Source organism: Pinus tabuliformis, chromosome 6, assembly GCF_031772625.1.
Source record: "Pinus tabuliformis cultivar Carrire ecotype Pingquan chromosome 6, CPIR1, whole genome shotgun sequence".
Lineage (NCBI taxonomy): Eukaryota > Viridiplantae > Streptophyta > Pinopsida > Pinales > Pinaceae > Pinus > Pinus tabuliformis.
In genome coordinates, this window is record NC_142292.1 from 806027773 (window position 1) to 806099861 (window position 72089).

Below are 72089 nucleotides of genomic sequence, written 5' to 3' on the forward strand. Positions count from 1 at the left end.
GTAGATTAGTATATCATCAAAAAATACTAACACAAATTTTCTAAGGAAGGGTTTGAAAATGGAATTCATCAAACCTTGAAATGTAGAAGGTGCATTGGTAAGGCCAAAAGGCATGACCAAAAATTCATAATGACCCTCATGAGTTCTAAATGTTGTTTTTGGAACGTCTTCGGTCTTCATTCTGATTTGATGATATCCTGAACGAAGGTCCAACTTGGTGAAGTAAATTGATCCATGCAATTCATCCAATAATTCATCAATGACAGGAATGGGAAACTTATCTTTAATAGTGAGCTTGTTGAGCTCCCTATAATTCGGACACATGCGCCATGATCCATCCTTCTTGTGAACCAATACTACCGGAGCAGAGGAAGAACTTTGACTAGGTTGAATTATACCAGCCTCTAGCATTTTTGCAACCATACGTTCAATTTCACTCTTTGGGCATAAGGATATCTGTACGGCCTGATGTTTGGAGGAACACTTCCTGGAATCAGATGAATAGCATGATCATGATCACGAATAGGTGGGAGACCTTTGGGAGTCTCAAATACCTTGGAATGATTGTCCAAGACTTTTTGGAGATCTAGAGAAGTAGATGATTCTGATGTGGAAACATCTAGCGAACATAATTGTGCAATTACACCTCTTTGTTCCCTTTTTAGAAGCTTTGTCATACCGTTAGAGATGATTATCTTTCCCGGTTTCCCTATAATACCCCTTAATTCAACTTCCTTTCCTTCCGCAGAAAATTTCATGAAGAGTTCTTGAAAATTAAAAGCTATTGTACCCAAGGATTGTAGCCATTGGACTCCTAGTACAACATCAGCACCCCCCATTGGAATGGAAAACATTGGGCTAGTCAATACATATTCTCCCATGGATAGCTTGATATTATGGCACTTTCCAGAGCAATTTATCGTTCCTCCATTTGAAATCATCACTTGACACTCTGGTGCTGGATATAGGAAGAAATTCAATTCTTTTGCTACCTTACAATGAATAAAATTGTGGGTAATTCGTGAATCAATCAACTTTACTACCTTTTTCTTCTTGATTTTTCCTTCTATCTTGATGGTTTGAGGAGTGGTAATTCCAGCCAATGCATTATAAGATATGGTCGGATTCATTTCTTCTTTATCTAGGCTTTTTTCTTGGAGTATATCCTCTTCCTTTGACCTTTTTTGCTCCTTTTCTTCTTCCTCTTCACAATCTATGTAGAATAATTTCTTCTCAGCACTCTTATGACCTTTAGTGTATTTGCTATCACAGCTGTAACAAAGCCCTTTTGCTCTTTTTTCTTCCAATTGTTGTGGTGTCAGCCTTATAGGTTGTGGAAGGCTAGGGGTAACAACACTTCCATCTTTATAGTTGTGACTGGTATGCTTCTTGGTTGCCATAATTTTACTTTCCATTTTTCTTGTTAACCTGAATGCCTTCTCTAATGAATCAGGTTCCCAAAGGCGAACATCATGTTGGATATTTTCCTTTAAAGTCCCTATGAACACATCAAACCTATGCTCCTCTGGAATATTTTTTACCCTTATGTTCAATTTTTGTAACTCCTCAATGTGCTCCATTATTGGACCCTTTTGTTTGAGACTTACCAATTGGCTAAAAAAAGTGTTTCTTTTTGTATCCTCATAATGTGTTGTCAATTCTTCCGTAAAAATTGACCAAGTGATAATTTTTTTACGAGAGCAAAGCCATTGATACCATACAAATTGATTTGGTTCCAAATATAAAGTTGCAATACGTACCTTTTGTGTGTTTTGCACATTATTGAGATCGAAAAATTGCTCCATCTCTAATATCCATGTTGCGGGATCCTTGCCATCAAACTTCCTCATATAGATTTTTGGAATATGGTGGGTCTTCGATCCAACATTAGAGTCTATGGAATCATGATTAACATTTATTTTGTTCACATCATGAGTTTCCTTTACAACCTTTTCACCATTAGTAAGTATTTCTTAGAAAATTTGTCAAATCTGTCTTCAAATCTGCCATGTCTGTCTTCAAATCTGCAATGTCTCTCTTCAAATCTATCTTCGAATCATCCATCTTAGCTTCCATGCCATTTATCTTAGATTCCACGCCATTTATCTTAGCTTCTGTTAGCTTTTGTGAGCGTGACATTTGTTGCACTTGCTCTTGTAATTTTGATATATCCTATAGCATTTCTTCCTCTTCTTCATAAGTCATGCTAGAGCTTTCAGGTTCCTTACTAGGTGTTTGCATTTTTTTTCCTCGGGGCATCAGTTACCGATAATAATGCTTTACTATGCCCTTTGAATTCCTTGAAACCAAGCTTATGCAAAAATTTAAAAAAAACTACACACCTTTTTTTACTTTGTAGAAGCCTGATATTGAATTTGATGTATCTCTGTAATTTCAGATCATCCATTTTTGAAATTGTGACCTGTAGTAGCCTTCTGTGTCCTATTTTCAATTCCACCAGTCTGATCCAAATTGGATTCTCCAAGGAAGAGTTATGCAAAATCTCCCACAGTGAACTGCTTATAGACTAGTTCAGTAGAGCAAACTTGTACGACGTGCCATGAGTCACTGCTTCCAACCTTTGGCTCTGAAAAAATATATAAAAGAAACTATAGTCCGTCCTCTTTCTGTACCTTCTTATGAAATTTCAATCCGATGCTCAAAAAGAAAGTTATGACGATTTTCCCCAGGTCACCTGTTTGGAATGTAATTCAGGAGTTTGCAAGAAGACCAACTTTCTCAGATCATATCTTTGCAAATATAACGCGAAAAGTTCTGAAATTTGGACCCAAGATTCAGCGCCATGTCTTCTCAAATTGGTTCTTTTTTAGTTTCTGAAACGTCGCAGAAAAAAAGTTATAGTGAAAATGCCATGATGACCTGTTTGGAGCAGCGAAACCCTAGAATCCAAAGCTCTGATACCAAATGTTATGAAACCAGCTCAAGAAAAGATAGAAAAGATAAATCCACACCTTAGAATTTAGCCTCTTCGAAGGGGAAACCTCCTTTACATTACATAAATGAACAATTCTTGGATGATACAAATGACAAAACCTCCTTTCTATATATAGGAGTCTAAGGAGTCACAATATAACCCAGCTGACCTAACAATAATAATATAAAGCCACAAAAATAACAATAGAGGGATTCTATGGGGCACAGTAATAAAAATATGGGGGTAATAGGGGCACAACAATGCTAATAAGGGGTACAACTACAATAGTAATGGGGTAATCACTAGTATTATAGGGACCTATCACAATTCCTTTTGTAGTGTCCATATTCTTTACATCCATAACATTGGATTTTGGACATGTCTTTTTTGTTTGTTCTTCATGGATAAAATTTGCCAAATTTTCACTTTCTCTTGACCATGGTAGCAAATGTTTGCTCCTTTGATCCCACATCTTCCTTTGCTTTAAGTCTGGTTTCCTCTTTCTTGCATAGAGACCACATTTTACTGAGTGTGGTTTCTTCCTTCTTAGCATATATGCTTGATGTGAAGTTGCCCCAATCCTCAGGTAGAGCATTGAGTACTACAGTTGTCATCTCTCTGTCAGACATGACTTCCCCAAGCTCTTGAAGTTGATATCTCATTTCAAAGATTTTCATGAAGTAAGGAGTTATTCCTTCCTTTGTTATATTCATCTTGTACAATTCATTCCTTAGAGATATTACTTCTCCAGTTGTGGATACCGAGAATATCTCTACAAGATTATCGTAAATTTCTTTTGATGTTTCAAATTTGGAGACATAAGGAATGAGAGAGTCTTTGATTGATTCTATTAGAATCCTTTGAGCTCTTGTCTCATCCTTATTGTACTTAGCTAAGGCTTGAGTTTTTTCCTTAGCAAGGATAGTGATATTCCCTTTGACATGTTCTAGGAGTTCATTCTCCTTGAGAAGTAAATCATTCCTCTTCTTGCATGCAATAAAGTTATTGGTACCTACCAATTTGTTGATTTCCTTGCAAAAAGACATTGATGTATATTCAGAAGGGAACGTACACTTGATAGATTTTGAGATGTAGTGGATTTTATTTCTCCTTGAAGACTTGATGGCTTGCCTTCCTAGGATCTTGATGTTCTTCAAGTTTCCTTCTCCAAGTGGACTTTCTTGATGATGATATTTTCTTGATGACTTGTCACTTGATGTAGGTCATGCTTCGATCTACTCTTATTTGTAGGTTCCTTTATGTAAAGCTCTTCTTCTTGCTATGTAGTCTTCCTTGATGATTGATAGGTGATATGACTTCTTTTCCTTGAGTAGATTTGGCTTGATGCTTCAACCTTATAGATGTATTTCATTGATAAGTGTTCTTGAGTTGCCATTTCCTTGATGTGTCACCTTAGCTCTGATACCATGTTGAAGAATCTAGGGCAATTAGGTGTAGTGTGATTCTTCGTTACTTGATAACAATTTGTGGAGTATTTTTACTTTTTCTTGTTAGCTTAACCTTCTTCTTATTATTATTAATGCATGTGTGTGTACTTCATCAAACTGCTACCAAAAACATAAGAACAAGAACACAAGATGTTGGCTCTCTGCCAGGGCCAAAACCTCTCTTCTCTTGAGAGGAAAACCATTTAGTAAGTTTCTCATATTGAAGCTTCTTATTGATAAATTCCAAATACTAGACCCTTGACTTGAATATACTCAAAGAAAAAGTCAAGTCCTTCTAGAAATTTGTTTATTTGACACTTCCTCCTTCCAACACTTCGACCTCCTTCTTTTGGCAGTTCGTTCTTCTCTCAATTGTTGATAGACCTTGTTGCACTTGCTTTAGAAGATACACCTTTTGATAAGTTCCCTTTTTTGTGATCATCCCTTTCTTCTAATTAATCAAATGAGCTCTTTATTCAAGTTGTAGGTGCAGACTTGATATGTCTATCCTGCAGCCCTAGATTTCTGCACGTGTGGTGATTTCCTTGATATGGTAAGCTCTTTTATTCCTTCACTTGAGTGCCCTTCTCCTTCGCCTGATTGGGAGACCTTATAGGTCTCGTTTCCTAGCCTAATTAGAGAGATATGCCAATTATGGGTTTATGTTGTTATGATCGTAGGCAGCCTTCCTTGTCCTCACACATGTGACTATAGATTTCCCTAGAAACAGTCCTTTAATATTTGATGTTCTTCCTTCCTTAGATGGTGCACTAGAGGCTCCCTTTAGCATCTCTTTCTCACCCTTTACTTGCTCACTTGTTGTGCTGATTTCAAAGGTAAGTGAGTGCATTTTGGTGGAGTGGACAACCTCTATATATAGAGGATTGTCCCTCCTTTTAGGCCAACTAGAAGGCTGACTTGAGGACAGTTTGCATGCTGACTTGTTGTGCTTGCTTCGAATGGCTTCTTTGGTGGTGTAACATGCTTGAAGGAACTTCTTTGATGGTGCCTTTGCATAGGATGGGACTTGACTTTGCTTGGAGGTATTCTCTTGACCCTAATACATGGTGTAACATGCCCTTAAGGCCTTCAACATTTCATTTTGACTATTTGACTCACCTATAGCACTTAACATGTGCTAGACCTATTTCAATGAGTAAGAAACTCATTGACATATATTATGAAAATAATATTTTTTTTCTTGAATAAGTACAAATATCAAAATCAAATTTATGAAGACCGAACCTAGTTACATTTCCTTCAACAAGTTATAGTTTATGTACAATGCCTTGGACTTCAATATTTGATACCTCTTTTTATTCTCTTTCTTTGGCCCATGTTTGGGAAAACTACCAAATCTAGCTTTGCATCTCTAGTGTTTAGCCTCTCTTCATGCCATTGGAAATGCTATAGGAAATTTTCATTGTAACAATATTGAATTAGAGGATTATAGTATTTGTAGATATGTAAAAACTTGTGTAAAAATATATGTTAGCAAAGGGTTTTTGGTAGAAATAAATTTATCGATAAAAACCACTCATGGAAAAAAAAATATTGGACTATGAAAAATATTATTTTCAATGAAGATATCGGTTTGAAACAGGTCGTCTTATAGCCTAGTTCCTAAAGAATCCAGGGAATGGCAGCAAACCCTGACATAATTCAACCTGGTGGGTTAGCTCCAAGCATTAACATCAAGTTATTGAAAAGAAATTTCTCCTGAAATGAACTCTCCAAAAGATAGGCCCTTAAAGGTATCGTCAAAATCCAATGAAACACCATCCAAAGAAGTATCATATGTTTTGGATCTTCTTTCAAATGAATTTAAGGATGAAGTAGAACATATCAGGGGGTGGATGATTCTCTAGATCAAACTTAAGAGGAAATGGGTGAGGCAGTAAAAACCTCATCAAAGACATAAGAGGCATGGGAAATAGTAGTAAAGAAGAGAAAACCACCTAAATATGCACAACAAATAATGGCAAGTCACACCCACAATCCAATCTAGAATTTTTAGCTTTGTAGTGAATACATGAACTATTAATTTGTTAGAAAATTATATATTACAGAAAAATGGAACACATAAAATTTATTGAAGAAATATAAACACAGAAAACACATAAAACAAGAGAGACACATATATACATGGTTCACCCAATTTGGGCTACGTCCATAGAGAAACAGTCGGTCCTTCCTTTTATATTATCCAACAAATTGAAGAGATACAACCTATAGCAGATCCGCCATAATTCCCTCTTCACTCTCACACAATCTCCTCTCTCTTTCTCACTCAGAATACAGATCTAGATAGATGCAATACAATTCCCTCATATATAGTGAGGGGTTTCATTCTAGGGAAAAAAAACCATAAATTAAACATAACTTCTACCATCAGATCTCCGCCTAATGAACGACCCAGATTAACTACAAAATTACAACATTTTACAAGGCAATTTTATGTCTATTTTTAGCTTCGGGGGCATTGTGCCTGATCCCTCGCCAGGGGGGGCTCCAAATAATTGTCGTCGCCCCCCCTTGGACCCCCTGGAAGCGTACATTTTATGAGCGGAATTTCCGCCACATTAAGAAATGGGGTCCAATGTGGCGATACCTCTGAATAAAGAAGATAATCGGGCTCCACAACCAACAATCTCCCACTTGGAGACTGATTATAGCAACTCCGTTGCTGCTTCATTTGCTGGACAATGACTTCACTTTGGACCTGGTTGTTTCTCATATTCCTCATCATACTTGAAGACCAATTGAAACCAAGAAGAATATTAGTTTCTCCCTGGTTACAAATTTCGTTAACATATCTGCAGGATTCTGTCTAGTGTGTATCTTTTCCAGCTTCAACTATCCATCTTCCAACACTTACTGTATGAAATGATAGTTGAGTTGTATATGTTTATTCTTGGAATGAAATTCAGAGTTCTTTGCAAGATGTATGGCACTCTAGTTGTCATTGTCTAACCTGCCCAACTCCTGCTTCTTACCCAATTCATCCAGAAACCTTTGTAACCAAATCATTTCTTTACTAGCCTCTGTAGTAGCAACAAACTTAGATTCTGTTGTTGAGAGTGAAAAAACACTTTGCAATTTTGAAACCAAACTGACAGTTGTTCCACCTACAATAAACACATACCCTATTGTGCTTCTCATGTTATCTCTATCACCTGCCACATATGCATCAACATATCCCTGTAGAGAAATGTTTGAGCCACCAAAGCATAACCCTTGATTTGTGGTACCTCTCAAATACTTGAGAATCCACTTCACTCCCATCCAATGTTCTTTTCCTGGATTGTTCATGTACCTACTTACAACTCCCACTGCATGTGCAATATTAGTCCTTATGCATACCTTGCATACATTAAGATTCAAATTGTTGATGCATATGGAACGTTAGACATATAAGCCATTTATCCCTGGGTCTTGGGACAAACCTCCTTAGTTTGAAATGGCTAGTCAAAGGTATACTAACTGGTTTTTCATTTTGCATATTAAATCTTTTCAACACCTTTTCTATGTACTCACTCTGAGACATTGTTAATTTTCAATTCTCCCTGTCTCTAGTTATTCTCATAACAGGGATTTGTTTTGCAACACCCAAATCATTCATTGCAAATGAGTTTGCCAATTTTCTTTTGAGCATATTTATTTCCTGCATGTTAGAACCTGCAACAATCATGTCACCTACATACAATAACAATATAATATAGCTGCCATCATTTTGCATTTTGAAATAAACACAATGATTAGAGTGACATCTCATATAATCTTGTTTAGACATAAACCTGTCAAATTTTAGATACCACTACCTTGGAGCCTGTTTTAAGCCAATCAAGCTCTTCTCCAACCTGCACACTAGTTTCTCCTTCCCTTTTACCTCATATCCTTGTGGCTGCTACATATATATCTCTTCCTCCAAATCCCCATGGAGAAAGGTTGTCTTTACATCTAACTACTCAAGATGCAAATCTTTAGTTGCTACTAGACTTAAGATAGTTCTGATTGAAGTCATTTTAACAACATGAGAAAATATCTCATCAAAGTCTATACCCTTTTTCTGTGCAAACCCCTTCACCACAAGTCTAGCTTTATACCTTTTTCTACCTCCATTTTCTTCCTTCAACCTGTAAACCTATTTACTCTGCAATGTTGTTTTACCTACAAGAAACCTGACTAAGTCCCAAGTTAGTTATGTGCCAAGGAGTCCATCTCTTCTTTCATGGCTTGCTCCCACTGCTTCCTGTTTTCTACCTGCACTGTTTCTTCATAACATTTTGGTTCACCAGAATCAACCAAAAATACATAATATAATGATGGAAAGTATTGTTCAGGGGGTCTACTTATGCTGGTAGATCTTCTAACACTACTTTCAGGCGTTTGAGGTGCTTGTTGTTGTTCTTCTGGTTGTTGATCATTATGATTTTCATGAACCTTCACTTTTTCTGTGATCTCATCAAGCATTGTGTATTCTTTGTTTCCTTTTTCCTATTTCTTTTCTTGCATCTGATACTTATACAAAACCTTTTCATTGAATATGACATCTCTGCTCCTAATGATTTTGTTTTTTTCATAATCATAAAAGCGATAACCAAAATCATTAACACCATATCCAATAAAGGTACATTTCTTTGATTTTGCCTCAATATTTGTTCTATTTTCTTTATTAATGTGGACAAAGGCTTCACAACCAAAGTCTTTAAAAATGAGTAGTTTATGTTTTCACTGTCCATACCTCCTCTAGAGTACCACCATCCAAGGAACTTGAAGGCCTTCTGTTTATTAGATAAACAATAGTATCTACAACATCTGCCCAAAATTGTAAAGGCAATCCTGCATGCAAGCTCATGCATCTTGCACGGTCCATGATTGTCATGTTCATCCTTTCTGACACAACATTTTCTTGTGGTGTTCCTTGAACTGTCTTCTCTCTACAAATTCCATTCTTTGAACAGTACCTATCAAACTCTTTGCTGCAATATTCACCTCCATTGTCTGATCCGAGACACTTCAACATTTTTCCTGTCTCATTTTCAACCAAAGCTTTCCATTTCTTCAAAGTATCAAATACAGAAAATTTATTTCAAATACAATAAATCCAGGTTTTTTAGGTTGCATCATCAATAAAAGTAACATAATAATGAAAGCCACTGAGAGATGATACTTGAGTAGGTATGTTATCGATATAACCTAAAAATATATGATAATAGAAATAAACCTAAGAAATAACAAGATCTGAATATAGATAGAAATGCTTCACTTTATTAATCAAACCCTTAAGGTAGGGCAACACCATACATTCAATCCTTAAGGAAGGAGAACACTCCACAAGCCATATGCATGTTCTTACAATAATCCTTGACATCTCTCAATGGGGAGTCTCTAGCCTCTATATAGGCCTCATACATACAATACCATGGGTCATTACCATGGTTTCCTCAATACCATCTATCTAATACCATGGGCTTATTACATTGTTGCTAACTACTTATGGTCCCTTACATGATACGGTTTAACCACCTTATTTATTAATATGGCCCATCCCATTATTACATTATTCCCTTGGGTACCTCCCTCTGTACCCCATATCATCCCCCCTAGGTATACTACATTCCAGACCCCTTAAACATGTTTCATCCCCGAAACATAAGAACACAAATAATAAGATCTACTCAAAAGAGTAGTCCGCTGGTACCATGCATGTGCATCTAGCCATCCAAGAGAAAGGTGAACCCTCGATCTTGTTGGTGCCTTGCTCGCTTGAGATGGAAGTTGACCTTGGTGGCTCTTCTGTGTTGATGTGTAGTAGGTGGATTGTCGCCCCTCTCTATCTGTCACGCATGGGTTGTTGTCCTTGTGGCTAATTCATTGCAATCTTGTTAGTTGTTTTCTTGCGGGGTGATGTGGGTGGTGATATGCTAAAATTTTAACCAAAGATGTCTTTTTCTTTAATTCACCACCTAATGGAGCCTCATTGGTATCTAGTACATGTTGTGGTGCCTGCTGTTGTTTCTTATCTTAGTAAGAGGACCCAAAAAATTAGATTTATGGTCAAAGTGGTCACAAATGGATTTTGTGAACATCTGCCAAGTAATTGTCTTTGGATACCATTTAGAATGCCCCGTAGGTTAGTTTCATCATCTACTATGTGATTCAAAGTGAAATATTGTTCCATTTTTTCTAGCCTATTGCTGGAATTCGATGAAGATGTACAAATTTGATGGCTCAAATTAGGAAATATGGCTAGAACAAATGGAACAATATTTCACTCTAAATCACCTAGTAGATGATGAAACTAAACTACTTGTGGTCCCTTACATGATACGGGTTAACCACCTTATTTATTACTATAGCCCATCCCATTATTACATTATTCCCTTGGGTACCTCCCTTTGTACCCCATATTATCCCCCCAAGTATACTACATAAGAGATTGTGCATTTGAGTTAAATGGTATGCCTACAACAATGCATTTGAATGTATTGCCATTGGAATTGTATAGTATGCTTTTGGGTATGGATTGGCTAAAACTTCACAAAACCAAAGTGGATTGCTTTGACAAGGCCATTGAGTGTGTGGATGATAGTGGGGAAAAGGGGACCTTGCAGGGAAAGAAGAAGCCTACATTAGTGAGGATGGTTACCACTATGCAGGCTGAGTGTAGTTGCAGAAAAGGTTGTGTGATGTTTGCAATACACATTTCCAGTGACGGTGGTAAGGAGGTTGAGGATGATGATGTGTTGAGAAGGTACCCAATATTGCAGCAGTTTCGGGATGTATTTTCTGAGGAAATTTCAAAGTTTCCACCTCATAGGGAGGTAGACTTTTCTATTGAGATAGTGCTAGGGGAAGCTCCAACATCGAAAGCACCTTACAGGATGAGCACACCTAAGTTGGTAGAGTCAAAGTTGCAGCTAAAGGAAATGTTGGACAAAGGATACATTAGACCCAGTGTATCATCTTGGGGCGCATCAGTGTTGTTCGTAAAGAAGAAATATGGTACTCTTAGATTGTGCATTGATTATAGGCAGCTGAATAAAGTAACGATCAAGAATAGGTATCTTTTGCCAAGGATTGATGATTTGTTTGATCAGCTAAAGGGAGCAACAATGTTATCTAAGATTTACTTGAGAACATGATACCATCAGGTATGCATCAAGGAAGAGGATATCTTCAAGACTGTGTTCAGGGCCAGGTATGGTCATTATGAGTTTGTTGTTGTTACATACGACTTAACTAATGCTCCAGCTAGATTCATGTTTTTTATGAATAGTATGTTGCATCCTTAATTGGACAAATTTGTTATTGTATTTATTGATGACATACTGGTATATTCTAAGAATGAAGATGAACATGCCAAACGTTTAGCAGCAGTGTTAAGATTGCTAAGATAACATCACTTGTATGCTAAGCTTAGCAAGTGAAACTTCTTTCAGACTGAGGTACATTACTTGGGACATGTTGTCTCCAAGGGACGCATAGCAGTAGATCTGGAAAAGATAAGGGCCATCATGGAATGGGCAGCTCCTAAGAATGTAGATGAGGCGAGATCATTCATAGGATTGGCAGGTTACTATAGGAGGTTCATCAGGAACTTCTCATGCATTTCATATCCTATCACATCATTGTAGCTGAAAGGTAAGAAGTTTGAATGGATGACAAAATGTGAAGATAGTTTTGAGCAACTTAAGAAGTTTTTGACACATGCACCAGTGCTAAAGATTCCAGATCCAGAAGAGGAGTTTGTTGTATGTATAGGTGATTTCAAAATGGGACTTGGTGGAGTTCTCATGCAAGAAGGATAGGTAGTGTGCTATGAGTCACAAAAATTGAATGAGCATGCGCAGAACTATCTGACACATGATCTTGAGCTAGCAGTGATTATACATGCATTGAAGATATGGAGATATTATCTTCTAGGTAGGAGGTTCACGTTGTTGAGAAATCACAATGGGTTGAGGTATTTATTTGACTCGCCAAATATAAATGCCAGGCAAGCTAGATGGTTGGATATCCTCAATGAGTTTTATTTTGAGATCAGCTACATCAAAGGGAAGGAGAACTAGGTTGCAGATGCTCTTAGTAGGAAGATAAAGGTAAATCATATAGTAGCTATAAGCTCTTATGGGACATAGTTACAAGATAGGATTTTGCAGGCAAGTCAGCTGGATGACAAATACATGGAGATCATGCATAGGTTACAACAGAGCACAGGTATAGGTATAGGTTTAGGTATAGGCACAACAGATCAGGATGCAAATTATTGTCTCACGGCAGATGGCTTGGTGAGGTTTCGAGACAAGATCTATGTGCCGAATTTCAGTGAGCACAAGAAGCTTATGTTGAGGGAGTTTCATGTGAAACCATATTTGGGTCATCCAAGATATCAAAAGACATTGACGACGGTAAACAAGTTCTATTATTGGTTGAATTTGAAGAAGGAAGTCGTTGAGTTTGTGGCTAGATGTATAGACTGTGTAAGCATCTAGGTGGTTTACTACAACCTATAGCGATTCTGGAATGGAAATGAGAGGATGTTTCCATGGATTTCATCACAAGTCTTCCGAGGACAGTGAAGCAACAAGATTCTATTATGGTTGTGGTCGACAAGTTGAGCAAGCTAGCTCACTTCATTCCAGTAAAGACTACCTATGTTGGGTTGTTTATATTCTTTCCATGATTAGCTCCCCTAGTTAACTGGGGGGCAGATCCCCCCCTTTGTTGTGCCGATTGCGTAGTGGGGGCATCATAGGGGGTTTGAGAGGGGTAGGTAGCCCCCCTCTATGGGGTCTGGGGCAGCGCCCCAGGGAATTTTTTTTGGACCCTATAGTAGGTGGGCGGACCTACCTATGGTTTTGTGCATGGTTTTCGCACATGGTTTTGGGCACGATGGTTTTTGGTCCATGGTATTGGATGCTTTGGCATGTATAAATAAGTATTGTAGCACTGAAAGGAACATAATGAAAAATCAAGCTAGTAGTCCTTGTTTTGGGATCCAGGGGAAAGCTCTGTGTATATGTGTTTTGTGTTATGCTCTCCCTATTGTTTATTTTTTTGTTTTATAATTCGTATGCAGGTAATTTCTGTATGGGGTTAAAACCTACATTTGGTATCAAAGTTGTTTTGGCTTCAAGGGGATGCCTTTGTTGCTGAGGGGTTTCATTTGGGCATGTGGTAGACCCTATTCAGTGGGAGATCTACGCGATTGATTCTGGTGATGAAAGAAGATGAAGAGCAGTGGAAAGATATAGATCGATAAATTTAATGGTCAGAGTTTTGAGTTATGGAAACTCAAGATGGAGGATCTATTGGTGGTTAAAGATCAGTGGATCATGGTAGATCTAGGTACTAAACCAATGGGAGTGTTCGATGAAGAATGTAAAAAGTTGGATCAAAATGAAAAGAACACAATACAATTGTGTGTCTCAGATTCATTATTGCTGAATGTAGCAGGGGAAGCTACTTCGAAGGCTTTGTGGGACAAGTTAGGGACTTTGTACCAACCTAAGTCTTTGGTGAATAAACTATTCCTATGAAAAACGTTGTATAACCTGAGCATGAAAGATGGAGACTCAGTGACAGAGCATCTGAAGGCATTTAATACTGTGGTAAGTCAATTATTATCTATTGATATTAAAATTTTAGATGAAGATAAGTGCATCAGTTTGTTGTGTTCTCTACCAGATTCATGGGATAGTCTAGTTATTGCAATAGGTAGCAACGCAACTGCCTTGCAGTTTTATGAAATAGTCTCATCCTCACTGACGGAGGATATGAGACGGAAAAATATGGAGAGCCAGAATGGTGATGCCTTGTATGTACGAGGATGGTCCTAGAACAGAAACAAAAAAAAGTCATCGAGTGGGAGATCTAAATCTAGAGGGAGATCTAAATTTCCAGGAAAACCTGTAAAGGTGGTTTGCTGGAAATGCGAAAAGGAAGGGCACTAGAAAAGGGACTATAAATCTAAAGCTCCTAACAAATGAAAGGGATTTGATGATGCTCCTTCTGCAGAGGCAAAAACCACCTCAGATGAAGGTGGGGATGTGTACTTGGCTTCTTCAATTACACAAGTAGATCATGAGGCATGGTTGATTGACTCAAGTGCATCCTTTCACTTCACTCCCCAAGAGAGTGGTTCTGGGAGTATGAGAAATATGATGGTGGTGATGTCTTCTTAGGGGATGACAGGAAGGATAGAATCATTGGTCGTGGAAAAGTCAAGTTGAAGTTGCAAGGTGGAAGGATTAGAACACTTCCACCTGTTCTATATATTCCTACATTAGCCATAAATTTGATTTCTGTAAGCAAGTTGGATGATGCAGGTGTAAAAACAGTGTTCAAGAGAGATACCTGCAAGATGGTTCGAGGAGCACTGGTATCGATGTGAGGAGTTCAGATTGGAACTTTGTACAAGCTGCAAGGTAGCACTGTTTTTGATGGGTGCAACAGTTCTGTGGTTCCTTAAAGTGGAGCAGAAAATTTAGTGGTCTCTGGAGAAAATACCATGCTATGGCATCAAAGGCTTGGACATATTGGAGAGAAGTGCCTTCAAATACTTCATGGTAAAGATATGGTATAAGGTATGACTAATAGCTCTTTGGATTTTGGTTTCTGTGAAAATTATGTATATGGGAAGCAGAATCGGGTGAGTTTCCCCTCTGGTGGTAAGAGGGCGAAACAGATATTAGAGCTTGTGCACAGTGATGTGTTTGGACCTGTGAAGGTTCCACCATTGGATAAGTATGTGTACTATGTATCATTTATATATGACTTCTCAAGGAATACATGGATATATTTCCTCAAGAAGAAATCTGAAGTCTTTGACAGGTTTAAAGAATTTAAGGCTTTGGTGGAAAACCAAACAGAAAAAAAGATAAAGGTGCTGAGGATAGATAATGGTGGAGAATTTTGCAACAAGGAATTTGAAGAATTCTGTAAGAAGTGTGGTGTAGCACGGTAGAAGACTACTCCATACACACCTGAGAAAAATGGAGTTGTAGAAAGAATGAATAAGACGTTGATGGAAAGGGCAAGAAGCATGCTCAGTGCTGCCGGGTTAGGACAAGAATTATGGGCAAAGGCGGTGGAGACAACATGTTACTTGGTCAACAGATCACCTTCATCAGCGTTGGAGGATAAGACTCCATAATAGGTATGGACTGGTAAGAAACCCTCTCTTTCACATCTGAGGGTATTTGGATGTGATGCATATGTACATGTTCCAAAGGAGAAAAGAACCAAGTTGGATAGTAAATATGAAAAGTGCATCTTTATTGGGTATAAGGATGGTTTAAAGGGTTATAAGCTTTGGAACCCAGTAACAAGGAAGGTTGTGTATAGCCGAGATGTGGTGTTTAGAAAGGTGAGCGATGTTATTAAACATGAAGTCCAACCAAAGGAACCTGAGAATATAGAGTTTGAGCTGAATGAGGAAGAATCAGACTCTACAACAGAAAAGGAATCAGAAGATGAAGAGCCACAAACTCCAGGTGTGAGAATATCAGTTCGAGAAAGAAGGCAGCCAGAAAGGTATAGTCCATCTTCTTTCTATTCAAGTTTTTCTTTATCTATTACTGATGATGATCCCAGAACTGTGAAGGAAGTAGCAGATTCAGAGGATGGAAAACTTTGGAAAGAGGCCATGGTTGATGAAATGGCATATCTGCACAAAATGAGGCTTGGGATCTGGTGGAGTTGCCGATTGGAAGTAAACCCATTGGCAGCAAATGGGTGTTCAAGAAGAAGAGAAATGCAGAAGGAAAGATGGAGAAATACAAAGCTCAGTTGGTAGCAAAAGGTTATTCCTAGGTGTCAGAATTGATTTTGGTTATTCCTGTTGCCAAGGTAGCTTCTATTAGATTACTTTTATTTGTTGCTACTGCTTTTGATTTTGAGGTAGAACATATGGATGTGAAGACAAAATTTCTTCATGGGGATCTGGAAGAGGAGATCTACATGAAGCAACATAAAGGCTTTGTGGTGAAGGGTAAGAAAGAACGGGTATGCAGGTTAAAAATGTCTCTGTATGGGTTAAATTAGTCACCAAGGATGTGGTATCAGAAATTTGATACATTTATACGGGGACTTGGCTTCACCAGAAGCAAATCAGATCATTGTGTATATTTTAAATTAATTGGTGATCATGTTATTTATCTGGTCTTGTATGTGGAGATATGTTGCTGGTTGGAAATGACAAAGAAATTATCCAGTATTTGAAGACCCAATTGTCCTCCAAATTCGACATGAAAGATCTTGGTGCTACAAACTATATTTTGGGCATGGAAATTAGAAGAGATTGGGCAAAGAGGAAGCTTTGGTTAAACTAGAGGAAGTATGTCAAGACAATATGTTATGAAACCAACTCAAGAAAAGATAGAAAAGATAGATCAACGCCTTAGAATTCAGCCTCTTCGAGGGGGAAACCTCCTTTACATTACATAAATGAACAATTCTTTGATGATTCAAATGACAAAACCTCCTTTCTATATATAGGAGTCTAAGGAGTCACAATATAATCCAGCTGACCTAACAATAATAATATAAAGCCACAAGAATAACAATAGAGGGATTCTATGGGGCACAAAAATAACAATATGGGGGTAATAGGGGCACAACAATATAAATAAGGGGTATAACTACAATAGTAATGGGGTAATCACTAGTATTATAGGGACCCAACATGCCCCTCTCCTTAAAAAAAGTGTTGTCCTCAACGCTTGAGTAGTTCTGGATACTTTTGCATAAAATTCTCATCCTCCCATGTGGAATCTTCAGCGGATAAATTCTTCCACTTGATAAGATACTCTGAAATTGATAGATTTCGTAGTTGTCGAGTTCTTGTTTCTGTGACTGCTTCCGGTTCCAATATAATTTTTCCTTCCTCGTCAAGTTCTGGCAATATTGTTTGAACTAGGAGCTTGTCGACTATAACCTTCTTTAAACATGAAACATGGAAAACTGGGTGCAATCGAGAAGCTGCAGGAAGCTCCAATTTGTATGCCATAGTACCAATCTTTTGCAACACCTTGTACGGACATTTGCTTATTGGTTGTAGCCGTAGGAATACCCAATCACCTACATCAAAACTTCTTTCACTACGATGTTGATCTGCTTGCTTTAGGGACATTTGCTTATATGGTTGTAGCCGTAGGAATACCCAATCACCTACATCAAAACTTCTTTCACTACGATGTTGATCTGCTTGTTGTTTCATTCTATTTTGTGCCAACACGAGGTTATCTTTTAAGAGTTGGAGGACTTGTTGTTGATGTTCGATGTGATGTTCCACTGCCTGAACCTTAGAATTTTCTCTTAAATATGATGTGATGGATGGTGGTTGATACCCATAAAGTGCCATAAATGGGGTCATTTTTGTTGTTGTATGGAAGGAAGTGTTATACCACCATTCAGCCAGAGGCAACCATTTGACCCATTGTGTCTGTTTATCAGATACAAAGCAACGAAGATATCCTTCCAAACATTTGTTTACTATCTCAGTTTGCTCATCAGATTGAGGATGATAAGATGAGCTATGAGCTAACTAAGTACCAAGACAAGAAAATAATTCTGTCCAAAAATTTCCAGTGAAAATGGGATCTCTGTCACTTACAATAATCTTTGGGTTTCCATGTAGCTTTTGAATTGTTTCCATAAATGCAGTAGAAACTGTACTGGCTTTAAATGGATGTGATAATGCACAAAAGTGTGCATACTTGGTAAGTCTATCAACTACCACCATGATGACACTTTTTTCCTCAGACTTGGGTATACCTGTGATAAAATCCATTGAAACCTCCTCCCAACGTTGGCTTGGAATGGATAAAGGTTGTAGTAGACCCGGTGTCTTAATTGTTTTAACTTTATTTTGTTGGCAAACCAAACATTTCGCCACAAACTTTTGAATATCTGATTTAAGGCCATCCCAAAAAAATTCCTTCTTAACCCTGTGGTAAGTTTTTAAAAATCCTGAGTGCCCTCCTAAGGGAGAAATGTGCAATTCCATAAGAATCTTTTGTTTTAGCTGGGAATTCTTACAGAGGTATAAGCGATCTTTGTACCATAACGAATCATTTTTCCAGCTAAATGTATCAGACGTAATGGAATCTTGTTGTAGCTTTCGAATAAGTGCCCACACTTCTTCGTCATTCTTCCATTCCTCCCTTGCTTCATTCATCCAATCTGGTTGGATAATAGAAATGGCGCACAACAATGCTTCCACATCCTCATCCTTTCTTGAGAGTGCATCTGCCACCACATTTTGCTTCCCTTTTTTGTAGATGATTTCAAAGTCATAACCCAACATCTTTGTGACCCACTTTTGTTTCTCTTCAGAGGATAATCTTTGTTCTAATAAGTATTTAAGGCTATCATGATCCGTTTTTACCTTGAAGTGTCTTCCCATTAGGTAGGGTCGCCATTTCTTAAGTGCATGGAGAATTGCCAACATTTCCTTCTCATAAATAGCTTTGCTTAAAAACTTTCCCTTGATTGGACGACTTTCAAAAGCAATGGGTCTTTCATCTTGCATTAGGACAGCACAAATTCCATTTCCTAAAGCATCACATTTCACAATAAAGGTTTTTGTGAAGTCCGGTGTAGCTAAGACCGGTGCTTGGCAGATTGCCTCTTTAAGATGTTCAAAGGCCTTTGTTGCTTCCAGAGTCCATGAAAATGCATATTTCTTCAATAATGTTGTTATAGGTGCTGCTATTCTCCCATAATTCTTAACAAACTTGCGATAATACCCTGTCAACCCAAGAAATCCTCGCAGATGCTTTATGGATGTGGGGATTTTCCATTCCTTAATGGCTTTAATTTTGCTAGGGTCTACCTTAACTCCTTCATGAGATACAATATGACCCAAACATTCCACCTCCTGGACTCCAAAGAAACATTTGGATATTTTTGCATATAATTGTTTCTCCTCCAATAGTTGTAGCACCCTGTCAACATGTTCAACATGATCCTTCCAAGACTTTCTGTAGATTAATATATCATCAAAAAATACTAACACAAATTTTCTAAGGAATGGTTTGAAAATTGAATTCATCAAACCTTGAAATGTTGAAGGTGCATTGGTAAGGCCAAAAGGCATGACCAAAAATTCATAATGACCCTCATGAGTTCTAAATGTCGTTTTTGGAATGTCTTCAATCTTCATTATGATTTGATGATATCCCAAATGAAGATCCAACTTGGTGAAGTAAATTGATCCATGCAATTCATCTAGTAATTCATCAATGATAGGAATGGGGAACTTATCTTTAATAGTGAGCTTGTTGAGCTCCCTATAATCCGGACACATGCGCCGTGATCCATCCTTCTTGTGCGCCAATACTACTGGAGCAGAGAAAGAACTTTGACTCAGTTGAATTATACCAGCCTCTAGCATTTCTGCAACCATATGTTCAATTTCACTTTTTTGGACATAGGGATATATGTACGACTTGATGTTTGGAGGAACACTTCCTGGAATCAGATGAATAACATGATCATGATCACGCATAGGTGGGAGACCTTTGGGAGTCTCAAATACCTTGGAATGATTGTCCAGGACTTTTTGGAGATTTGGAGAAATAGATGATTCCGATGTGGAAACATCTAGCGAACATAATTGTGCAATTACACCTCTTTGCTCCTTTTTTAGCAGCTTTATCATACCATTAGAGTTGATTATCTTTCCTGGTTTCCCTGCAATACCCCTTAATTCAACTTCCTTTCCTTCCGTAGAAAATTTGATGAAAAGTTCTTGAAAATTAAAAGCTATTGTACCCAAGGATTGTAGCCATTGGACTCCTAGTACAACATCAACACCTCCCATTGGAATGGAAAGCATTGGGCTAGTCAATACATATTCTCCCATGGATAGCTTGATATTATGGCACCTTCCAGAGCAATTTATCATTCCTCCATTTGAAATCATCACTTGACACTCTGGTGCTGGATATAGGAAGCAATTCAATTCTTTTGCTACCCTACAATGAATAAAATTGTGGGTGCTTCCTGAATCAACCAACACTATTACCTTTTTCTTCTTGATTTTTCCTTCTATCTTTATGGTTTGAGGAGTGGTAATTCCTGCCAATGCATTACAAGATATGGTCAGATTTAATTGTTCTTCATCTAGGCTTTGTTCCTGGAGTATACCCTCTTCTTTTGACCTTTCTGGCTCCTTTTCTTCTTCCTCTTCACAATCTATGTAGAATAATTTCTTCTCAGCACACTTATGACCTTTAGTGTATTTGCTATCGCAACTGTAACAAAGCCCTTTTGCTCTTTTTTCTTCCAATTGTTGAGGTGTCAACCTTATAGGTTGTGGAAGACTAGGGGCAACAACACTTCCGTCTTTATAGTTGTGAGTGATATGCTTCCTGGTTGCCATAATTTTGCTTTCCATTTTTCTTGCTAACCTGAATGCCTTCTCTAATGAATCATGTTCCCAAAGGTGAACATCATGTTGGATATTATCCTTTAAAGACCCTATGAACACATCAACCCTATGCTCCTCAATGTGCTCCATTATTGAACCCTTTTGTTTGAGACTTATCAATTGGCTAAAAAAAGTGTTGCTTTTTGTATCTTCATAATGTGCTATCAATTCTTCCGTAAAAATTACCCAAGTGATAAATTGTTTACGAGAGCAAAGCCACTGATGCCATACAAACTAATTTGGTTCCAAATATACAGTTGCCATACGTACCTTTTATGTGTTTTGCACATTATTGAGATCGAAGAATTGCCCCATCTGTAATATCCATGTGGCAGGATCCTTGCCATCAAACTTCCTCATATCGATTTTTGGAATATGGTGAGTCTTCAATCCAACATTAGCGTCTATGGAATCATGATTAACATTTCTTTTATTCTCATCATGAGTTTCCTTTAGTACCCTTTCATCCTTAGTGCCCATTCTTGTAGCAACTATTCATATTTATCTTCAATTCGTCCATGTCTGTCTTCAAATCTGCCATGTCTCTCTTCAAATCTGTGTTTGAATCATCCATCTTAGCTTCCATGCCCTTTATCTTAGATTCCATGCCATTTATCTTAGCTTCTGTTAGCTTTTGTGAGCGTGACATTTGTTGCACTTGTTCTTGTAATTTTGATATATCATGTAGCATTTTTTCCTCTTCTTCACGAGTCATGCTAGAGCTTTCAGGTTCCTTACTAGGTGTTTGCATTTTCTTTCCTCGGGGCATCAATTACCAATAATAATACTTTACTATGCCCTTTGAATTCCTTCAAACCAAGCTTACGCAAAAAAAAAAAAAAAAAAAACTACACACCTTTTTTCACTTTGTAGAAGCCTGATATTGAATCTGACGTATCTCTGTAATTTCAGATCATCCAGTTCTGAAATTGCAACCTGTAGTAGCCTTCTGTGTCCTCTTTCCAATGCCACAAGTCTGACCCAAATTGGATTCTCCAAGGAAGAGTTATGTGAAATCTCCCACATTGACTTGATTTTATACTAATTCAGTAGAGCAAACTTGTACGATGTGCCACAAGTCACTGTTTTGACCTATGGATCTGAAAAATGCATACAAGAAACTACAGTCTATCCTATTTCTGTACCTTCTTATGAAATTTCAATCCGATCTTCAGAGAGAAAGTTATGACAATTTTACCCAGGTCACCTGTTTAGAATGTAATTCAGGAGTCTGCAAAAAGACCAACTTCCTCAGATCATATCTCCAAAAATATAGCGCGAAAAGATCTGAAATTCGGACCCAAGGTTCAGCGCGATTTCTTCTCAAATGGTTTTTTTTTGCAACTTCTGAAACATCAAAGAAAAAAGTTATAGCGAAAATGCCACGATGACCTGTTTGGAGCAGCGAAACCCTAGAATCCAAAGCTCTTATACCAAATGTTATGAAACCAGCTCAAGAAAAGTTAGAAAAGATAGATCAACGCCTTAGAATTCAGCCTCTTCAAGGGGGGCAACCTCCTTTACACTACATAAATGAACAATTATTTGATGATTCAAATGACAAAACCTCCTTTCTATATATAGGAGTATAAGGAGTCACAATATAATCCAGCCGACCTAACAATAATAATATAAAGCCACAAGAATAACAATAGAGGGATTCTATGGGGCACAGAAATAACAATATGGGGGTAATAGGGGCACAACAATATAAATAAGGGGTATAACTACAATAGTAATGGGGTAATCACTAGTATTATAGGGACCCAACACAATACTGCAGAGGTTTAATATGCATGATATTAAACCGGTGAAGCTTCCTATTCATGTTGGTGTAAAGTTATCTGCTGAACAATGTCCCAAGACACAAGAAGAGGAAGAGGACATGTCCCGTGTTCCATATGCAAGTGCAGTCAGTAGCTTGATGTATGTGATGGTCTATACTAGACCAGACATTGCACATGCAGTGGGAGTATTGAGTAGGTTTATGTTAAAACCAGGAAAGAAGCATTGGACATCAGTGAAGCAGGTTTTCAAGTATTTGCATGGCACTAGTGATTATGATTTGTGATACCAAGGAACACCAGGATTGGACAGAGTTTTGGATATTTGTGGCTTTGTTGATGCAGACTGGGCTAGAGATTTGGATCAGAGAATATCTACAAGTGGGTATGTGTTTAACCTATTTGGAGGTGCAGTCAGTTGGATGAATAAGAAAAAATTTGTAGTGGCACTATCAACTACAGAGGCAGAATAGACGACAGCCACTCATGCAAGCAAGGAAGCAATCTGGTTACAAAGATTTTGCTTAAGTATGGGGTTAGTATAGTGAGCTATAAGGATAGACTGTGATAGCCAAAGTGAATTTTTCTTGGCAAAGAACACTGCTTATCATTCAAAGACAAAGCACATTGATGTTCAGTATCACTTTGTGAGGGATATGATAGAAGACAAAAAGGTTTTGCTAGTGAAGGTGGACACTTTGAAGAATACTATAGATGCATTGACAAAATGTATGACCTCTAAGAAGTTCTCATGGTGTAGAGAAAAAATGGGTGTTGCAGGGCTGGATAAATGACCAAGCTCTCCTATGGCCCCCTGTGGAAAGAAAACAACAAGTGGGAGAATGTTGGGTTGTGTTATATTCTTTCCACGACTAGCTCCCCTATTTCACTAAGGGGTTAGAGCGGGGGGGGGGGGTAACCCCCCTCTACAGGGTTCGAGGCAGCGCCCCAAGGAAATTTATTTTGGACCCTATATTAGGTGGGGAGACCTACCTATGGTTTTTTGCATGGTTTTCGCACATGATTTTGGGCGCGATGGTTTTCGGTCCATGGTATTGGATGCTTTGGCATGTACAAATATATATTGTAACATTGAAAGGAACATAATGAAAAATCAAGCTAGTAGTCCCGGTTTTTGGATCCAGGGGAAAATCTCTGTGTATATGTGTTTTATGTATTATGCTCTCGCTATTGTTTATTTTCTGTGTTTTAGAATTCGTATGCAGGTAATTTTTGTACAGGGTTAAAACCTCCAACATATTCAACTAGTCAGGTAGCACAGGTGTTCATCAGAGAGATAGTGAGACTACATTGTGTTCCAAAGAATATTGTGTTGGACAGGGATGAAAAATTCACTTCCAAGTTTTGGAAGCAACTATTTTCAAGCTTGGGTGCAAAGTTGGCCTTTAGTACAACTTATCATCCGCAGATAGGTGCTCAGACAGAGAGGGTCAACAGGATATTGGAAGATATGACGAGGATGTATGTGATGCACCAATAGAGGAAACGGGATGAGTATCTACCATTGGTTGAGTTTTCATACGACAATGGTTATCAGGAGTCATTTAGGATGAGTCCTTTCAAGGCATTGTATGGGCGGAATTGTAAAAATCTTATCAGCTTGACTGATATAGTGAATAGGGTACTTATTGGATTGGACATGTTGGTGGACATGGAGTAGGAAATGTAGGTTATAAAGAAGAATCTAAAGGCATCACAGGATAGACAAAAGAGTTATGTAGATTAACACAGGGTGTTCAAAGAGTTTCAGGTTGGGGAGCATGTGTATTTGCGCATCAAACCCAAGAAAATATCTTTGAGGATTTGTTCATGTGTCAAGCTGCACTATGGTATTGCAGGCCTTTCTAGATCCTTGAGAGGATTGGACTAGTGGCATATCGAATTACACTGCCTCTAATAGTGAAAGTCCATGATGTTTTCCATATTTCATTTCTTAAGAAGTATATAAAGGATGTTGATCATGTTATTTATTGGTCTGTATTGAGGGTGGAGCAAGAAGGAGAGTTCTAGTTGGAGACTTAGTGCATATTGCAGCGAAAACATCTCATGCTCAGGAACAAAGCCATAGAGAAAGTTAAAGTGTAGTAGAAGCACTTTGGACCTGAAGAAGCTACATGGGATATGTCGGATCATATGCGAGCCCTATATCCTTCAAAGTTTGCTGGTTGAGACAAGGCGGTTTTGGTTTGACGTTGGTTTATGTTTGGCATATATTTTATTGATTTTTTGACATTTGTATATGTATATGTATATGGATGTAAATACTGCCATGAGCTAAGTTATAAAGATCTAATAAGCGGTATGGTTATTATATTGTCATGTTGTCATGATGTTCTTCTTTTGAGCATGTTCTTCATTGTAAATACTGCAATGAGATAAGTTATAAAGCTCCATAGGCAGTATGTTTTCTTTACAATAGTTTTTATAAGGTCTTGGTGTGGTTTAACACCGAGGATAATGTTCCCCAAGGCAGAGGGTTCTGTAACAACCCTGGTGGAAAATTTCATGTAATAAAAGTTAATAAAGGCAAAATAACACCACTGTTAAGGGACACTTATTCCAAGCTGAATGTTGGGTAAATATATCCTAGTGGGAATCACCGGATGTGTGTTTTGGCTAAGCAAAATTTCCAAAGGAAATAAAAGGAAAAAAAGGCATTTTTGGCACATTTATTTATGAAAATAAAGGAAATTAGGAGAAAAGGAAGGTAAAAGGCCACAAATTGCATGTGAGGAGGAAATTGAAGGAAAATAATGGAAAATGAAGAAATTAGAGGCCTCATGCATAAAAAGGCTTCTGAGGATCAGTTCGTGGTGTTTGTCAAGTTCAAGTTTGGAGCTCTCTCATTATTCTCTCTCTCTCACTCTCTTGGTCACTTATAGTTTTCTTGGTGCACTTTGGTTTGGGGCAAGGAAAGGAAGGCAAGAAGGGAACAAAGAAAGGAAAGCAAGATCAAGAAGCTTCAACATGAATACTTTCATGTAACCTTTTTCATGTGTGATTTCCTAGCTGGTTTGGACATGCATGGCTTCGTATGCTGGTGTATGGTTCTTTTTCTGTTAGTGGCATGGTCTTTCCGAGTTATCACAGTGGTTTTCAACCTAGCCTAGCCTTTTTCCAGATACCATGGTATGTTGGGATGTTTATTTTAGTTTTGGAAATTTGGAATTACCAGATGGATTTCAGAATTTGGAGTGGAGGTGGTCTCAAGATTCATTCACAAAGGCCTAGGAATCCCTTGACCGATTTTGGCAGGATACATGGTAAAGCTTGAGGGAGCATTCTCAGTTTAGGGCCTAGTGATCCAAGTTTGGATTGCAGTAAAGCCTGAGAGACAAGGAGATATAAAATTCCTGAAGGATATTGATGGATTCTAGATGGCATTCCAAGTTCTGTTCGGTTGTGATCGGAGCACCGGTTTTGGTGTGATCATGGTTTGGTGAGGGTGGAGGTGGTTTAAACTCTGGATTCCCTTGGTTGTTCTTGGATTGGTTGTTTTATGAGATCCCACATTCATGCTTGGAATATGGCACGGGGGTGACTGGATGAAAGAGATATTTTGTTCAACCATGTCTATGGTTGGGTGGTATGTGGAAGTCTCTAACCTAGTCGGATTTGCCTATGATTAATAAAATCTAAATTCTCTTACTTTTGCAATAATTTATATATGGATTTAATGGTTGTCCTATCTATTCTATCTACATGGTTTAATGTTGGTTATAAGCATGGTTATGTGACTGGTTTATGTCATGGTTATTTCATGTATTTAATTGTAACTGTTAAATGGATGGATGCAAGAACTAATTGATGATCTAGTAGCTCAATGGAAAAGGAGGTGATCCTTCTGATGATGTTTCATAAGTTGTTTCAGTCATTTATACTCTATCTTGTATCCTAGACCTGTAGGTTGCATTGGTGCCAAGTGTTTGACATAATGTCAGTCCCGATTGGGGATGCTCGGGTCTATTCCTGAGGGTAATTTTGATTGATCAAAATTGTTATTTTGTTTTTAATGATATCTGATAGCCACAACAACTTTGGGCAGAGGCTAGGATTATGGGCTAGAAAACTAGCTGAAATTATGGGGCCACTGGCACAAAACTAGAAATTTTGGACCATAGTCATTTGTAGGTAGGCCTATGAGAGTGAATTTGGGTTCCTGGTCACTCCCTTTCCCATAGCATGAAAGCGACTGAGGGATAAGAGTTGTAGAATAGTAGTGGGACCCAGGGACATGTTTTCTGAGTGGCTGACTTATCTCCTAAAGGGTCTGTCGATAATGTTGGATGACTGTAAGTGATGTTTAGTCGATTCCACTTCCTTAAGGTGACATTGGAGGTTGAATATGATCATAGTAGCATCTCTCCTCATGTTTACCCTAGTTAGCATGGTTTCTTGGGTAGACCTAGGAAGGGGTGTTACATGCATGTTGTTCTAAATTCTTATTTTCATTCCACAGATTAATAGATAAAATTTGTGTCTCCTGATTTCAGATCGATTTCTTTAGCAGTTGCAATTTCTAACAAATTTATACATAGTATCAGAGCCTTGAAATCACATTATAACTAGTATTTTGAATTTATCCCTTAGGAATTTCGAATTTGTAGCTTCAGTGTAGCATATTTTCTTCAAATTCGAGAGAATGTATTTTATTTATTTATTTATTTATTCCATAGAAATATCCAGGTAGATCCACCCAAAGGGATCACATCTCGCCGGCTTATTAGCAGAGCCTAGCCACAAGGGCATCGAGGATAATTGACCCCATGACCTCCCATTAAAGAGGCACTTTAACAACGAGAAATCGACCAATTGAGGTAACCCTCAGGGCTATTCGGAAGAATGCATTTCAACAAATTGAGATTGGAGTATGATTTGGAGAGAAGTTCAATTTTTTGAGCCTAGAACAAATTTAGGATCACCACAAGTGCCCTAGGAGCATCTTTCTAGAGCAACCATAATCTTGACAAGTGGGCAGTCATCTAAGTCCTCATGGACAATGATTATTGAGTAACTAATGAGCTATTAGGAGGTAGATTTGATGGATCCCTAGTTAAGGGTAGATCCAGAAGACCCTACGTGTAGACTTCTTAATGGAGTTAGAAGGTTTCTAGTGGGAAAATCAATTAGCCAATGTTTTGTGACACAAAAAGGAATTGTGATCATTGATATTAGTATATTTACAAGTAGAGATATTTCCCACAGGGAGATCGAAACTCAGAGGGAGTCTAATTTTAGAGGGAGCAACCTTATGGAAGCTAGTACTTCGGGATCTGGGGAGATTAAACTCATTATTGCAGTAGTTGCAACAACAATGCAAAAGAAACAACAAAGTAGTAGTAGAAAAAATATGAGTAGATCATATTTTTCCATGCATACAACTATACCTCTAGGAGTGAGGTGGGGCGATGTCGAGCCTTAACCCAAAAGTTGTAGATAATTGGGTAGGATCCATAGGAAAGCAGTTGCAGTTGCAATATACTTTCATCATGGATCATTACCTTGCTATAGGGGCTCACACTATTTAGTAGAAGAAGGATCAATGTTAGTTGGTGCAGTCAGATGCCGAGGAGCACAAAGAAGTGTTTATAGTAGTGTAGGAGGCACAATGCAGAATCAACATTAGTGCAATTTTCCTAGTAGACAATTGTAGAGGCACAAATGATTCAATATTTTGGATGCTTCTAAGTTTCAGTTTGTGTAGAAGAAACAAAAATAATGATATGGAGTCTTGTTACTGTAAATTCCTACAGGAGATGGATTGGGGTTGTGCATAACCCTTTTCTTGCTAATAGGGAGTGTTGAAATTGTAGCAAGAAAAAGGCTCAATTTTGAATTGTGCATTAGTAAAATTGAGTAAATTGAATTTCCACGTCAACAAGAAAAATTGGATGCAGTTAACTTGTGTGACATGTCCTTGTCTACTAGTTTACTCAGTAAATTCAAGTTATAGGTGATGAGCCCCAATATTGCAACAAGAATGATGCAACTCCCAAGGCTACCAACTTAAATTATCAACCCGAGGTTCGTACAAACTTAAGAGGTGTCGACACTATATATGCAACATGAAATGTGTCATTATTTCATTGATTTGATGCAATAGAGTGAATGTTATTATATCAAAGCCTAAGCTAATTGCGAAATGGAAATGTTACTCTATTTGCAAGAAATGGAAATTCTACTTGCTCAAATGTAAATGCTAGTCCTAATTGCAAGAAGGTAAAGGTTATGCTATTTGCAGGAATAAAAATACTTGTTTATTTGTAGAATTTAAACCTTGTGATACTTGCAACAATGTGAATCATTAGTCTAATTTCAGAATGTGAAAAGTTTCCTTGAAAAGAAACTAATCCTATGCAAGAACAACAATTTGTAATTGAAATCCTAAGAGCATAAATTCAAAGAAATAGGCCTAATATATTTTGTAAAAAGGAAAGTCCTAAGTGGTGTTTATTCTTCTCCAATCATGGATTTAGATCCTAGGGGTTATTATTCAAGCCTAAGAGACAAAAAACAAGCATTTGGAGAAAATCTGGTCAAGTTTACACATGCTACAAGAGGGCTACAAGAGTGCTATAGGAGGCCTTGCTTTGCTATAGGAGGAGATAATTTGACGAATGCCCAAGTAAATCAAATGAAAATGGGATGGGACAATTTTTGTTATAATTAATATGTCTTAGGACTCTATTCCAAGTGGAATCACTCCAGAATTCCCCCTGTTAACATGTCCTAAAAAATAGCAGAAAATTACTACTCTAAAAACTGGAAATTCAAGAACTAGTGAGTTAGTTAATCTACTAAATTCATAACCTAATCAAGTGAAAATTATACGGGGTAAATTTTGTTATTACCTTTAATTATTTTATGAACCAATGTAAGTGGATTCAACTTAAATGAATCTTATTAACATGTTCTAAAAAATAACAGAAAATTACTACTATTTTGCTACAAGGGACTTCCAGAAATTCTAGATTTGTGAACTAGTAAAGCAATCCAAGTAGATCAATAATGAATATGACTTTTCAAAATTGTTCTAAGGATGCATCATGATTGTGACTCTGTAAATAACCTGGAAAAAAACTCACTTCAATAATTTAAAAAATATAACATACAACAAAAGAAACATGAATAGTAAATGCAAAAATGAGAGATGCAAGTGAAAAAGACATTCAAAAGACATAAAGAAATTATACAAGAGGGCTCTAAGGCTTCTGGGATGGACGAGCCCAAGGAAAATTAGAGTCTTATGTAGGAAACCAAGTTTTTGAAACTAAAAACACCAAACTTCATTATTTGAATCAACACAAGTACATCCCTGCTAGAAATGAAAGTGCAGCTGCTAAATAACACATTTTCTCCACATGAAAACTAAGAAATACATGCCCCTAGAGTAAAATTAGAATTTTTACTTATACAAATTGATGGGGAAGAATTCTTCTTGAAAGGAGGAAGCTTTCGCCTCCAAAATCCCTCAAATAGTGGATCTAGCTCCCAACACTAGGAATCTGCATTAAATGACAGGGAGCACATTCCTAGATTTTCTCAATCACTGGAGCTCTATAATTTGTCAATAAATTCATGATAATTTGTTCATTTATAATCCGCTATTGGTGCTCCTATAGCATGGAGAAATTCCCTAGATTATATCCTTCTCCAAATATTCATAATCTACCCAATATTATACAAAAATAAGTAATATTAGGCAAAAATATGCAATTATCTCTAAACCTTCCAAATGAACATATTAAAGTTAAAAATATGTCATCTAATGCAAAAAGAGAGGTTTAATGTGCTGAAGGATGGTTAGATAGGACTTAATTTATGTCTAGTTTAGAGGCCCATCATACCCCCCCACTGAAAGCGTTGCTCATCCTCTGAGAAACTTAGTGACCTAATTATGCCTCATTCATGGCCCTGGTGGCCTTTCTCTTGTACATTCCTCAATCCTTTCTCTTAAGAAGCTTGGTTTTAGGTTTTGCAAGGACAAGCAAAAAAATGTAGTTTTTCTTTTCATGATTGTTTAACAATTATTCAAGCACAAAAACATAACTTTCCTACTTGAAATTGAACTTTGCTGGCTTGTAGATCCATTGCATTCACACCCTCTCCCTTGACACCTTCATTTTTCCAAAATTATTTGTGCATAGAAAAATCACAGTGTTTTTATTTTGATGGTGAATGACTTCTTGACTTTTGTTGGCTTCTTCTTCTCTTTTTTTCCCTAGATGATTGGCTAATGGTCTCTGGAGTTCTCTGTTTTGATTAGGTCTCTCTTACGCACTACTATTTTGGTTTTTAGCATAGTTTGTTCCTCTCCTCCTTCTTCCCCTTTGAGTTTTTCTTTGGGATAATCTCCATCTTCTTCTGCTTCTTCATTAACTTCTTCTTTCCCTTTTTCTTGGATGTGGTCTTTCTATGGCTAGATCCACCCCCCATAGCCTTAAATACAACTTTCCAAACTTTGCAAGGCAATTCCCTATTTCTGCTACAAGTTTTAGATATTTTTGTGTAATAAGGGTTTTAAGACAGAGGCAAAAAGAACAATTTTCTTATATTTCCTGGAGGAAGGTTGATTTCATGCTCACCCAAAAATAATTGCAATTCCCCTTCTTATCAGGCTCAATTCAAAGGAAACATCCACATTTCATTTTTTATTTGTAAACTTTTATCAAAAGTTTCCCATAGGCTGTACTATTGAAAAAAATGAAAATTTTGTAGGCTTCTTGTTCACATATGGCAAGGAGAAATACCCTATATTTGGATGTTTTCCTTCGAATCCTAGAGCTTGGGGGTGAAATTCCTCAAACTCAGGGTCTTTTTCAACAACTTCTTCCTTCCTGTAGCATCTCTATTTTCTCATGTAGCAGCTCTGTTTCTGCTGGAGCACACAGTCTGCCTCTATAACCGTTTTTGGAATGAGCATTGATACAATTGAAGTCAAGCCTTGTTTTTTTTATTTTTATTTTTCTGTGATAGTGGGCTCAGTGCGCTTGGGTGACTTGGTATTTGCACGAATTTCCTATTTTAACTGTTCTCCCCACTCTTTGTAATCATCACCCTTATTAATTTGGCCTTTCCATGTTACATGAGTGAGGGAGTTTGTTTCGCTTAACTGGTTGAGGGTGGTTCAGATTGTTGACCCATCCTTAGCTTATAAAACCTCATCTCTCATGAATTGAAAACAAATTTCTAACCATAACACGCTCAAGAGAAGAGGTGAAGAATATTGCATACCTATACCTCCCTTATTGTTACTAGAGAGGCATGCATGTTGCTATTGAGTTGATGATCGATCCATGGTTCTCTAGAGGTGCTAATTTCCTTGTTTTGCTTGTGCACAAGTCTTCACATGATGTAGTTAACTGATGGAACCTTTCTTGCTTGCAGGTATCTCTCCAGTTTTCGATCTGCCATTGTTGGATTGGATGGGTTATCTACTAGTGTGCCCCTTCTCACTTCAGAAATGGCTTCATGATGCTTAAGGTGGCTGGATCTTTTACTCTGTGGGTGGAAAAAATTGATTCTGCGATTTCGATGTGATTGTATAGGTTGCTGTAGGAGTAATTTACCTCATGTAGCAGTCACTTAATTCTTCTTTGAGACCTTATATTGCATGTGGAGCTAATGTAAAGTCAAAAAAGGTACAAGGACAAAACTAAAATCATCAGGAGGTGGTGTAGGTGGTGGAAAAATTAAAAGCAAAGTTTTTTCTACGTTTTTTTATGTATGGAAGAGTGGAATTTGAAGATGAATTTTGGCTAGCATGTGTGGATGGGTGATAAAATTGTTTTTGGTGGACCTCCCTCAAAATTTCCTAAAGAATACATGACCTTTTGACCCATTCCTCCAATCAGATCTGCCTCCTATAACATTTTGGGCTCGTTCTGTAGCATTTTAGGACAGTCTCTTGTAGCAAAATTGTTTTATTCATATCTCTCAAATGGTAGAATGAATTGACCTAATATTTTTTTAGCATATTTCCATAATCCTTATGAACCTCCCCATAAAACATCTTGGCCAATGGATGCACAAATATCGAGAAAAATAAAAAATGGTTGTAGGTGATGGAGGCCAATTTATCAAAAAGTGTGCATTGGAATTTGCTGAAATTGCTTGAGCATGTTACCATCATCCATGTGCATCTCCACATGAAACAAATTAGCTAATGGATGCACGTTTTTAGATATATGGTAAAAACAATTTATGCCCTCTGTATTTTCGCCTCCTGTAGTAAAACAAAACCCTCCTATAGCATTTTGGGACAACGAGTAAAATGAATGGGAAAGGCTTGGAAATGATGGGTGGATGTTGGAAATGAATGACGGTGATGGATTGACATGGCCTTGGTCCTGTTGGAACATCTGAGAAAAGAAGTAGAAAGCCCAAGTTTGACTTCCTTTGACTATATTTTTGACCAACTTTTTCTTTTGGTGCTAACTTGTTTTTGTTGCTTGCAAAGGTTGGAGAGCACCGACATTCATCAGAGAGAGATACAAGGAGCAATTTTTTTTTTTTCATTTTTTTCTCTTTTCTTAGGCTTACTAGCTACCTCAATGGGGTTTTTAACTAGTAGGATTGCCTAGGCACCTCAAAGGAGGTTTTCACCTAAGATCTTTTTTTCTTTTATTTTTTCCAACCCATTGACCTCCTCATGGAGGTTTTCAATCAGTGAGCCAATGTCAAGGGCCTCAAAGGAGGTTTTCACCTGAGATTTTATTTTTCCTCCTATTTTTTGCATTTTTTATTTCTTTTTTCTATCCTACTCTACTTGAAAAAAGAAAAATTCTTTCAAGTATAGGAATACTTCCAATGGATCCATGTGCAAATCAAGATGACAGATAAAATCATGAGTAGGCTCATAAGATATGCTTTGACATGTACCTGAATATGAGAGGTGAACTGCTTTGATTGAGATGAGATCATGAATTGTTGAAGAAGAGTGTGTTGCTACAACATAATTATTGTCTGGAACCATATTTCAATATAGTTGTGATGCCTCTGGTTCATTTTCACATTTGGATCTCTTTCTGTATCCTCTTCTATCATGACATTCAAATATTCCTCTTTTTGTTGATTGTTCTCTTGAGCACATGGAGGATTTGATGGTAAACATGAGGGAACTTTCTCAATCTCTGACTCTAATTTATGCTCTTCATCAAGTGCAATCCATGATTCTTTAGCCTTCTCATTTGAATCTTCTTTTTCTTGAATGTTGTCCTTCAATTACATCAAGAGTATATTTTTTTTGCAATACTCTTCCTGAGGTAAGATGAATACCATTTAGATCATGAGGGGATGTTTGGAAGTGTTGTGCCTCAACATTGTAAGTGGGCTGAGCTACTTCCTTGTGTGGGTTTGTGCGGAATTGTGCAAATTGTTCTTGTGAGAACAAGCTTTGTATTATCACTCAGATTTCTGATTAATGCAATAGATAGTTGGGGTTTTGAGTAGTGGATTTCCCTAGAGAAACAATTGTGTTAGGTGTCTTTGGTTATATTCCTCTTGTTGATTATTGTTTTCATTGATTATTGGTTTGCTCTGTTTAAAGAGTAGAGTAGATTCTTATCTTGTGTTTTATTAAATTACATGAGTTGTGAATCTACAGGAAAATATACATGGTATCGGAGCTGAAGACAATATACTAGAGGAGATTTCGAAGTTTTGAGTTTTGGGTTATAGGTGAAATTCGAATTTTCAATACATACTTCAGGATCAATAAAGGACATAATTGAGGTTGTGTTGGAGGATAATGGCTTGAAGAAATTTTTTGATTAAGACATTCCTAATCCAACGACATCAGATGCACAAAATCTGGCCGAATGGAAGAAGTGTGTGGTGAAGGCAAGGAAGATAATCCTCGAGGGAGTTTTAAACCACATTATCTCGAGTTGCCATGGGAAGGAAACTCTGTATGCTATGTGGAAAGCATTGACATACCTATTCCATAATAGAAGTGACCATAGGAAGTTGGCAATGAAAAACAAACTTCGAAAAATCAAGATGGAGAAAGGTGAGACTATTCCAAAATACTTCACCAAGTTCACTCACTGTCGTGATGATCTTGGAAGTGTTGGAATAATTATTGCCGATGATGATATGGTGACCCTAGCTCTCCCAAGCCTTCCCAAGATTTGGAATAGCTATAAGGACTCTATCAATGGAAGAGAGAAGCTGCCAAATTGGGAACGGATGTGGTCAGATTTGATGTAGGAGGAGATCCGAAGGAATACGAGAGATGGTTCCTCATCAAAGACTGATTATGAGGAAAACTATGCCTTAGTGAGTAAGGAAAGGAAAGGGAAAGGGAAGGCGTCCCATTCCAAATTGGATTCTTTCCATGGAGGTATAAAGAAAGGCATGATGAAATTTAAGTGATTTCATTGTCATGAGCTAGGCCATTTTTCTACAAATTGTCCTCTCAAGAAGTTCAAGAAGAAATCCTCGGGAGCAGTGGGTGAGGCTTTGGCCTCTCAATTCGAATTGGACTTTACTCTCATTGCATGCATGGTGTCATCAATGATGGGTAGTGTATGGTACCTTTACAGTGGAGTTTCATTCCACATGAATGGTGACAAGGAGTTGTTTAGTGACGTGGAGGAGAAAGATCTCCAGATGCATATCAAGATGGGTGACAACGGGAGGTATAGTGCTACTGGATTTGGCACGGTTAATTTTCAGAGGGAGCAGGGTGCTCCTCTCACCTTGAGGGATGTTATGTATGTGCCCGGGTTGAAGAAGAACTTAGTATCGGTCACCATGCTTGAGGATAGAGTTTTTGACTTGATTTTCTCTTAAGGAAAGGCATTCCTTCGACACATAGTCACGGGTCAAGTAAACAAGATAGGGATTAAGTTAAGAATCTCTATAAGTTGGAGGTAGAGGATTATGCTGCTTTGAGCACGAAGGTAGAGAAGGTGCAGAGTCAAGATGTTGGCGAGTTTTGGCACGGGAGAATGGGCCACTCATATCATGGGGCTTTCAAAATCATGTTGCGGATCTATATTGGTCTTCCCAAAGGTGCGCTAGAGCAAGTTGATACATGCAAGTGGTGTACTTTGGGAAAATAAACCAAGGCTTCCTTTCACGAAAAAGATAGTTGAGTAGAGGTAATGCTAGACCAAGTCCATTCAATTGTGTGTGGATCATTCTCGACAACATCCATGACCAAACACAAGTATTATGTTATATTTGTTGATGACTTTTCTCATAAATGTTGGATATTTTTCATGTAGAAGAAGGATCAAACTTTCACAAACTTTTATGAATTTAAAGCATTGGTTGAGAAAGAGTCTAGTAAGAAGGTTAAAGCTCTGAGGAGTGATAACGATGGTGAGTATGTCTCAAATGAGTTTAAGAAGTTCTATGCAACAAAAGGGATTAAATTGGAGTTGACGACACCCCATAACTCGCAGCAGAATGGGGTGGTTGAGAGGAAGAACAAAATCATTGTAGGGGCAACACAGGCAATGTTGCATGATCATGGCCTACCACTACACTTGTGGTCTAAGGCATGCAACACAATGGTTTATTTGTAGAACCGTAGCCCGCATCGGATACTTTGGATGAAGACACCAGAGGAGGCTTATTCTGGTAAGAGACTAGATGTTGGTCACTTCAGGATTTTTGGGTCATCCGTATATTTACATGTGACCAAAGATGTGTAGAAGAAGCTTGAGATGATAATAGAGTTGGGGATATTTGTGGGGTACACTGATACACCTCACAACTATCAGGTGTACTTGCCGACCAGTAGGATGACAATGGTTCCAAGGATGTCAGATTTGATGAGGAGAATGCCATGTGAGTTTCCCTTGAGAGGGAGCTTGAGCTACATGTGGTTGAGGAGATTTTACCTTGAGGAGCCTCAGATTGATGTGGATTAGCCACATGTAGAGGATTCAAGAGTGGAGATATCCACTTAGGTAGAGTCTTCCAGAGATGGGAGAAATCACACAAGAGAGGTTGACAGGTTATTGCATGATGCATTGGAGAATGTGGGAGAATCCACATCTTAGTGCAGGAAGAGGAGGTCACCTGAGAGGTACATTGGATACATGGCTCTTATGAGCAAATGTGTTGACAGAGCTATCTTCCTTTAAGGAAGCAGTGCAACAGCCAGTTTGGGTTGATGCCATGGTGGAGGAGTATGACTCGATAGTTTGTAACAGTGTTTGGGATGTATTCCTAAGACCAGAGGAAAATTCAATGGTGAGATCCTGATGGCTTTACAAGGTGAAGAAAACTACACATGGTAGTGTTGAGAAGCACAAGGTCTTGTTTGTGGCCTGTGGCTTTTCACAGGTAGAGGGGATTGGCTATGATGAGACCTTTTCTCGTATTGCAAGGTACTCATCGATTAGATCTATATTTGTAATATTAGTGCAGATGGGTTGGAAGATACATCAGATGGATGTAAATACAACCTTCCTTAATGACACAATTGAGGAAGAGGTGTACATAGAGAAGCATGAAGGTTTTGAGACCTTCAATCGTGAGCTACATGTGTGTCGGATCAAAAGAGAATTTTATGGGCTAAAGCAAGCACCCCGTGCTTGGTACACCAGGATCGATAGCTACTTCACTGGGTTGGGCTTCATCGAGAGTGAAGCGGATGCGAACCTATACCACGTAGTGGTGGAAGATAAATTGTTTATCATTGTATTGTATCTCGAGTATTTGATTTTGACAGGTGATGATCAACTGATCAAGTCTTATAAGGAGGACCTTGCAAGATATTTTAATATGAAAAACATAGGGCTCATGCATTACTTTTTGGGCATGGAAGTATGGTAGGGTGATGGGGAATTGTTTGTGTCTTAGGGCAAGTATGCCAACGAGATACTCAGGAGGTTCCGCATGGAGAGCGACAAAATCATGGAGACTCCTCTAGCAGGTAACTGAAGGAAGGAGCATGCTACTTCAGGGGAAGTAGTGGAAGTTACTGTTTATAGGAAACTTGTGGTTTCACTCATGTATTTGGTGAACACATGACCAGATATGTGCTATGCAGTTAACCAGCTTAGTCAAGTGATGGTTAGGCCTACCAAGTTGTATTGGAAGGCAACAAAGCATGTGTTGGGAGACCTCAAGGGAACTACTCAATATGGATTGTGGTATAGAGGGACAGAGGGAGTGAAGCTTCAAGTCTTCACGAATGCAGATTGGGTAGGGATTCCATTTGACAAGAAGAGAAATTCAAGAGGGATCTTTAATATTGGGTCAACAATTGTTTCTTGGTACAGCAAGAAACATAGATCAGTTACACTCAGTTCGGCAGAGGCAGAGAACATGGCTGCAAGTAAGGCAACATGTGATGCCATCTAGATGAGGAAGATTTTGGTTGGTTTGTTTGGTCAACAGATGGATCCAACTGTTTTTTACTGCGATAATGAGAGTTGTATCAAACTCTTTGAAAATCTATTTTTTCATAATTGATCCAAGCAAATTGATATTCAATATCATCATCTTAGAGATTGTGTATTGAGGTGTATTATGTTGTTGGAGTACATTCCCACAGAGTTGCAAGATGCTAACATTTTGACAAAGGCATTATCAAGAAGTAAATTCAAGTTTCATAGAGACAAGATCAGGGTAGTTGATAATCCCTTTCTTGTTGAGATGGAGTGTTGAGAAATGGCAACAAGAAATTCCAGTTTAATTTTCCCTTGAATTAAACTGTGAATTAAAATCAAATTCTATTCTCATAGCAACTTCTAAATAGTTAATTAAGTTTAATTGACTTAATTATATTAGTTTTTTCGAGTTGGAAGTATTTCTGTAGTCATGTGTATGTTCTCCCTAAATTTTAGGGTTCCAGGATGAGTTTATTTTAGTTGTAATTAGATAACTTAGTTTGATTGAGTTATAAATCGTTAAACTAGTTCTAAATGTTTGTTGAACTAGTAGAGGTCTAGTAGTGAGTTGGTGCACTGGTGCATCCTCAGTGCTACTCCAACTAACTGGAGATTCACTCATTAGAAACTCATGCATGTCAGTTCAGAGAAAGACCCAATTGAGACTAGAGTGCAGGGACAATGTACTATCAGTTGTAGAATGATCGAGTTGTACAGATCATGCATGCAATCAGGAAGAGGACTTAGTTTGGATTGCACATTTTTGAGGAAGGATTTCCCACATTAAATATGGGTAGATCCTCACAGGAATTTCGCAAGGAAATAGGGGATCAATAGGCAGAAAAAATTGGCTAAGTGTTGGTTAGTGTGGGCTTATGAGGCAGAGAGTTGATCATACTTGTGAGGAATTGTTGTTGTGAGAACAAGCTTTGTATTATCACTCATATTTATGATTAATGAAATAGATAGTCACGGTTTTGAGCAGTGGATTTCCCTAAAGAAACAATTGTGTTATGTGTCTTTGACTATCTTCCTCTTGTCGATTATTGTTTTCATTGATTCTTGGTTTCAGCTGTTTAAAGAGTAGAGTAGATTATTGTCTTTTGTGTTGTAGCTACATCTAGAACCCTATGGAACAAGTGCTTCAGGAGATAGAGAAAGCTTCCTAGAGACAACCTCTAGGTTGATTGTAGACCAGTGCCTAGGACAACTTAGATAGAGGAGTGCTTAAGATATTATCTATGAGGGGTTTTCAACACTCCAATTGTCATGTAAAAAGGTAATAGGAGGGGCTTGGTTCAATAAGCCTTCAATGAGGTAGATTCAGGTCAACTTATGGATCCAAATGCTGGGGGCATATAGGGGCAATCTCAAAGAGAAATGACTTCTTCTTCTTGTGGACGAAACACGAAAATGAGACAAAAAATTGAAGTTGTAGTAATGGTGGAGATAAGGAGAGGAAGGAGGGAAATAGATGCATAGGGTTGTAACAAATAGAATCCTAGGCAACAATGTTCCAATAGAAAGTGGAATTCGATGGATAGGGCTGTAAACAACACAGAATCCTAAACCATGTTTTTTTGTGAAATGATAGAAGTAGATGAGTGCAAAAGAAGGTTCCAGATCAAATGTAACATGGGCATCTTTTTTAGCCGAAAGCTAATGTAGATCTGGACTAATACAGGTCCTACAAGTTAATCAAGTACACAAGAAAATATATAAATTTATAGGTAGTGTAATGCTAGTGAATAACACATATAGGTCTGTTATAAGCACAAATACTTTCTTCTATGAGTAGCTAAGATAAATCCATAGATTGAAGAGGAACCAACTACATTGATCATACTATTTCAAAGAAATAAAAACAAAAATGAAATGATATTATCGGGAGGAACATACTACACATTAATCATGCTTGGAATCAACAGGGAAACACCATTTATCTCAAAGGGTCCAAATAACCAGTCCATACATTCAACATGATATTAGTGAATCCCCCATGAATAAACATATTAGAACCAAATGGAATCACAGAACTCAGACCCTGCTGGTGATAAATTCCAGAACCCCTCTATAATATTCCTTCCCCCTATTTATAAGAAAAGGGGGAGAGCTTGAGTTATAATCACAAAAATCTCTGAGCCAGAGCACCAGTTGTCTGCTAGACTAGTTGTCTCGGCTAGTGTAAGGATCTGCTACCTAAAGATTACAATTGGGATCAAATCCCTTCTTGGAAATAGAAAACTACAGAAAGTAAAAAGAAACAGGAGGAAGAGTGGAGGAAGGGTCCTTTGTTGTCCCTATGAAAGCTTCAGATCAAGCCCTGTCTTTGTCACAATGTGCTTCCCATGCTGCTTGGCCTGTTTACTGTCTATTCTCCCTTAAATGCCTTCGGTGCCAACTTTGGAGGCGTGTAGCAGAATATTTTTCTCATGAATGCACCCACACTTGGTTTGAATGAACCATGCCCCATGATTTACTGTCAAAGCTATTGTCGGGACCAACTCTATCGTTTCAACCTTTATTTCATTTGGCACTAACTCCCGGACCCGTGTCAAAGTGGGATTCTTCTGGATCAGCCCATCCCGTGCTTTGAATGCACTGCCTGTTCTTCTTAAGACCATAGCTGCCAACCCATCTACCCATTTAAATCTCTGCAAAACACTACCATAGCACTACGGCTGTTATCACAAAAATCCACCCTGATAGGCTGCTGATCAAGAAGACTTTGAGTAACTATTTCAAACCAAACTTTTAGCTGAGGCTTAGCCTCCTCAACCTGAGAGGGTTAGCCTCCTCAACCTGAGAGGGCTCTCTCACTGGATTAAATATTTTACTTTGAAGATTAGATGGCTAACTCTATGGAAAATTCAAACAAAAATGTATAAATGGCTGGAAATTTTCAAAAAAACAAGCACATTGTGCTATTGTATATGACTGTATGTTTTCAGGTTAATACAAAGAGCTGCTTTCACTACTCAGGATTCATAAAGGGTTCCAACGTTTGATTTTCCTCATGGCTTCCTTCATATACTTACTTGTAGTGGTATAGACACATGTTACTTAGAATTCATTTGATGATGCTCTAACTTCCTTCATTTGTTTGTAGGCTGTGTTCTCTATATTATATCTCTGTTTTTCTTTTATGTTAAAACCCTCTATGGCCTGACTTCCATGTGAAACTTATCTTGCTGTTGTACTGAAACACACTTTGACTCCATAGCCCAATGGAAGTTTGTTAATTGGTCAAAATGTTATCTCAAAACCAGACCCTGACAAGCTGCTGACCAGGAAGACTTTAAGTAACTCTTTCAAACCTACTTTAGGCTGAGGCTTAGCCTCCTCAACCTGAGAGGGCTCTCTCACAAGATTAAAGATTTGGATAATGAATAAGATGGCTAACTCTATGAAACAAAATGAACAAGTATAAGAGGTTGAAACACAATTAGAAAGTATCCATTGGGCTTATGGAGTCAGATATGCTTTAGTAGTGACAGTAAGGTTAGCTTTGCATAGAATTCAGGGCATTCAGAATCCAACATATGTAGAACACACCAAACACATAGAAGGCTAGCATAGTTTACAAATATATGAAGGAAATAAGGGCACTATTAGTGATTTCTAAGTAATCACACATTTATAACACTGTAGATAATAGGAAAATACAACACAAGACATTCATCACACCGAATTCATTCTGATTCCTGAGAAGCAAAGCCAATACTGTATTACTAAAAAACAAAGTCTTTTCAATAAAGCCAAATATCAGAGCTTTTCCCAATAAATTTCCAACCCTAAGTACATTGCTCTCTCTCTTGAAAGCTGCCTCGCTTGAAAACAACCTCGCTTGATCTTCAGGGAATTCAAATTGAAGGCTTAACAATTCATTTGTCACGCATGAACCCAAACACAAATCATGATTGTGAATGTCAATGTTTGGCTCTTCTTGAAACTTGAAATCTGAGCGTACCAACGTACCTAACGACTCTAATGATGAAGATAAGCGGTTGGACATGATAGGCGAAGTGTATAAGCTAACAAATGATGATGTAAACATAACGGATTTTAATAGATATGACAGTTGAGAAAGATTTGGTACGAATTCGCCCGAATCCCCGATTTCATAGCGCAGCCAGTGCAAAATCTGTGTTTTGCGCTACCAAATCACCTAGACAGGGTTTCTGCGCTACGAAATCACCTAGACAGTTTCGTAGCGCATAAGAACTTTGAAACGAGTTTCGACATATGATATTCATGTGAGATATGAGACCAATGATAGACTAAAGTAGAGAATTGACCCCTTTTGACATACCAACAAGACTCTTAACAAGACTCCTATTCAAACTCTTTAAACTCTAAAACAAGAGGAAAAGACTAGACCCAAAACTGACACCAACCCTTTGACAATTTTAAAAAAAATTGATGTTCAGAATTTAAAATATATATATTTTTTAAGTGATAACAATGGTCGTGGGACCTTATCCTTTAAGAATAATGTGAAACAGGTGAATTTCGACCCCCCCCCCTTAAGACCCATTTAGTATAGCCCCACTTATGTTTTTCATTTTATGTAACCAAGGGCTAAGACCAAGGGCTTAACCTTCAGGTGCTAAGGCCTTCAGACCGGTGTCTAGGAGCCTTTTTCCTTTATAACACGGAAAGCCCTTTGATTTCCCTTACACTACATCGGCCGATATCCCAGACGCAAAATGTTTATAGATCATGTCGTAATAACTTATTGCATCCTGGGGGGGCCTTTTTCCTTTTAGAACTTGAATTGCCATTGATGGCCCCTTGCACTACATTAGCCAATATACAAGACGCAAAAACTTTATGAAATATAGGCTATGAAATATCGCATCTGGGGTCCTTTTCTTTATCGTAATCAGAATCCGACATCCCAGTGCTTGATAGAATTTTACCTTTAGCCTTTCCCCTTAACAGCTGTGATCATCGATCTGCGGGGTGATTTCATCATCGCCACCTGTCACCTTGTGAATGGTGACATGTGTCACCTGGAAATGGCCCCATGGGACCCTTGAAAATGCCGAAACTAAGTGACACGTGTCTTTTGCCACGTTAACATACGTATTTCCATGTCATTAATGACATCAGTTGCCATGTCAACTTTGAGGACCAATCACATGCTGCCATGTGGCCCCTAGAGGAGAGAGAAAAAGGCCTACCTGGCCTTGTTTTCGCGTTCATTTCCTTTGTTAATGAATTTCAACCCTCCCTAAAACATTTACATTTTATCATAGAATTGACCCCCGCATGGTCTTGGAATGAAAACCTCGTCAATCTGTCAATATTGTGGGATTACGGGATGCAGGATTTACTGTACCATCATACCGCCATGTGGAGGAGAGAGAAGGGGGTGGCCTGACCTTGGTTTTTCCATGATTTTCTTTGTTATAATTTTTCGTCCCCCCCCCCCTCCCCGACGATTTCACACTATATCGCAAGATCACGCCCCCTCGATGTTTTGGAGTTTGTTGTGACTACGGGACTTCGGGGTCGCCGAGATGCGGGATACGAGGCCCTGCGGGATGCGGGGACCTGCGAGATTGCAGGGACCTATGGATTTCAGGATGTGATATCAACATTCAACACTTTGAACTGTCGATAAACTTAAGTATGTGCCTCGAGACCTCACCGATATTGGGGATGCGAGAATACAGGTAGTGTGAAGTTCCGAGACTGCGAGGTTGCGGGGTGCGAGACTATAGGTAGTGTGCCACGTGGCCCCCCCAGAGGAGAGAGAAAGGGGGTTTGCCCGCCCTTGGTTTTTCAATGATTTTTAGTGTAAATCGACCTCTGCGCTTCCCCGATGCTTTAACACTATCGGCATGTTTCCCCCGCAATTCCTTAGGGATGGCCCATAAGGAACCGTGGGGGTCATGCGAGACTGCGGGGTTGTAGGATTTTCAAATATGCTTAACTTGTTATGCCTAGGGCCCTCTAATAAGCTATTTTCCTTCACTTCAAGGCAACATGATTCCCGATCTTCCACATGCCATATCGTCTGATCCAGAGGTCCATTTTGGGACTTATATATACCGTTGGAAAGATCATTTCAGGAACTATGCAATGAGGAGGGTATGATTTATCCTTGAGAGCTTTTGTGGCTCAAAAATTAACATCAAACTTCACTACTATTTGGCATTTGAAGCAACTAATGACTGATAAATCAGTGAGTAACAACATTGGCTCCTACTAGGGACAATGCCTTGCTGGCAAGGTTATGAGAACCTGCAGACCAATATCCTTCACCATTGGGCATGGGGTCAGTAATATTTGGATCTTTGTAACCAACAAAATCTCCATGGCACTTTCCTCCTCAATATAAAATACATAAATAAAAATTCTAACAATTGGAAAGTAAATTCTCATCTGGTGAGCTTATTTATGTACATTCCTACTTATGCATAGAACTTAATTCAACTAAGTGTGTTCAACCCTCTAATGGAACCATGAAAACATTAGAGTACTGGACCATATGCCTTTACACTGCTAAAAAACAAAAATTAAAATGAGCATGCACCATAAAAAAAAAATTCAAACAAGGAACCTGATACATGCTCTTGAAATGACCTCTGGTGCTGACTTAAGAATAGGCTCATGTACTCAGCCACAGGGTCATGGAATAGACAAGGAATGTTTGCAGCAACCTCTTCTTCACATACAGTCTGCTGACCGATGTCTTTTTGGTCATGGCAGCCACAAACAATATTCAACTCCTCAACTTTGGCTTTGAGCTCTTCTTGAAAAACTTGTTGTTGGGAGCTTGCTCCCCACTTGCTGGTAAATAACTCCTTCTGTACCTCCATGACCATTTCCTTCTCCTCTAAATAATATGAATCAAAAACTAGAGGAGATCCTTGATCCTGCTCTCCATGTGAAAGATATGCATCATGGAATGGAACCTGTTGGGTTGTGTTATATTCTTTCCACGACTAGCCTACGTAGTTAACCAGGGAGTTAGAGGGGCGCGGGTAGCCCCCCTCTATGAGGTGCAGGGCAGTGCCCAAGGAATTTTTTTTTGGACCCTTATTAGGATAGGCAGACCTACCTATGGTTTTGTACATGGTTTTTGCACATGGTTTTGGACGCGATGATTTTTGATCCATGGTTTTGGACGCGATGGTTTTTGGTCCATGGTTTTGGACACAATGGTTTTCGGTCCATGGTATTGGATGCTTCGGCATGTATAAATGTGTATTGTAACATTGAAAGGAACATAATGAAAAATCAAGATGGTAGTCCCAGTTTTGGGATCCAGGGGAAAATATTTGTGTATATTTGTTTTATGTGTTATGCTTTCGCATTGTTTATTTTAGGTTCTTAGAATTCGTATGCAGGTAATTTTGTATGGGGTTAAAACCTACATTTGGTATTAGAGTTGTTTTGGCTTCAAGGGGATGCCTTTGTTTCTAACGGGTTTTGCTCAGGCCTGTGGTAGACCCTGTTCAATGGGAGATTTGCAGGATCAATTCTGGTGGTGAAAGAAGATGGTGAGCAGTGGAAAGATAGAGATCAATAAATTTAATGGTTAGAATTTTGAGTTGTGGAAACTCAAGATGGAGGACCTGTTGGTGGATAAAGATCAGTAGATCATGGTAGATCTAGGTACTAAACCAATGGGAGTGTCAGATGAAGAATAGAAGAAGTTGGATCAGAAGGCAAAGAGCACAATATGATTGTGTGTCTCAGATTCAGTATTGTTGAATGTATTAGGGGAATCTACGGTGAAGGCTTTGTGGGACAAGTTAGGGACTTTGTACCAATATAAGTCTTTGGTGAATAAATTGTTCCTACAAAAAAAGATGTATAACCTGAGGATGAAAGATGGAGACTCGGTAACAGAGCATCTAAATGCATTTAATACTATGGTAATTCAGTTATTGTCTGTTGATATTAAAATTTTAGATGAAGATAAGTGTATTCTCTACCAGATTCATGGGATAGTCAAGTAATTGCAATAGGTAGCAATGCAACTGCCTTGCAGTTTGATGAAATAGTCACATTCTTGCTGACGGAGGAGATGAGACAGAAAAATATGGAGAGCCAGAATGGTGATGCCTTGTCCATATGAGGACGGTCCCAGAACATAAACAAAAATAAGTCATCGAGTGGGAGATATAAATCTATAGGGAGATCTAAATCTCCAGGAAAACCTGTAAAGGTGGTGTGCTACAAACGCGAAAAAGAAAGGAACTACAAAAGGGAATGTAAATCTAAAGCTCCTGACAAAGGAAATGGATCTGATGATGTTGCTTTTGCAGAGGTGAAAACCACCTCAGATGAAGGTGGGGATGTGTACTTGGATTCTTCAAGTACACATGTAGATCATGAGGCATGGTCGACTGACTCAGCTGCATCCTTTCACTTCACTCCCCATAGAGAAATACGATGGTGGTGATGTCTTCTTAGGGGATGATAGGAAGGCTAGAATCGTTGGTCGCGGAAAAGTAAAGTTGAAGTTGCAAGGTGGAAGGTTTAGAACACTTTCGGGTGTTCTGCATATTCCTACATTGGCCAAAAATCTGATTTCTGTAAGTAAGTTGGATGAAGCAGGTGTAAAAACAATGTTCAAGAAGGATACCCGCAAGATGGTTTGGGGAGCACTGGTATTGATGCAGGGAGTTCGGATTGGAACTCTGTACAAGCTGCAAGGTAACACTGTTTCCTGATGGGTGTAATAGTTCTATGGTTCCTAAAAGTGGAGCAGAAAATCTAGTGGTCTCTAGAGAGAAGACCATGTTGTGGCATCAAAGGCTTGGACATATTGGAGAGAAGGTACTTCGAATACTTCATGGTAAAGGTATGGTAGAAGGTATGAGTAATAACTCTCTAGATTTTGATTTCTGGGAAAATTGTGTATATGGGAAGTAGAATCAGGTGAGTTTCCCCTCTGGTGGTAAGAGGGCGAAACAAATATTAGAGATTGTGCACAATGATGTCTTTAGACCTGTGAAGGTTACATCATTGGGTAAGTCTGTGTACTATGTATCATTTATAGATGACTTCTCAAGGAATACATGGGTATATTTCCTTAAGAAGAAATTTGAAGTCTTTGACAGGTTTAAAGAAAGACTTCAAATAGAGTCTAGTACATAACAGTACCTCGTGGCAACATATCTTCCCTAATATATTTCCCTCATGGCAACATAGAGTCTACTACATGGATATATTTCCTTAATAAGAAATCTGAAGTCTTTGACTGCATCATTCAGTCGTTAACTTTTACAAACTTGTTGGGTTGCTTTAGGGAATCTAGTCAACATTCTACATGTTTATCTTGTTGCATCCAATCAAATCAATCTTTAAGTAACATTAGTGTATTAGTATATACAACAAAATAATTTCACATAACTACATATGGATGTAGTATCACCAACGGAATTAAACAAACAACAAACACTTGCACCCAACACAAATCATTCCTTAAATAACATAGAGTTCCAAATTTTTAATCTCTAAAGGTCTAGTGTAGAGCCTTTGTTCTTCATTTCATATGTCATATAACCCATCTAGCCCAAGTGTTGAACCTGAATGCTTTGATACCACTTTGTAACTTGCCTAATTCCCTTAATGACTTATAAATGTTACAAGGTACCTAAAATTTTCATTTTCCTTTTACTAGCTTGAAAATAAGCTCTTACGCCACTTTGTCACATACCCCTACTATTTTTTTTTCTTAACGATACTTGCAAAAACTTGATTTTTATCTGTCATACATTTTGTTAAACTCTTTACATGTAAACCTTTCTCCAAATACTTTGCATAAAAAATATTAAGTAGTATTTTTCTTGTACACATTTTGTCAAATATTTTGTATGAAATCAAATTAGAAACACTGCTCTAATTCCACTTGTAACATACTAATTGAAATATACCACCCAATCATGCAACTTATGATTTTTGTCTTTGAGGTATTTTATAAAATAGTTTGCATGAAATTTGTAATAAAATAAATATATCACATGTCTTCTAATTTATTGCATGCAAAAAGGCATAGATCAACTGAAACAATAATATCATATAGCATTACTATCCCCATCCATAAAATAACATTTTCTTTGGGGCATTTCATCAAAAGAATTGTATGCAACGAATCATTAAACCATTTAAACATTTCTTCAAACACTTTACATGCAAACTAATATATCAAATTCCTCAAGGAATATCTCCTAAATTATAATATTCCAAGTTCCCCTCACTATGGTTCAAGTTTCAACCTATAGAACCTCCCAAATGAAAAGTTATATAAGAAATGCCAACATGGCCTATTTTATGCACGATTTTAGGAGCATTCAGGAAGCTCGACTTCCTTTATTCATTTCTCCTAAAATATCATGACCCTCTCACTATGGACAATTTTTTAGCTTTTGGAACCTCCCGAAAGAAAAATTATAGCATAACATGGCCTATTTGATGCATGATTTTAGGGGAATTCATAAAGCTTAACTTCTTCTGATCGTATCTCCTAAAATATCATGACCAAAGATGTAAAGGTTGGATCAAATGATCATCGGGACTTCCTTGCACCATGGTCCAAGTTTCAGCTTCTAGAACCTCCCAGAGAAAAGTTATAGAAAAAATGTGAGCAATTGTGACCATAGAGTCTTGCATGTCCACACGCAACATATCAACTTGCACATAAAAATCAAGACATATTTCTTACAACCTCAAGTAATAATTTCAATATAATTCATAGAACAATCAGGTAATTTTTCCTATTAAATTCATGCAACAGTTTCCTACAACCATGCAAGATTATAACAAAACTACACATCGATTCAATAAAGAACTTATCATCAAATTCACAACTCATAATTAATAGCACTTATTGAGATCTAAGAATGGATGAAACTAAAGGCGAGACTTCAATTTTCCACCCAACCATAGACTAGTTACAAATTGTATTTCTTGTGACAACCACCCCCAAGCTAGATCCACAATCCAAGGGGAATTTTCAAGAAAACTCAACTAGAAATCATGTTCACAAGTTTGGCCCCTTGCCAGAAATCTATTTTTGTCCTTAAAATTCTTCTATTCAACCAAAAGCCAACCACCTCTTGTTGTTTAAATGCCTTTTTATCATTTTTCTTGTGTGTCTCTTCATGTTCCTCATGAAACATTCTTCAATGTCTTTCTTTCTAGCTACATATTTGATTAAGCAGTGGTGCAAACTAACACCACTCATGTTCTTCTTCCTTTTCCCCCTTAGATTGTGGATTTGTGGTCCCAATATTTAGGTCATTCAAATAAATTTATAATCATTTATAATCAAAGTGCAATTACATTACAAAAATGAGGGGACGTATACGAGGGGTGTTACACGTTTGATAGGATGTGGTGTTTGCATGAAATGGCATATTCATATATGAACCAATCATGAATGTCTTTTATTTCTTAATATTTCTAGAATGTGAAAGGGGGAATTCTATGATAGCATGGGGAAAATGAAAAGTGAAATAATGTTAGAGGAGTGGATATGGTTATATTGTGTTAAAATAATAAAATCTAAGAACCACGATGTAGTCAAACTTAAAAGGGAAAATAATTTGTATCATTGTTGACCAAGAAACAGTGATAAGTGGCTTTCATGGAAGCATTGTAAGCATGTAATAAGCCAACTCATAGGTTGCAAATAAAAAAATTAGTTGGATATTTAGAGTGACAAATCAATAGAATCTTGAAAGCTCAAACTTAGAGTAAATCTATAGAGCATGAAGATTATGTAAACAAGATGTAGAGCAAACCAAATCATAGTGGAGTGACATGGCACATTGAAGGGCTTGGTGAAATTGGCACAGAAAACCAACAATATTTATGTAAAAAAGGAGAAGGGCACACAATTTCTTAGCACGCAATGCTTGATTTTTACTGAAGCTGAGATTGGGCATGCATGGATGAGTTAAAAAACATTGTCATTTCAGGTCACGAGGATGGGAACAAGGGACATCATTTCCCAGAGCTTTTTTACCCATTATACAATGATTTTACCAAAGAAAGGATAACCCAAGTAATATAATGAAGTACAACAATGCATGCAGGAGGGAAAATTGGTTAGTGGTTTGAAGTGGGGTGTGCATATATTCCATAGACAATCTATAAATCTTCAGGAATTGCATGAAGGCATGTAGGGTGGTATATTTTCTTAAACATCTCTTGAACTATAACAAAAAGTATTTCATACGAACTGGGTACTATTTCTTGCTCAACGAATTTGCATGTACAAAAAGAAAACATCACAGGGAGAAATGAAATGGACAAATAATGTTGGAGAAAAGGATTGACCCATAATATTGACCAAACCAAGTTACACAAACATCACTAAACTAGTAGTCATACAAGTGAAAACCTTTCAAAGCTAAATCATTTTCTCTTTGTACTTTACAAGGAGTGATTTTATGTTACCAATGGAGTCCTCGGACAGTTACCAATAATTTCCTTTACCTACTCGTGGCACAAAGCTTGTCTAAACTAAGGTTCAAGGAAAAACAAGAGCTCAATTCTCAATATGAACCTCAAGGTTTGAAGAATGAGGAATGGTAAGTTTGCGACCAAACTTCAAGGCCAACCAACTACCACTATGTGGTTCGGTATCCCAAGGTGCACCTTAGGTTAAGATGCATTTAACATACATCATATCACCTAATGATCCACCTTACCATCAACCCAAAGCTTCATAAATAACTTGAAATGAATGTCAATTAGTTGATAAACTATGGGGTAAATTATATCATGTAACACCAATCAAATAATATGTCATAAAATGAACCATATACAACTAAAATTTTCTTTATCTAACCACTATTTGCACATTACAATATTCACCATTTCCATATCATTGTTATAACATATATAAATATTGCTTGGGCGCTTTTCATAACATGAAAATTAACCTTTGCAAATTGCCACCCCAAGGTTAAACCACTTGTAAATTATAATTTTCATTCCTTCAAAGTACTTTCCATTCCAAAATTTTGTTGCATGGTGTTGTGACATGAGGTCCATTATAATATTTTCTTAAATATTTCTTTCAACAAACATGAACCAAAGCATATGTTACTGATGCACAAAATTCATGTATTTATGAACAAATGTTCATATTAAGTAATCATATACTATTAAAATAAAATAAGTGTTTTGTTCAAGATATGGTGATATGATTACAATATAATTTACCTATCGTATAACTTCTTAACCAGAAACAAGATGAAGTGACAAACATACAGGGTGTAAAAACTATGAGATCAAATCCGTAGGCATTCCAATGCATCCAAGCACACCTGTAAACTATTATTACATGGGTTGCATCTTGTATCACTTGGAAGATCACAAATAAATGTGTGCAAGTATCATACCCATGTAGAAACAACTAAAATATGTCAATTCCTTATTACTCCTAAAGACCCCACATACTAAAGTTTTTATTTATTTATTTTAAATTTAATTACTTTATTTTATATATTATTATAATTTCTTTAGGAGGAGAGATCATGTGCAATGGTTTGCAAAATTTTTGTAAGGGGCCTCATGAATAATAAATGAGTCAACATAATGAACTTAATAATGAATTTGAAATTATAACCAACCAAGCCAATAAATTGTTCAATTCTAGCAAGAAATATGTTTTACTATTTTTAAGATAAAATCAATCTAGTGAGTAGTGAATAAGGGCCAAGGAATCCTTGAAGGGACGTACTAAAGAATAGAAAAAACAAATAGAATGTTTTTATAGGCATACATAATAGTGCTCTAGAAGCCTAAAGGGCCACCACTTAAGAGGGAATTGGTGCACACAATCCAATTATTGCAGGATTCTCCACTACTAAATATTAGGTTGTACAAACAATCTATTCTGGAAGCAAGTGAAGTGAATAAGTAGTTGTAATAGATGTTGGAGTAGGTTGCGCGTTAGGGGAACTTTGACGTCTAAAATGGAACACCTAGGAAAATAATAAAATAATATCTAATGAAATAAAATACGAGTTATGATTTCTTAAAGGAAAAGAAAGAAAAGTACTTTTTAAATTGTACTTTTGGCTTATCTACTAATAGATTTACTCAAATGTTAGGTGTAGTCAACTTTTGGATGCAAAATTAAAATTCCACATCCCCTACACTTGAGTTATAGATTTTCTCAAATTTCAAGTGTAGGTACCTATTGGATGTGGTTTTAAAATTCCGCATTCAACGAGTGCGTACACTTGACATTTGAGTAAATATATAAGGAGATAAGCCAATGATACGATTAAAAAAACTAATTCTCTTCTTTTCCCTCCAAATTTATGTACACCTGCCAATGACAACATCATCTTGAATATTATTGGTTCTTTAAATTTATTTTGTTAATACTTTTCTTGTTTTGAGGCCTATTTCTGACTTCAATTTTCCCCTGATGGATTTTACCAAGCACCTCATCTTGTGGATCACCCATTATGATTGTGCCAAAGAAGGGTGGTACTTTATGAATGTGCATCTATTATAGAGCATTAAACAAGATACACTTAATAACAATCACCCCTTCCTAATATTAGATTAGTTGATGCAAGCAAAATACTTCACCAAGTTGGATTAAAAAATTGGGGTATCACCAAGTTGCTATAGTAATTGTAGGCAAAAGTAAGCTACAATAGACCATACACTACAAGTGTATGGGGTTCTTATAGAAATTTCATTTAGTCATCAAGTATAAGAAGGGAAACACAAAAAAATTGGCCAACATAAAAAATAAAATCTTTGGGAACTTTGATGCATGTGGACCTTTCATCTATGATGCACATAGAGAAGAATATACAAAGGATGATGAATTCAAAGAGGTGTTTTAGTAGCTATAGGTCTAGATTCATGCATATGACGTTGAGATCACATTTGACTATTATCTCCAGAATTGGTTACTCTATAATATAGCCAAGGTTTTTGTTCATAAAGGTGATCGATTATAGCTACTTAGAGACTCGGGCTCACACCTCCAAAGTTGTAGGGAATTTTGTTGTTGGGAAGAAAGCTTCCAACTTACAAAGGTATTTGTACTGGCACTAAATTCAAGAATATTTGGAAAGGTTCATTAGAGGATGTATACTTTATTGTATATTCAAGCATAGTAACAAGAAATGGTGTCTATATCTTCCCTTAGATGTACCCACTCATCCCTGGGAAAACATTTCCATGGTCATTATGGTAGGTTTACTAATTGCTAGTAGGGGACATGACTAGTTGTTTATGGTTAACAAGTGATGAGCCATAGTATAATGCTACAAATCCCAATGCTACCAACTTTAATTATCAACTTGGGGTTCATACAAACTTAAGAGGTGTTGGCACTATGTGTGCAACATGCAACATGTCCCTTATTTCGTTAATCTAATGCAATGAAGTGAATTGAGATGTGCGGAGACCATTTTGAAGAATTCTAAGGAAGACAACTACTAAAATTAACTTTAAAAGAAAGAAGCAATTGGAACTTTAATTGTCCTACTACATCAAGGAAACTCTAATCTATTTGAACAAACCATCAAGTGCTCAAAATGAATCAATGTAAAATATTTTTATGCTAAAGTTAACTCGTGATCAAAATAGTAAATCCTAATTGCATGTTTAAAGCTACAATGATGAAAAAATGAAGTTCAAAAGGCATATTGTACCTTCCAATTGGATTCCAAGGTTTGGAGGACATTTCTAAGTGGTGAAAAGTGAAAAATAGGCTTAAGAGGAAATTCTAGCCAAGTTTTGATCAATTTCGTGAAGTGTTACAAGATGCTACAAGATTGCATTTGAAAGCATTCTAAGGACTCTAGAAGAAATATGAAGGTGGGGGAGTATGGTTTAAGGTTATAGAAGAGTGTGGAGGACCTTCCGAAGCTTAGATCTGCTCAATAACTGATCTAGGGGATCAAAAGATGCTCAAAAATCAGAGTGGTCTATATTACTTGAAACTAGTGCCAAATCATATATCTCGTAGTTATGATTCTAACAATGTTTAAATTGCCTCAATCCAACACCATATGTGGAAGTTATTGCATTCTGGATTTTTTGGCAAACAACTAAAAAAACAGTTTTCATTTTTGCTTCGTCGACGTTTCGAGTCTAGACCAAGACTCATCATCAGGACTTGATTTACAAAGAAGAGAGACAGTAGTGATAAATATTTATCACTATTGTCTCTCTTCTTTGTAAATCAAGTCCTGATGATGAGTCTTGGTCTAGACTCGAAACGTCGACGAAGCAAAAATGAAAACTGTGGAATATCCGAATTCAGATTCCAAAAAACCACACCACAGAAATCTACAATCCATTAACTAAAAAAACAACTTACAAGGTTGACTGGGCAAGCTGTATGCTGATGTCAATAGTTGAATGGGTAGGCACAGTGTGTAGTACGAGCCAATCACATGCCACCATGTGGCATGGCCATATAGGAAAAGGTGTCGAATTGTGATTGGTTGGTTTCATTTTGATCTGGGCCAATGAGGAGGTTCCACATGGTCCATTGGGAGGGTGCCACATGGCCTTCATAAATCATGCGAAAATTTGTGTAGTCAGCTGACCAACATGATGGGGTTCAATCCCATGACCTCTCGTTAACTAACGGAATGCCCAATTGTTGCACCACAATTATTGCTTGATATATGGAGCTAGTGATTTTTATTTAAACCATATTGGTTATGGTTTTGGTGGGAGGGGTGGGGCATGTGGCCCAAACGCCTAATCATATGGCAGAAGAATAACCAATGACGAAGATGGAGTGGGGTGGGGTGGTTAAGCCCTAGCCCCGGGTCCCATAATGTGCCACACAATCAATACCCAAATCGGAGGGCGTTAAGGCCGGAGGGCAGGCGCGTGACCCAACCCCTGGCTATATGAGTCCACATGATCACGGGTTGGAAATTCAACGCTAAGGCCTTATTGGCACATTTTAGGAGGCAACAATTTGTGCCATTTGTGGCGCAATCAACGCCAGTCCCGAGTGAATTTATCGCTCGACAGTTTGCTAAAAGGCAGAATTCATTGCCCAGTTAGCCAATCTTGTCATTTTGTAGGATAAATAACAGAGAAATGAAAAAAGATACCCAACTTGGTCATTTTTTAGTCTTTTTGAAACCAAGGAGAGCCTAGACAAGGGTTTTCTAGCCTTTCAAACGTAGTTGAGACATTTATTTCTTCATTAGAGCAACCATTTTTAGTCTATTCTAAGTATGATTGTGGGAAAAGACCATTTCAACACTTCATTATGAAGTAGTTTGATTTTTTCTTCTTGATCTCAGAATGAGTACCAAGACCTATTGCCACATTCAGTGAGAGAGTCCTTTTTCTTTTGATACAATACTTTCTTTGCTAAATGGAGTCAAATTGTGAGTGAGAGTTCTTTGAAGGAGAAACATGTGCCACTCCAAAAGGATGTTTACTGTATGAGTCAAAGATTTGTAATGTATTCCTTTTGTTGATGAGATCAATAAAGTGGCTTAGCCATTGGAGTAAGGTCTGAAGACGTAGCCCAGGAGGGGTGAACTTTGTTATCACATGGTTGTTCTCTTCTTCATTTTTTTACCACATTGGATTGCATATGATTTTATTTAATATTTAAGTCATTTAAAAATAACTATGCATGGTTTAACAAATTAAAAACCAAGCAAGTGTTTAAATACCCAAATTTATCAATAATTGCAAAGTGTCAGAGGATGATTGATTTTCAGATCCTTGGTATCAGAGCAGGTTTTGACCAGATTGCAAGCATGGGTGAAATTTTGTAGCATGCAAGGCTCCTAGAACTGGAAGAGAGGAATTCTTCTCTTTAAGTGGAGAACATGGAACTAAGAAGATTTCTCGAAGTAGTAGAGGATGAGAAGAAGAAGTTGTGATGTTGCAGAATGTCATTGAAGAGAAAACTAGGGAATGTTCAGTTATTGAAGCTTCCTCCAAGAGTCGATAAGTTTGTGGTCATGGGATGACTGATGCTTGTACCCTCTGTCAATTGAAAAACATTGTTTATATGTTAAACCACAAGAGTGGTTTTCTTGAATCTTCACCTACCACTTCATCTACAGAAGAGAAGAAGGAGAAGATGGATAAGCTCCAAGAAAAGGACCAAGAGTCGCAAGCAGAAAAGGAGGTAAAATATACTTCATTTTCAATCCATTCTCTTGATAATGATAATGCTTCTTTTGCATCATTTGAGAAACATACCAAGGGTATTGGTATGAAATTGTTAACCCAAATGGGGTACAATGTTAAGGGTCTTGGAATCCATAATCATGGAATCATTAATCATATTGAGGTGAGACCACAAACTTGACATGAAGGATTGGGATATGTTCAAGAAGAAGTTGGAGAATGTTCCAAAACTCCAAAGTCAAGGAATTATTAAGTGTGAAATTCGTGAAGAAATAATTTCTGCAAGTTGAAGGAGTATCATATCATGATGATGACGTTGATGGAAAAACATCTCCAAAGAGAGATGAGCACTTCAAAGTGTTGCACCTAATAATAGGGATTGGGTGAACAACTGTAATTAATGTAGATAAATAAAAGAGAAAATGGAGAGTCATCAGGAGATGAACTGAGCAATCAATCCCTCTTGTATATAATAATGAACAACCTGAATGAATAATACGATTACATTTTAGGAGTTACCTCCTGGTCTGACATGGTATCAAAGCCAGCACCATTTTTGGCTTCCCTCCCTGCTTTGTAACTCCCTTCTGCCTATTTTTCATAACTGATCTCTTGCAACCACTCCATAGGTGTGCCTCTCTCAAGAATTTGATAACCGTTCTGCAGGTTTCCCCTCTCTCGCAACTGCTGCCCCTCCCTGGCAACTATTGCAAATGTTCGACTGATTATGTGAGGCAACTGCTCCACAAGCACAGTTGAGGTATCACTCCCACACCTACATGCATGTTGCCTACCGATATATCTCTCATGGTTTCATCACTCTCTTGGTTTCATAGTGTTAAACACGGGTGTGATGAATGAAATTCTCTTATTACTGTGTATCGGCATTCTGGACCCTAATTAGGTATTTTTCTCTGTTCATACATTTTATTTATAAATCATAGTTAATTAGTGTTAAGCATTAATACTGAGTTTAAGCGCTAAACCTTTCCTTAAGCGCCTTTATTAAAAGTATTAATTAAGCACGTGGGTGGTATTGATAAGTGGGAAGTGGTATCTCGCGCACCCTAAATGCTGTAAATGGTATTCCTAAAATTCATGCGATTACCCTTAGTGGGCGACACATAGCATGGGAAAACCACTTTTCTCGTGCGCTCTCGACTTGATATCGGTCGTGAAATATTTCATGCGAGAATGCGTGACATCCGTTCGATTAGACAGGTCACATCGACGGTGAAGATCATCCAGGTTAGTTGGTGAGTGGACAACGCGATATCCATTGGATCTGAAGAAGTGAGATCAATAGTGCGGATTGAAGCACTTGATAAAAGGAGAAGTCAATGAGGGACCGACAATGATTGGTTAGATAAGCGGGACGCTCAGGGGGAAAATCCACATACAGAACCAGATTTAAGCGCATCTGATTGGTTACAAAGTTAACCAATAGTCGAATTATAGACTACCACCTCATTTTCGTCAACCTCCTGCGTCATTTTTTTTATCAGCAGAAGAGCGATATTTTTTTACACAATACATATTTTTAAAATGCACTCATTGATATCTATTGTTGGGAGTGGTTCTCAATGGGAAGGAGAACTATCCTGAGTGGTCTTGGAAAATCAAATACACTCTCATTTTTAATGAGTTGTGGAAAGAAGTGTGTGTTGGAAACATAGACAAAGATCTAGAACAGCCTACCTCAGACAAGGAATTCACCATTTAGGAAAATAAGAATAGCAAGGCTTATGCATTGATTGCAGCATTAGTAAATGAAGAGGTGAGTAGCCATATTTTTCCATTTTCAAATGGTTTCAAAGCCTTACAAAAACTGAATGAACTCTATGACTCACACTCTGCACTTGAAGTTGTTCAAATCATGATTAAATTGTTCACCCTTGAATTACAAAATGATGATCCTCTTGCTCTTGCATTAGAAGTAAAATCTATTATGCATGATATCAAATTCACTAATTTTGAACTAGACATTCCTCTGATAGATTTTCTCAAGGCACTTTATCCCACTTACTCAAACTATCTTGAGTCATTTCAAGCAAATGGAAACCTCAAAGATATTACCTTTGACTCCCTTGTGAAAAAAATTGTTGAAAGAGAGAAAGATTTTGGGAAGAAGAGAACTCCTCAGCCTTTTGAAGAGGTTGTGTGCCTTGCACATAGAGAGAAGAATCTTTCTCAAGATTCTTCGAGAGGAAGAGGTGGTTGAAGAGGAAGAGGAAGAAATTTCAGAGGCAGGGGGGGCAGACACTCTCAAGGAGAAAAGTCAGATTTGCACCGCATACACTGCAAAAGAGATGGATAAAATGATGCATCTACATGCAAGTTGCCTTGGGACAGAATTGAGCATGAAAGAAACCAACCCAAAGGTAAAAATAATGACAAAGAGAAAGGTATAGCACCTGAATCCACTCACTATGTTGTGGCAATATTGGAGTAAATGAAGACTTATTTAATGCTTCACTTGCTTCTTGGAAAAATGATTGGTTGCTTGATTCAGGAGAAAATTGCCACATGAATTTTAGAAGATATTTTTTTGAAAAATTTACTGACATGTTGATGGAGCAATATACTTTGCAGACAAATCAAAACTCAAGCCATCAAGGCTTGGTACAATCAGGCTTAAATTTCCTGTTCTTCCAGACTTTCTTCTGCGTCATGTTTTATATCTCCCACAGCTGAGGAGAAACTTGTTGTCATTGGTCCACATCCACCAACAAGGACACTCCATTCATATGTTTGATGGAAAGCTTGAGGTGAGAAAAGCATCAGACCACTCACTTGTCATGACGGGGATAGAAGAAGAAAGGCTTCTCAAGCTGCAGGGTACCTCTACTCATGCACAAAATTTCTCATACAATTCTCATTATGAAGAAGGTACATTTCCATCAAATTTATTATGGCATGCTATATTTGGACACTTGAACTATGACAACCTCCGCTTGTTGAAGAAAAATGATGTTACTGGTTTGCCTACAATTCCTAGGAAACTTAAGCAATGTGATGCTTGCATTCTAAGAAAGCATAGCAAACAGTATTTTCATGATTGACATTCCAGAGCACATAGAAAACTTGAACTCATTCATTTAGATTTATGTGGTCCAATGCTTGTTCCTTCTGCAAATGGAAATGAATATATGATGACATTTATTGTTGACTACACCAAAATGTGTTGGGTTTATTTATTGAAGAACAACTCTGATTCTTTTCAAATAGTCAAGAACTTTCATACATGGATTGAAAATGATGCAGAATCTCATATTGGCTCTATTCACATTGATAATGGAAAAGAATACACTTCAAATGAATTTGAAAACTATCTTCGCCAACATGGGATCAAACATCAAACAACTATGCCTTATAATCCCCAACAGAACGGAGTAGCTGAAAGAATGGATAGGACAATCTTAAATATGGTGCGCTCCATGATGTTTTTCAAAAATGTAAAAATGATGTTTTGGGCTGATGCAGTTCTATGTGCTGTATATGTAAAGAATAGATGTCCATCTAATGTTATTAGAAACAAGACTCCTTATGAAATGTGGTATGGGTACATTCCTTCGGTAAAGCATCTCAAGGTCTTTGGTTCCACATGTTATGCCTTGATACCAAAGGTGCATAGAAATATACTTGGTGCAAGAAGTTGTAACTGTATCTTCCTGGAATATTCAAACACCTCCAAAGCATACCATCTCTATGATGAAGTCAATAAAAATTTTGTTGTATCTAGAGATGTAATATTCCTTGAATCATCCAAAACTGACAATGTTGTTGAGAGGCAACTTGATCGCTTAGATAGATTCGCAAATACAAAATCATTTCAAGAATTTGATAATCAGATTCCACATCTTGAAGGGGGGATTCCTATACTACATAAACCAATGGAATATTCTTCTGAAGCACTCTCTCCCCCGCATGAAACTCCAACAACAGATGATAATTTGAGTGATGTGATTGATAGAATTGGGAGACTCAATCTTGATTCAGTCCCAACTCAATCAAAGGAGTAGCCTGGACCATCTCAGAAAGGTACCCCAAAGTGGCTAACAAAGACACTTGAAAGTGTTCACCCTAATGAGGTTGGAAAGACAGGAACTAGAAATTCAACTCAACAAAATGGAGGTGATGTAGATGAATCTGATTCACATGTTGATATGGATGTTTATTATGATTGTGGATTGAATTTGTCTACAGATTTTGAACCAACTTCCTTCAAAGAAGCTTCTTCTCATGATGAATTGAAAGAAGCAATGCAAAAGGAGTATGATGCCTTGATAAAGAATGGCACTTGGAAGCTGGTTGATCCTCCATCGGGAACCAAACCAATTGGCTACAAGTGGGTCTACAAGAACAAGTATAAATTTGATGGATCACTTGGTAAACACAAAGCCAGGCTTGTGGAAAAATGTTTTGCACAGAAGGAAGGGGTCGATTATGAGGATACTTTTGCCCCCATAGCAAAATGGGCTACCATCTAGACACACTTTGCCCTAGCAGCTCAGAAGGGTTGGAAAGCCCATCAAATGGATGTAAAAACTGATTTCTTGAATGGACATCTAAAAGAGAATGTTTTTATGTCCCATCCTGAAGGATTTGTTGTAAAAGGACATGAACATAAAGTATGCAAACTTTTGAAATCCTTGTATGGCCTCAAACAAGCACCATGATCCTAGTATGAAAAACTAATTGAGCATCTTCTGAAACTCAATTTCAAACATTATGATCTTGTTGATGCAACTTTGTTTGTCAAGAAGGTTGGAAAAAAAGTTGTGGATCTTGTGGTATATGTAGATGATCTTTTGATGACAGGGAACAGTGAGAGATACATTGCATCCATAAAGAAGGAATTGAGGAAAGGTTTTGAAATGACTAATTTGGGCTATGTTCATTACTATCTTGGTATTGAAGTAACTCAACATCCGAAGTCCATAGTCCTTTCTCAAAAGACGTACATTGGAGATCTGTTGAATAGGTTTGGCATGATTGAATGCAATCCTGTGACTGCTCCAATGGAACAAAACTTAAAGCTCACATCCATTAAAGGAAAAGAATTTGAGGATGAAACAAAGTATAGACAACTTGTATGGAGTCTCAACTACCTAACTACTACCAAACCATACATTTCATTTGTTGTTGGAATCCTCTCCAGGTTTATGCAAAATCCTTGTGAGGGAAATTGGTCTACTGCAAAAAGAGTTCTAAAGTACTTGAAGGGAACTCAAGACTTTGGAATAAAGTATCCACAGGTGGGCGACTTCAGCCTGATTTGATTCTCTGATTCAGACTTCGATGGAGACAAAGAAACTGGGGTATCTACTTCGGGTTATGCCACGAGTCCATGATCAGGAGCTATCTCCTAGATATTATGCAAACAATTAGTTCCAGCAGATTCCACGATAGAGGCAGAATATGTGGCAGCAGCTGAGGCAAAAAAAGAAATTGTGTGGCTCAGGAAAATTTTGGAAGATTGGTAGGTAAAACAAGTACAATTGACTCCACTCATGATAGACAATACCTCGGCAATAAAGTTGGCCAAGAACCCAAAGTTCCATGATCAAATGAAGCACATCAATACAAAATATCATCTCATTCAACATCATGTTGAGTCCAAAGCGCCATTTTTCCACTAATGAGCAAATTGCAGACATCTTCACCAAAGCGCTTGGAAGAGAAAAACTTGAAAGATTCATAACGATGCTTGGACTCACCAACATCCCTTCAAATTAAGGGGGACCTAATCATAGGGATTGGGTGAACAATTGTAATAAGTGTAAACAAATAATAGAGAAAATGCAGAGTCATTGGGAGATGAACTGAACAGTCGCTCCCTCTTGTATATAATAATGAACAACCTGAATTAATAATACGATTACATTTGAGGAGTTACCTCCTAGTCTGACACAAAGGAAGAACTACATCAAGTTCTCCTCGTTAGAATCATAATCTAAAGGACCATCATAAAAGGTATAAACACCCCAATTATTCAAATCCTTTCTATGCCTATGAACAACATGATGATTTGAATAAAATGTTGTGGAATGTGTTTCCTTGAACTTTTTGTCATGCACCTAACCTTTGTGTAGCCAAGTGCCAAAAACGGAATGCATTAGTCAAAAAAACGAATATGTCGATTGGAAGTGAGACCAAGAAGGAAGGTCCTCTTCCAAGTTCAAAGATATTTTTGGCAAGAAATGCTCACAAAAACTTTTGTACTGATTGCAATATAAGTGGGCATTAGATCGAGAAATGTTGGAAGCTGCATCCACATCTTCATCAAACGAAGGAAAAATAGGTCATGAAATCACCTGAGGAAGAGAAGGAAGAAAAATGTGTGAGGTACACCATAACCATCCCTGTAGCAACTCCAGAAGGAAGGGAAATGAAAAAAGAAAATTCCCTAACCTGGTTGGGTAAGAAATGGTTGGACTATTTGTCTAGTTAAATACTGCATTTATTTTGTATTCCACATGTTTCATGTCCCCAAAGTTGGTTATTTTGTAAAAGTGATGTCATGAATAGAACATTTATATGCAACAGTGTTTTCTTTGGCATGTTATGTTATTCTGGCTTGTTTGTGAGTCAATTTGTATGAGAATTTGAGCGTCAAATTTACTATATATTGTAAAAAGATGCATTTCCTTCATGGATTTTGTGGTAAGGATCCTAAACTTTGTGATGAGAATTTGCATTACATCTAGTATGCTACATCATGCAAAGCACTCATCTACACAAGTATTTCTATTTGAAGCTTGTTTGGTTTATTTTCCAAAGCCTCCTTTGTATTTTATCTTTGGCAAATATATTGCTATAGATAAACATAGTGATGTGGACAATGCCAAAAATTTCGTTGAACAAATGCAACTAGTGCACCAAGGATTACAAGAGAAGCTTGAGAAAATAAAATCCAAGTACAAATAAAGGCATGACAAACATCGAGTTGATCATGATTTCGAAGTGGAAGATCAAGTTTGATTGTATATAAACAAGGAAAGACTTGAAGGTGAACATTGTATGAGCCTCCAATGATTGATGATCATGAAAAAAATATTCAAATTACATCTATTGAATACTTTTCTCCTCAATATTTAGATGAGTTGCAAGAGGACTCAAATTTTGACAAGAGAATCTAGACTTCATGTAGAGGTAATGTGGAGTATCTTTGAGAGGGCTCAAAGGTACCAATCCTAGTAAAGCAAGGTGGATTGAGATCGCAAAAGTGAAGGAGTTGTACTCTCATTTACTTGCAGAGTAAAAGCAAAATTTTGGCGGTCAAAAAGTTCCCAATGGGGAGGTATGATCCAGGGGACCAAAATATGTTCAAAATTCAAAGAGCTCGAAATTTCTCGAAACAAATTATAAATTGTAGATCTCATCATTTTGATTCCAATGATGCTTGAATTGCCTTAATCTGACACCGCATGTGAAAGTTATCGTGTTTTGAAGATATTGGCAAACAACTAAAAAGTCATCTTGCAGGGTTGACTGGGCTACTGACTGGGCATGCCATACGCTGACATCAACAACTGATTGGGTAGGTATAATGTGCATTATGGGAAAATCACGTGCTTCCATGTGGCATGGACATACAGGACAAGGTGTCGAATTGTGATTGGTTGGTTGTGTTTTGATGTGGGTCAATGAGGAGGCACTGTGTGGCCCAATGGGAGGGCACCACATGGCCCTCATAAATCGTGCCAAAATTTGTTTGGTCGGCTAACTAAACTGATAAGGATTGACCCCATGGCCTCTCGTTAATTGATTGAATTCCCAACCGTTGTACCATGCTTGTCGCTTGATATATGGAGTCGATGGTTTTTATTTAAACCATATTGGTTATGGTGTTGGCAGGAGGGCCAGGGCACCTGGCCCCAACTCCTGATCATATGGCAGATGCGTAACCAACAATGAAGACAAAGTGGGGTGAGGTGGTTAAGCCCCAACCCCAGGTCCCATTACGTGCCACAAAACCAACACCCAAAGTGGATGACTCTAAGGCTGGAGGGGCAAGTGCGTGGCCCAACCCTTGGTCATATGAATCCACATGATCACATCTGAGGGCTATAAATTCAATGCTAAGGCCTTATTGTCATGTTTAAGGACACAACAATTTCCACCATTTGCGACTAAATCAACAATGGTCTTGAGCGAATTTGTCGATCGACGATCTGCCAAAAGGCAAAATTCATACCAGTTATCCAATCTTGTCATTTTCTAGGAAATATAATAGATAAATGGAAAAAGAGAACTAACTTGGTCATTTTTAGTCTTTTTGAGCCCAAGAAGAGCTTACACAGGGGTTTTTGGGTGTTTTGAACTAAATGGCAATATTATTTTTGTGATTTGATCACTGTATGCTAGACAATTTGCAGAGCCAAGTCCTTTTGTGTTGTAGACATAGACTACTTTGAGGCCACATAGAGACCATTTTGAGCATGGAAAGAACCTAAAAAAGGGTTTTATAGCCTTTCGGACACAATTGTAGCATCTATTTCTTCATTAAACTAACCATTTTTAGTCTATTCTCAGTATGATTGTGGGAAAAGACCATTTCAACACTTCATTATGAAGTAGTTGGATTTGTGCTTCTTGATCTCAGAATGAGTACGAGGACCTATTGCCACATTCAGTGAGAGAGTCCTTTTTATTTTGGTGCCATCATTTCTTTGCTAAAGGGAGTCAACTTGTGAGTGAGAGTTCTTTGAAGGAGAATATTTCTTTGAAGGAGGAACAAGTGCCTCTCTAGAAGGAGGTTTACTCTATGATTCGAAGGTTTGCAATGTACTCTTTTTGTTGGTGAGATCAATAAAGAGGCTTCACCATTGGAACAGGGCCCAAAGACATAGCCCAGGAGGGGTGAACTCCATTATCACATGGTTGTTCTCTTCTTCATTTTTTTACCATGTTGGATTGCATATGATTTGTTTTTTATCTTTAAGTTCATTTAAAAATAACTATTCATGGTTGAAAAAATTAGGAATTAAGTGACTGTTTAAAGACCCAAATTTATCAAGACTTGCAAAGTGTCAGAGGATGGTCAATTTTTAGATCAATATCCCATATTGCACAAGAGGTAAAGTCAAACTAATGGTCTAGGTAACCAAATTTGTAAAATTGTGAACTAGTGAGATTATCTAAGAACCCAAATTCCCAAGCTAATTAAGTGAAAATGCTATTGGGTCAATTTTGTTATTAATTTTTATGTTTTTAAGCTTCAATACAAGTGGAATAAACTTGAAATAAGCTTATTAACATGTGCTAAAATTCAGCAGAAATTTATTATTGTTTTGCTACAAGATACTTAGAGAAATTCTAGAATTGTGAACTAGTAAACCAATCCAAGTAGCTCGATGACGAATATGATTTTGAAAAGATGTTCTAATGACATATCATAGTTTTAATCGCAAATGACATAGAAAATTCACTTACTTCAATTATTTAACTAGTATAACCTACAACAAATGAAGCATGACTACTAAGTGCAAAAATAAGAAATGCAAGTGAATAAGACATGCAAAGAAGATAAATAAATTGTACAACAGGGATCTGAGGCTCTTGGGATGGCCAAGCCCAAGGATACTCAGATTATTATGAATGAAACCAAGGCTTAGAATCTGAAAATGACACCAAACTTCATTATTAGAGTCAATCCAAGTACACCCTGCTGCAAATGAAACTAGAAATGATAAATAACAAGTTTTCTTCATAAGAAGAATAAAAAATCTATGTCCCTAGAGGCTAATTCGAATTGGTACTTATACAAATTGATGGAGAAAGAATCCTCCTTGAAAGGAGGTATATTTTCCCTTCAAAATCCCTCAAAAATTGGATCGAGTTCCCAAAAGTAGGAATCTTCATTAAATACTAAGTTTTGGTTTCTCCTATAGTAGGGAATTGTTGACGTGAGCGTTAGCACACCTATGTCAACAAAGGAGAAATGACCCAGAAAAAGGCTCTTTGCACAACCCCAATTGTTTGGGATGGTCGATCACGACGGGTTTAAAGGCTCTGTTGGCCTTTGGCCTCCTCCTCCTTATGAAGAAGAAAACCGATAAGTTATCCTAAACTAAACTATACATATGGTTATCCTATACTAAGTTAAATACTAACTGAATATACCAAGTTATGTTAGAATAAATAAATTAAAATAAATTAAATTAAATAATTCTTCAAAATCCTAAGCTGAGTAAAGATAAAGAAACTGTAAAAGTTATCATACTGTTATGAAATCAAATTTATATTACAACATTTACAATATAATACAAAAACAAAATTAGGCTAAAATGTTGATGTAACTAGCACAATAAGAAGAAATGAGACTATTATAGTATAATGATTGTATTCTTTTTCTAAAAGAAAGAAATCAAAGTTAATCCTATTATTAACAGAAGGAATAATTAATTCTTTCATTAATGTAATAAAGAACAAAATGAACAACTGCAATAAAACATCAAATTCATATTGTTAAGTAAACACAATATTAAACTTTGTTTGTTTTACAAATTAGTTATATGCTAAGAAAATATAGAGAACTACTATAACTGGCTTACAATGAATGCTTGCCTAAGACTTATGAGAGAAGGAATATAAAAAATGAATAATATATTTTTAAATAAAATTCAAGCCTTCATTGGTAATCAATCAACCAAGTCAATTAATCACCAAATCAAAACTAAAATCAATTATTCAGATAACATTCACAATTAACAAACCACTACAAATTCATTTAAAAGAAGCAGATCGTATAATTAGCTTGATAATCTTTCAAACCAACTAACTATCGAAATAAAATTGTCCTTCTTAGGACATGAGTCGCTGAAGATGAACAATTGATTTATAAAAAATTAAATAAACAAATCTGAGTATATAAAATTTAAATGAAAGAGAAAAGTAACTACAAGAATTCACTTGCCAACGCACAAAGTCAATTGATAGACACATTTTTTTTTTGCAAGTCAAAAGGTATTACGAAATTGTAACAATGACTATGGAAATAAAAGGAAAACAACACCAACAGAATCACACCACATCAAGATGTATGAAATTATCATTAATTCCATAGTCAAACAAAGTAATTCTATGTTTAAGAACAATTCCTCTTTCACCCTACGGCCCCCATCCCTCCTCTATTCAAAATGAGGAGTTTATATACAAATGCTTTTTAAACAATTATATCCTATTAGAATTAAGACTTAAAACTATATCATTACAAAATAATGGAAATTGTTTTTTTTCTGGCCTCATGGCCAATCATAAACCAACAAGTGACGAGAAAAATAAGTAACAAGAGAATTGTCGCTAGCTTGTTCCAATTTCAGACATATCCATCCCGTTAGCAAAGAAACAATGTATCTGACCAATGAAATCAGTCGTGATAAATATAAACAAGTAGTGAAGAAAAAGATATAACAAAAGGTAAGGGTGCTATAAAATTTATAATTATGTATCATCTCTTTCTAATTTTAGAAAATTGAAATGAAAACAAAATCCTACCTCGTCAACTATTTGCAAGAATAAGAAACTAAAGCTTTATTTAGTATCCTATGATTTCAAAGAAATTACCACCTTTACCCTAGTAGATTTTACTATAATCTGTGTATCTAACCCTTGTGAAGTTTCAATAGATTTAGCTGAATTTCGTTGCCTTAAATTTTCATGAAATTTATAAGTAGCTCTGAGTTGTTCATTCTCCCTAGTAACTTCTCAATTAAATGAGTTAGTTGTGGAACACTTACAAGATATTGTTGGTGCCAATAAAGGTCCAACAAAGCTTTAGCTGCGACTTTATGTGTGTTCTTTTCTGACTTAGATGTGACATTGGCATCACATGGAATGCCATGTTCCTTGGTAAACTCAGGCCTGACCTTCTTAAACTGGGATTCCTCAAGATCAACAATACTTTGATTCGAAGGGGGTTTTATCTTATTACACCGCATTCAAGAAAAATTTATATTCAATAATTTTTCCTTTATATGTGTATTACTATCTTGCCTTGATTGACTGTTTGTGTACTCTTCTATAGGTTCAGGAATGAAGGGATCTAGCAGGGGTTCATCCCTAATAGGTTCATGAATGAAGGGATCTAGTAGGGGTTCATCCATGACAGGTTCATGAATGAAGGGATCCAGCAGGGTTTCATACCTGACAGGTTCAGGCTTATCCCGCCAAAAGGATCTCCTTCTAACCTCGTTCTGTGTTACAGGAATGTTTTTAAATCTACTTTTTTCTACAATGCAATTTAGTGGTTTTAGGCTCTAAAGACTTATCCCCTTTTCCAATAGAAGAAACTATTTCTGAAGTAGACTCGAGGTAATTAAAATTAAAATCATCACTGAAGGCTCAAAGTAATTTTTATATGGCACGGAACCGATATTTGGAGAGACCTAAGAGTGAATTTCCTTGGTGGGGGGGTTTTGATGAAAACCATTTCTCAATAGAAAATACTCCCAATCTAACCCCAATTTACCCAACTAGTATTTAACTAAAATAACAATAAGACTATGATGGACTAGAGAACGATGTACATTAGGGAGACACTTTTGATATGTCGAGGACGTTTTAACCAAACTCATGTAAAAATAAAAAGAAATTTAATGGTTACCTCAAAAACACCATTAATAATCTGATATGATACAGAAAGAAAGGCTATATCGACCTTCACAGGTAATATAACTTAGCAGAAACATCATCATATTTTTCTACACGGATTTTAAATAGGATGTAGGCATACCTTTAATGTCATAAGTGTATCCCCTCCTGGCCAAAAATTTCCTGAATAGAATTTCCTTGAACCTTTTATTCTTTGACTAAACTTCACCCTCCAATGACAGCAGGTGGCTTGTGCAATGAACTTCACATCCACCAAAAAATCAACATCTCCTACTTTAACCTTATGGTCATTAAAAGAATAAGTGAATTCCTCAATAACTGCCCTTTTATAGCCCTGAAACAACAAAAAATCAACATCTCCTACTTTAACCTTATGGTCATTAAAAGAATAAGTGAATTCCTCAACAACTGCCCTTTTATAGCCCTGAAACAACTTAAAGAATTTGAACCAATTGGATGCTCGAGAAATCTTGACACAATCATCATATGCTTCCCAAAAATAATTTCTTTTCATTTCAATTTAGGTCACTCGAGACATGAATGAGTGCAACCTACATTCAGACCAGGTTCAAAATTAACATGCTAACCATGCAACTTGAAAAGCCCTAGAAAGCCTTTACCTATCCCTTCGACAATGAAAAAACTAGAAGAGAATGACATCGATGAAAATGGAATAACCCTTGAAAACCCTAGCTAATCATGAATTCAAGATGAGGTACAATCGTGATAGGCTCTAAACATTCTCATTTGTCGGATACCTATAGGTGCTAGGGATCGACTGTTGGTGTGCTAACACCGACTTTGATAAACCTGCTATAATCATTACCCAACCTTTATATGCACATATCGATGATTCGAGAGAGTTCAACATACAAGTCTAAAGTCATAACTTTGTTTATTGTAACATTCACCTTATTTATTGAAACACTTAATCAATATCCCAAAGAGTAAGTCATGCATTAGGTTATGAAATTATTAACAATCATGTGAGACCAATAATATTTGGACCAAATTTTCTGGGGATATCCCGAAAGGATAATCCAATCATTATTATATGTATAAGTTATAACAACAAGGTCTTAATCATAGGTTAATTCATATAGTTTATGTATTAAAACAAGTTACAATATTCAAACCACAAAAGCAGAGGTTGATAAACATTGAGTTGGGGTTGTTACAAAATTTCTCAAATTCTATAGTGGCCTTATTTTCTTTTCATGTGAATGTCCGAATGCACAAATCACTGACAACCTTTAGAATAATATCAAGAGTTTTAACAATAAGAACAAGGCAAACCGAGTGATTACCAAGAAATCAAGATTCAAAGCATAAACCGATGTCCATGGGTAAAATGAAAAATTCTTAGTAACATAAGATATATACAAGCAATCTAAAATCAAAAAGTAAAAACAAGGCAAATGGATAGGGGCCCATATCTTTAAGCAGTGAATGAGAGGGGAGGTGGTTGGCCTGCCTACAGGAACACATCCCTAGATTTTCTCAATCAGTGGAGCTCCAAAATTTTTCAATAATTTCATGATATATTATTCATTTATTGGTCCATCCTGTAGTAGGGAGTGAGTCCCTAGATTATTTCACCTTCCAAATCTTCAAAATCTGCGCAATATTCTCACAATATTCTACAAAAATAAATAATATTAGGCAAATAATAAGCAAGGATAAGTAAAATTCCCAAGGAATCATTAATACTATGAATTAACTCTATGATGTGCAAGTAAATGGGGTCAAATACATATTTTAAGTGTCCAGAAATAATCTAATGGGCCTAATAAAATTTACAATTATGGGGCCCATCATCTCATCCCTACTGGAACTATTTCTCACTCCTGAGAAACTCAGTTCTTTTCCTTTTGACTATCCTCCACTTTCCTTTGTTGTTGTGGTGTCTTTGTCTGCTCTACTATCATCTATCCTGATGATTTCATTTGTTCTTTGAAGTTTTGGGCAGAATTAGCCTCTCATAGCACCTGATATTCTTCCTATATCACTCTGTACAAAATCCTGTAGCACTCTGTATAGAATCCTATAGCATCGTGTGTTCACTCCTTACAAAAAGAAAGATTTATTGGAACTAATTGCCACATTTCTTGATCATTTTTCCCAATGTATTCTTATAGGTAAAATGGTGATCCTGTTGATATCACTTTCCTTGAAATGTATTTCCAATTCTCCCATTGTTGTCACAAACTCTTGGTCACTTGGATTTCTTTGGTTGACTATAAATTCCAATGCAAGTTCAACATCATACCCCTTTAATTTTTCAAGGAACCCATATAACTACAATTTTGAAAAATTGTGAGTAATCTTTGGTTGTGGAATGTCTTTGGATTTTGCTTGGATCACATAGTTTCTCTCCCACAAAGATCTAGGTGTTCCTTATGCTTCCCACGAATCACTCTAAGGGTTTCTCTTGATATTTTTCCCTCCTAGCCTTTGTGAAAAATCCTTTCAGAGCACAATTCGTTAGGGGAAGGAAAAATTTCCTGCCCAATGCAAAAAATTTCATTTCCCTACTATCATGCTCAATCCACAAGAAAAACTCATACTCCCATTGCCTTTTGTTATCAGATATTTGCTTTAGGACGTTCGATGGGAAAAAATGATCATTGTGCAGGCTTCTTGTCCATAGGAGATGAGGAAAAATAGGTACTTAGACAATCCTGTAGCACTTGAGAGTGATCCTATAGCACAGAGTCCGAATCTTGTAGAAAAATTCCTCAATCCTTTAACGACTATCTCCTGATCTTATATCCCCCTTTGTAGCATTCTATAAGACCTATGGTATAGGTATCTCGCCTCCTGATGGTGGTAACGAGCCTCCTTTCCTTTATGGTGTTAATACCATCAAGATGTTTCTTGCTCATAACTCTTTAGACTAACCACTAAATCCTTATAAATATATTTGATAAACAACATGGTTTATAACTTTGATGACTAAAGACCTGTGCCCTTTGGAGTAATTATCACTATGCAACTCTAATGATCCCTATAACAAAATAGTTACGTCATACCCTGACTTCATGGAATTTGCTTCACTGTATCATGTAATTGCAGTTGAATTTGGACTCGAATGGTAACCTTGTAACAAACGCTTTTTTATGAGCAACAAAGCTCCTTTTCTTCTTAAGGGTGATGAAAACGAGGTTGATGATGATGAAAATGAGGTTGGTGGTGATGAAATAAATTTAGATGAAAATGAGGCTAGGTAAATATTGAGTTTGGCCAAGAATTTAGCTTGTGGATGGCTGCCTTTATTGACACTGGATACTTAGACACACATAAGAGAAATTACATAACACTCATGAAGCCCAAAGGATTCGATTACATAACCTGCCTACCTGT